This window comes from Salvia splendens, chromosome 4, assembly GCF_004379255.2.
Source record: "Salvia splendens isolate huo1 chromosome 4, SspV2, whole genome shotgun sequence".
Taxonomy (NCBI): Eukaryota; Viridiplantae; Streptophyta; class Magnoliopsida; order Lamiales; family Lamiaceae; genus Salvia; species Salvia splendens.
Genome location: NC_056035.1, coordinates 19,462,531 through 19,521,825, shown reverse-complemented (window position 1 = coordinate 19,521,825; position 59,295 = coordinate 19,462,531). Strand labels below are relative to the sequence as shown.

Sequence of the window (59,295 nt, the reverse complement as noted above, 5' to 3'; positions counted from 1 at the left end):
CGTCAAACCCTAATTGACCGAGAACCCTAGGCTGCTCGACGGGAGGATCCCGCGAACGAACCTAACCCTTCTCCGGCGACTTCGCGCTGCCGGAACCGATACGAGTACCCTCGTATCAAATCTGCTTCTAATTATAGTTATTTCAATACTACTATTAAAAATTGATAAAGAATCTATTTAAAGATAACAAGAAAAATGTGATTGTTTTACTTAAAAATCATGGCATACATATAATTGTGCAGGAAATCAATAGTAAAACTTAATTTATGCTGCTTGCAGAATATAATTAGAAGAGTTTTTTTATTATTGAGTAAATTCTGTTATTGCTCGTAAAATGGTTGGGAATTGGGATAGCAAATGTCTAAGATATATTGGGCCTAACTCTTGTAGAACTCCAATTTTGCTGGCTTTCAAGTTTGGATCGTGATTTGTAAAGCCCACTTATTTCTGCCTATTTCAGTTCGTTATGAATTAGTGATGAAATCTATAATCTCAAATGGATTTGAGGAATTTATGTAAACTCCGACATCCACGTCAGCATCAAATTTGGAGAAGTAAGGTTTCGCGGTAAAATCATGATAAATTGAAAGTGTATAGATGATTATTGACGCGAAAATGTTCGTCTATTCATAAGCTATTCAGTAGCGACAGTCGCGAGATGTTGGGTTTTTATGGTAATTTTTTTGTTTAATCAATCTTAAGCTATTAAAAGCCAAAAGGACATGTCTCATATTTAAGGCATCATGCCTCTTGGAGAGGAAATTAGTGAGAATATAAACATTTTTCACGGCAATAACAGGATTAATTGTAATTTGTACCCAAAAAGTTGTCCACTGATTGAAATAGATGCGAGGAAATTAATGAGAATATAAACAATTTTCACGGCAATAACAGGATTAATTGTAATTGTACCCAAAAGTTGTCCATTGAAATAGAAAAAAGTAAATGTAATTAGTAACTTTTAATTAGTTAGTCTAGCATTTTCCAGCCTATATATAAAAGGCATTTATTGTAAATTGCAGTCAACAATTTTCACAAGGTAGTCAATAAAGATTTTCTCCCTTTTACTCCCATCTTTCTCTTATGCGATGGTTTTCTCAATTTTCACATATCAATGGTAGTTTCTCTTTCTTCTTTCTCTTTCAATTCATCTTCTCCAATGGTTCTTCATCATTTGTTTCTCATTTTCAACATGGTATTAGAGCACAAATCCGTTGCGCGCCTCTAATTACCTCTATCTCTTCTATCCTGTTTTTTTGTTTTTTTTTTCATATAGCTAGGGTTTGTGATTTTGATTCGTGAGAATTTTCTGCCAAGTCTCTCACCGAATTCCGTCTTTCCACCGGTGCTCCAGGTTCTTCAATTCTCTCTCTTCGGCTTTGAAATTTCCGTCGATTTGAAATCTCAAATTTGTTCCTCAATCTCAATCTCATTCTCTGTTTTCTCTCTCATTTTTTAACTTTGCTCATTGGATTGTATAATCCAAATTTGTATCATTTTGTTTCTGGATTTGTATGATCCAAGTTGTATCCTGTTTTTGGATTTGTATAATCCAAGTTTGCATCCTTTGTTTATTGGATTTGTATGATCCAAGTTTTCTCTCGTTTTAGTCACCGATTAATCGCTTGAATGTTTCTGTTTGAGATATGTTCTCAAATTGTTGTTGATTTTCTGAATATGTTTCAAATCCATCGTTGTTTTCTGATTATATCGGATGAATTTTCTTTGGTTTTTGTTGTCCCCCTCGCTATATACAGCTCATCCAGGAGAGGTTTTAATTAGGCGCAACCAATTGAACTTTCGTAGGCGGCAATGTCATCATTTCACGGCGCCGTTGCCGCCTTGTGTATCGAGTCACTGTTTGCCTATGAGATTGAGATGTAGGGTTTATGTGCTTGTAAGGAGTGATACTCAAAGGCTCTGTTTGATGCCTCTCTATTGGTGTTTTGGAAGGATATTTGTTTGTGTTCAAGGTGAATTTTTCAAGAGTTAGCATTGGGAATTGGTTTTCTGTGTAGAGATTGATTTGGTCACTTGGAGAGAGTGATGAGCCTACTCAAGGATTGATATTGTGATGAACAATCTGCATTGGGAAGAAGTTGAACTCTCTCTGATTCCTTCTGCTAAGGGGAGTTGAGATCAATATTTGAAAGCTTGTAAGCAATTGTTGGCCTAAGAACATCAAACTAGCTTGAGATAAAGGTTGCATTTGTTGAGGGCAAAAACTCCAATTCCAGCAAGTGGATGATTTACAAGTGTTGAAGATGATATTCTAAGAGGAAGTTAGAATAAAACTTGATGTTTGATACGCTCGGATTTTGCACTGTTTTAAAGGCCATCTTTTGGTTCGTTTTCAATGTCAAAGTTGCATTACATGTCCATTATTTGCATATTTTATCTATTTTGGTATTTTGACATGTTTTGTGAGAAATGTGCATATTGGAGCCTAAAAAGGGAGTCAAAATGCGATGTTAGAAAATCTGGAGCTATTCTGCATGTCTAGCGATCCGTTGCAACACTGCCAGCGACCGCTAAGCAGTACCCGGCCCGCTCCGGGAAAGTTGTTCATGAAGGTCAAGACACGCCCAGCGACCACTGGAGGATGCGTGGCAACCACTACCTAGAGTCCAGAGAGTTACGAGATGATGGCTAGCGACCTCTGAAACAAGTGCAGCGGCCCGCCAGCCAAGAGATAGAAGCCTCAAACCAACCCACAGCGACCGCTGGGAAATAGCGGCGAGCAGAATTTGCCATACTTTCTCTCCAAGATTTACCATATTTAGCAACCCTTTTCCTTATTTGAGATGGGGCAATTTTCCCCTATAAATACCCCCAAAGCTTCATCAAAGATAGATCTTCTCTTTGTCAAATATTTCTAGAGCTTAAAAGTTAGAGTGCTTCATTGCGCAAGAGGTTGGAGAAGGATTCAAGATCATCAAGACTACAAGGATTCTACCTTTGGGTTTTATTTGCTTTAGTCTTATGTTTTCATTGTCTTCCCTTCAATCTATGTTTTTAGTTTATTCTATCATATGTAACTAAACTCATAGGACTCTAGGGATGTGTTAGTAACGACTTTGATTATACAATTCCTTTTTCTATTTAACATCCGTTTTGTTCATACTTTGTTTCTTCCTTAAGTTAATGGATAATGCTTCACGTTTGAGTGACACATTCAGTGATGAATTAATATAACTTGCTACACAATCGTGAGAGGAGGTTGGCGAGTTAGATCCACTTAATAGATACTATAATTAGCTTTCTTTAAAATGACACTGTTAATTGAGAGTGGAGACTTTTCAAGGATCTTATGAGCTTTTAGGAGTTACGTATTTAGGATTGACAACGCTAATGTTTGTAATCAAAGTTTGCATCGCATGAGCATAACCTAGGTGACTCGTTCTATCAAAGTAAGAACTGTGCTAGGGTGTTGTAGTTGGAATTTGTATAACCATAACTGTGAACGCACATCCCCGGAATTCTCTTATCTCTATACTTTTATCTCCGTATTTATTACAATTAGTTTGTTTCTTTGCTTTTAATTGTTCTTTGTTTTAAAAAAATCTCCAAAACTTTCGGTTCTTCCACATAGTAATTGAGTTTTTGTAGAAGATAGACAGTCTGTGTTTGTTTTCCCCGTGATCGATATCCGGTACTAACCTTTAGCTATACTATTCATACTCTGTATACTTGCAGGTATTTATAGTGTTAATAAAAAGTGCGTCAATGTTTGATGTTTTTGTCAAGATGGTTGCATTTGTTATGCTTCCATCTTAGGGAGGCTTTTAATTAATTAGTTTAGCATTTTTCCAGCTTATATATAAGGCATTTTATTGTAAATTACAGTCAACAATTTTCAAAATGTAGTCAATAAAGATTTTTCCCCTTTTACTTCTCCCATCTTTCTCTTATGCGACGGTTTTCTCAATTTTCACATATCAATGCTAGTTTCTTCTTTCTCTTTCAATTCATCTTCTCCAATGTTTCTTCTTAAATTTGTTTCTCCATTTTCAACATCCACAATAAGTGGAGTATTTTATTTTTAGGTTGTCATGTTAGACATGTTGGCTACTCCTAATTTGTAATAGTAGGTTTTACAAATACAACGTCTTAGAGCATCTCCAAGGGAGAGGTAAAGTCTTATAACTATCATATTTTCCTTCTTTTTATGAGGAGTGAATTACATAAATGGTACTTGATCTTTCACTTTCGCACATAAATAGTACTTGATCTTTATTTTATATCGTTTTTGGTACATCATGACAAAATAACCCTAGGTACCAAACATGTGATATTTTAGTTATGGAGGATATTTTTGGAAGTTTAATTAAATAGTACCAAAGATGTAATTTTTTTCTTCCTTTCTATTTCTTTTTTCTTCATTCTCTTCTTTTTTTTAGTATTTTATCTTCCTTCCTTCTTTCTTTTTCTCCTTAGTTTATTTTCCTCTTTTTTCTTTTCTCTTCTTTTTCTTCTTTCTTTTTAGTGTTTTATTCATATATCTAATTGCATTCATAATATAAATCAAGAACAAACACCTAATTAAAGCAATTATTTAAAGTAATTAAATCAATTGAATATTTTTATTAAATTATTTTATACTCATTTTAGGGTTGAAACATCTAACTAAAAATATTCAACTCTTAATATCATTATGAATACAATTCACAACTTTAAATTTTTATTAGGACTACATTGATTAGTTATTAATTTAATATAAAATAATTATAATAATAATAATAATAATAATATAATAATTAAGTATATTTAAATGATATTAAAAAATAAATTAATTACTAATTTATAAAATTAATATAATAATATTAATATTGATTAATAATAATAGTATAAAGAGTGAGGACAATGAGAGAAGATATTATAATATCACTTTTGGTACTATTTTTGTGTATGCCCAAATATCATCTATGACACAAATGGAACAATGTATTTGTTTAGAGGGCATTTTGGGGTGAAAATCACATCAGGTACCAAAATGTGATTTATAGGTACTAAAAATTATATAAAATAAAGATCAGGTACCATTTATGTGCGAAAGTGAAAGATAAAATACCATTTATGTTTTTACTCTTTTATGAGAAATCATTCTCCAAGAAGAAAGGTATTTGAGAATGTATTATACATTTTTATTAGAAATGAGTCAATCACCCTAAAATGTCTTGTAAAGGGGAGGGTTATCCATACTTATATAGATAGGTTAGGATCATCATCAAGTCGATGTGAGACAAGATTTAATAGTTTTAACACGCCCCCTCACGTGTGGGCCGGAATGGCACATCAGACTTCCATCACGTGGGTTGGCTAGAGAAGAAATCAAGAGATAAAATTCATCATCGACTTGGGCCTGCTCTGATACCATATTAGAAATGGGTCACTCACCCCTTAAAAGGCCTTATAGGAGGGTTATCCATACTTATATAGATAGGCTAGGATTATCATCAAGTCAATGTGGGACAAGATTTAATAGTTTTAACACGTTTTCCCATTTTGAAGAGGTATCTTTAACTCTTCAACAGTGAAGAAGTAAAATCTTATAACTACCATATTTACCTTCTTTTCATGAAAAATCATTCTCCAAATTGGAAGATATTTGAGAAAGTATTATACCTTTATGTTTGAAATTAATCTTGTACTATTTTTTTATAATAGAAAAATAATTTAAACCTTTCTCCATGTCCTTTTCCCTGGTGAAAGATACTAGACGATATACCTTTTCTATATACTCTTTCTATGCTTCTTTACTTATGAAATTCATGTTCGTTTCTAGGAATAAGAGATACTCCCTCCGTTCCGCGGTAGTTGAGTCATTTCATTTTCTTTCTGCACTCGTTTTTAAAAAATGATAATAAATAGTTAAAGTGGAGATAAAATAAGTAAGAGAGAGAATAATGTAGATAAGACTCTTATCTACATTTTTTGTCACCTGCTTTACTCTCTTTCCATTTTAACTATTTATTATCATTTTTCCAAAACGAGTGCATAAAATGAAATGACTCAACTACAGCGGACGGAGGGAGTATTAAATTACTTTGGTACAGTTTCTCTTTATATTTGCACATGACTCTGAAATTAAAGTGACAACCAGGAAACGTCTTAATATATGAAACAGAAATACAACTAATCATACACCAACAAGCATTAGAAAACGTCCAAAATCTAAGCAATGATGTTTACTAAGTTAAAAAAATACTTATTTAAAGAGAGATGAAATGAAAACTAAGAGAAAATAGAAAGAAGAAGAAAGGAGCATATACACGGCAGATATGTGATAGAGCTCAACCGTGGAGGGTATATACAGTATACACGAGGTCCACGTCGAGTAGCCACTCAAGCATGAGAAGAAGAATGAAGCGAGAGATTGGAAGAAGAAAGTCATGCATTTGTTGATCTAGTCATTCAGTTGTCGCATATCATAAATAATTCAGAGTCCAAATCACATTAGGGGTATGTTAATAGTTGTTATTTATTTCCTTAAGTTATTAGGATTCACTTCCTTAGTTTAGTAGTTTTCCTTTTCTGATAATTATCTCTTCTTTTACAAGTTGAAGTAGGAATCTCAAGTATATATACCCCTAGAAATTGAAGGGGAAATATAGCTTGAAGTCTAGCACTCCCTTCGTCCCACTATAAGCGACTTGTATTCCTTTTTGGAACGTCCCACCTAAAGCGAGTCATTTTCTTTTTTTGGCAAATATATCAATTGGTTCTTTTACTTTATTCTCTCTTCACTTATTCTCTCTCCACTTAATCTCTAAATATCATTTTCTTAAATCTCGTGCCAAAAAGAAACTCCTCATTTATGGCGGGATGGAGGGAGTATTTTGTTTGGCATAGGTCAAGGCCTCGCAAGAGGAAAACTATCATCCTTGATCAATATTGTTAAAAGAGCGCCTGAGGCGCGGGGTGCTCAGGGCGGCAGCTGAAAATATTTCAATCAAAAAACCCAAAAGACTTCATGAAATCTTATTTTCCTAAAATAACTCATCATAAATATTTCCTTTAATCCCTCCAAATCACCAAAAATATTGCAAAAAATAATACTACAATATTTTATAATCTCCAAAAAAAAAACAATTCAGCTCTTCTCCTCTTCTCAAGACATTAATATTCCTTATTATCCTCTTCTCATTAATTCTTCCTCTTCTACTCAAATTCTTTTTTTAGTATAGCAAGAAAAGAAATTTTCCAATCTATTAGAGCGTCCCACGCACTGCGCCCCGGATTTTTACAGAATTATCTCGTTGCGCCCCACACCCTTAACAACATTGTTCTTAATTCAAGTTAGTTCAAGTTAACTCCAATTTATTCAGTTAGTCAATCGTGCACTAGTTCTTTCAGTTTCATCTCAATATATAATTGTGTGTGTCTCTCTCTCGACAAAGCGCTCTACAATCAATATCTGTAGATAAGTGCACTCCAAATTAAACTTGCAAGCTTACTAATGTAGAGGAGGGACAGAACAAACCTCAATCCCTGAGTCAGCCTTTCGCTTTTTCCCTTTGTAGCTGCAAATTGATAGAGTAAAGGCGAGAGGATGGAAAACAATGGAATGGAAGAAATAAACAAGATAGAAATCCTCAACGGGGCCAACAGAATAATAGTTCACAAACTCAAATGCAATACATGCCATCTCAAACATTGAGGGACTATATACAAGGACTGCCTAGTGACTCCTACTAACAAACAGACTCGTAAAACAACTCTATCTCTAAAAGACTAGTAACACACGACTCCTCTAGCAAAACAACTTAGTAAAGGATATGCAGCTAAAGATAATTTTGCGCTACAGCTAATGGATAATCCGCAACCGCTTGATTCCCACGCTTGTAAACCACCACGAATAAGACTCAGTATCAAATACCATGACAAGTACTCCCTCCGTCCGCGAATAGGAGTCTCGTTTTTCCATTTTAGTCCGTCCGCAAATAGGAGTCCCGGTTCACTTTTACCATAAATGGTAATAGGGTCCCACCTTCCACTAACTCTTTTCACTCACATTTCATTTAAAACTAATATATACAAGTGGGACACCTATTCCACTAACTTTTTTCCACCTATTTTTCTTAGCATTTCTTAAAACCCCGTGCCGCCAAGAAATGGGACTCCTAATGGCGGACGGAGGGAGTAATAGGCAATTAAGTCCAGAATACACGGCTATTACTATATGGCTATATCCCAAAGTTTCTTCCTTCAATTCATTTCATCAAGAGGTTAACAACATCAAATATTGGCATAAAGGATTCATTTTCAACCTAGTTTAGCCTCCACTTGCTTACTAAACTATGGACCAGGATAAGGTACCAATTTTTGTTGAAGAAGATATGACGTGAGCAAGTGGGAAATTACACACAATGGAGAAACCTGATAACAGTACCTGTGGTCTTTGCCTCCCCTTTATCCACTTTAGCATCTACAAAATCCATGAGTAAAAGAGACCTTAATACCAAAAACAAACAGCTCACCAACCATAAACAGTTATCTGACGAAGAAATACCAGTATCAAGAACCCCTAAGAAATTAGCAGATCAAAGACTGACTGACACATACCAGTTGAACTTTTTGGTTTTGTTTGAGCAGAACGCCCTAATTTAGTATTCTTGTCAACTCCAGCTTTCTTATCAAGGGCCTGTTGCTTCATAATATTCTCTTCGGTATATTTCATCAGCCGATCCATGCCTACCCATTCATCCCAACTAATTGGAAGCATATTGAACGTTTAGTTAGTGATAACAATTACCAGTATAGGCCTAAAAAAGCAAAAAACTACTCATATATTTATAACATAGAACTGCAGGACTCTGATTAGCTACACATAGGGCTAAACAAATCTAACTTAACCCAGAGAATTTATTTATTTGTTTCTAAAATTCTGAACTACAAGGGAAGAAAATTTTGCCTCTATATAATTAGTAAAACTAAGCTATTAAAACAGCTATGTATATTCTGTATACAATTAACCTAACATTTAAAACAGCTGTGTATTATGTGTTCTACAAAAGTACAAAGAAACAGAGACTGAGATAGGACCTCCAAGTCAGATAAATAAAGAAGGAAATGAAGGGATGGGAACATGCTCACTTTTTATTCCAACCCTGTAAAAAATAACTACCAATTAGAGTAGATATAGTGGTATTCCATTTGACAAATAAGACCTGGGGGACATGTTATTGACAGGCTAACAAAATGGTGTAATAGGAAGAGCTTCATTAACAAAGTCACAAACATATTAGGTAACGCGCAACCAAAATCAACTGGGAATGGAAAGATAAGTAGGAAATTAAACTTACAAGGTAATGGAGAAAATATCTCCACTCATGCTTCTGGAACTCTGCTTTTTGAACCTTATACACACAAAAGAGCAACTAATGAAAATACTTTTATGAGTAAAGAAAACCATCATGTATTGACAAAAGATCAAATAGTATGTAGCAAAAATCTAGTTGTATAAAAAAAATGAAACTGATCCTGAATAGTATATCACCAACACATGATCTGAAATAAAAGAATGAACGAATATATAAATCATGTTTCTAATTCAAAGATGAGAGCAGGCATGATCCCCACAGCCCTAATATAAGAACCAGAAAGTAATTCCTGGAATTTTATTCACAGAGAAGTTTTTAGGGGGCTCTGACACAATCATTATTTCTGATGATTCAGTATATTAATACTAATGAGCCATGATACCCTGTAAAGAGGACTGCATAACTTAATTTGAAGCAGAAGAAAGGAACTGCGAATATTGCAAATAAGCAAGTTTCTCATTCGAACTTGCATGCCTGAATGATTTTCTTTGTTCCAATTCTCAAGCTTTAACACTGGTTATTAAACTTTACTATAAGCCCCATTAGCAGGACTCTACTTCATACCAAAAGAAGAAAACAAACAAAGGGAAAGGGTTAATATATTTGAACAATAAAACTGAAGAAAGGGTGGCAACTGAAGCATAATTGTTCAAAATTATTCCCCTTGAAAGTGAGGTAGGTATGCAATTAGGAAAAAAACAACATACTGACACACCATTAAAATCTAGTAATACTTGGCATTAAGATATCACAAATAACCACCTTAATGACAAAGTATTTCATTAGTGTATATCTGATGCGGGATCAAATATATACCAGGAGTAATGAGTACGCACAAGATACGAACATGTATGATAAACATAAAGAGACATAGATATCAAGATTGAGGATTATTACATTTACATCTACATTTAGAAAAACAAATGATATCCTCTACTTAAGTAGACAAGTCACATATTCTCTAGTAAATTTGAGTGATTCATAATCCTGGAATATTGATAGAAACCTGAAACAAAATCCTATGAGAAACCCACATATCTATGTTTGTAGCCGCTTATCAAACATGTGAATACCTATGCACTAAACAGTTCCACTATGATTTCCACATCACATTAGCCAGATATAAGAAAGGCAACGGAACTAAAATCAATCAAAGACACTCAAGAGAAAAATGTAATGAACCTACATAAACAACCTTATTCTTCAGGTCAATAATCCACTGCATTTTAGTATGCATCTAAGCCTGGCTAGTTCACTTTCACAAGCAATCAAATATAACAGCTATCCTCGCATGAAAAACACATCTAAAATTATATCCATATTTGAATTTTATTCAAGTACCAAATCATGGTACTAAAATTAGCATATAAATGAGCTCCAATTACTCAGTGTGCGAAGATAATCGTTAATTGAACAGAAGAAAAAACCCTAAGAAATAGATATAGGGAGTACTTTGGCTTCGTAGATGCGGGGACCGTGGTAGGCGAGAACCTTCTCGCCCTCGGAGAAGAGGCTCTTGGACTGGGATTCGAGCGCGTCGCTCGCCGACTCTCCGTTGGAGCTGCTCACCATTTTGATGGTAGTTGAGAAATGATTGGAAGAGAATCGAGAAACAGTGTGGTTGCAATGCCGATAAAAGTGATTTCCCACTTCTTGCCGGTTTCAAATCTGAAACGAGTGGATACCGTTTTATATAGCATTAGTTTGTGTCAATTAAGCTGCTCATTTAAGATTAATTAAGCTTAACGGCTAGTTTTTAATTTAAGATTAATTAAGCAACGATGAAAAGTGGTTCAGGTGAATATGCAATGAATTCCGTTTCATTTCCAATCACCTGAAAATCAAACAAAATTGACAAATAAAAAAAATTACATAATTGTACTTAATAACCTAAACTTTTAGTGGATTTTTCATTATGAAATGTTTAAAATTAATAAAAGTGATATTACAATAATGTCAAATTTGCAACCGACCTGTAGTTTTAGATCGTGACTCGTCCGATTTATTTTTAGGCTTTATTTGTCATGTCTGGATGAATGTATTGACATATTTTTTCCAATAATATTACTACTACCTCTCGTCCCCAAATATTGTCCCACTTTGACCCAGCACGGTTTTAAGAAATATATTAGAAAGTGAGTTGAAAAAGTTAGTGGATTGTGGGTCCTATTTTTATATATTAGTAATATAATAAAATGTGAGTAAGAATGAGTTAGTGGAATATGGGTCTACTACCAAAAATGATAAAAAGTGAAACGGGACAAACTTTGGGGGACGGACGAAAATGAAAAAATAAGACAAATTTTCAGGGACGGAGGCAGTAGTTGAGTAGCGAGGACAAATTTTGCTACAAAATAGTGGACAAAGACTTGTCGCAACTTCAACTAATTTAAATGAATTTTTCTTTGATATTTAAAATTTTCGTAAGAAATTTAGAATTTAAATATAATGATTAATAATCTCTGTTCTATATGATATTACAGATTAAACAAACTAAATTGATTTAGAATTAATAATAACTTAGTACCCAAATTTGAAGTCCTCAACTCTCATTTTTCATATATATAATATATATATATAGATGATCAAAATAAAATACATTTAAATCCAGAAATGCACCCCAAATCTTGACCCTAGGATTAGATGATCTAATGGTCAATAATCAACTAAAAACACGGAAGGTCATAATTAAGCAATTTTGGGTCATATTTAATATTTTGGTTTAATGTCATGCTAATCATTTTAGGTCTGTTAGCATGACCTAAAAATTAACTAACTATGACCTAAAAGTGCCATACGTATGATATTGTTTTACGTTTCTGTATTTAAATTTAGTTTTGCATATCAAAACCATATATATATATATATGACCATTACCCAACCTATTGTACTTACCGTTACTCAACGTAACTCACACAATAAAGTCCTAGGTATAATAAAATGGAATTTTCATTCTGTTTTTTAGCGATGATAAGAAATCCCAATGAATAGAATTGTATTCATTGGTTCATTTATTAATATGATTGGTAAGCTACAAATAATTAATTGAATAAAATGAAATATGAATAATTAAGTATGTTGATTATCAAGGAAATTATTCATTCAAAAATATTTGGGATCATATTATTATAATATACACGTAAGTGTATAATACGGGCAATTCAAATATATTATCCCTTATTTGAATGTGTGGATTTGTTCATTAGGTAGTTTTCAGTTTTTGCAATATTTGTGTTGGGTTTAGATTGAAACTTATTGGCCTAGTACTACACACTACACATACACATGCATATGTCAATTTGTCATTCTTCCTATAATTACTAGCTTTTTGGTTTTATACTAATTGTTTTTTCTGTCACGGTTGATTAGTTCTCTTTTGAAGTAAATTTTTAGTCTGTTCAACATTCTATGATAGTACTAGTACTATGTTAGAGTATCCACAATGGTGGCCCTCAAGAAGGGCCAGCAAATGTGGCTCTCCTGGGCTCTCCACAATGGTAAATAGCAAGAGCCACGAAATGTGGCCCGCTCCAAATAAAATTAATTTGTTTTTTTTTTTAATGATATTTTTAATTTAACACAATAAATTTATTAGACTATAATTTATGATATTTATACAACGAAATTTTTCTAGTTTAAAACAACAACCTGAAAACCCATATCACTATGCGGCGCTCCCTCTACGTTCCAGACCTCTTCAACCAAATCAGCTTGCAGTGTTGTATGCGATATTTGGCTCCGTATATCGGTGTACCGCTGGATCAAGTATTCATTACTACGTGGTACACCCATCTGCAGGGGCTCCATGGCAATACCCGAGCTCGAACTAGTACCATCTTCCGGTGTCCATCGCTCTGCAGCAAATCCTTCGTCAGCTATTATCATATTGTGCAATATGATACATGCAGTCATGATGTCTAAGACATCATTTTCGTGCCATTGTCGAACCGGGCACCGTATAATGGTCCATCGCGCTTGGAGGACACCAAAAGCTCGCTCTACATCCTTCCTAGCACCCTCTTATTTTTTCGCGAAGTAGGTTTGCTTCTGCCCAACGGGTTGTCAGATCGACTTCACAAACACGGGCCAGCGAGGGTATATCCCATCGGCCAAATAGTATCCCATGTTGTACTGCGTGCCGTTGGCCATGAATCTAACTTGCGGACCCTCACCCCGGCTCTCGTCATTGAACAGGTGGGATGATCGTAGAACGTTGATGTCGTTGTTCGACCCAGCGACCCCAAAATACACATGCCAGATTCGCAAGCGGTAGTCAGCAATGGCTTCCAGGATCATCGTGGGATGTCGGCCTTTGAAACCAGAAGTGAACTGCCCCTTCCAAGCCACCGAGCAGTTCCTCCACTCCCAGTGCATGCAATCGATGCTTCCCAACATCCCTGGAAAATGATGTACAGTCACGTGCATATCAATCAGACTCTGGCAATCATCGGCCGTTGGCTTCCGTAGATACTCCTTTGAAGATATCCTTAATGCCCCTACAAAACTGTCTCGACGTCTGTACGACAGTCGTTTCGCCCATCTGTAAGTATTCGTCAAACATGCCAGCGGGCCCGGCATAGGCAAGCTGCCTAATTGCCACCGTACACTTCTGATATGTCGACAAGCCGGGTCAGCATCATATCGCAAGTTGAAGCACTTGAACTGCTGCGCCAAACACGTCGCTATATGGACAAAGAGTTGTTGCGACATTCTGAAACGCCGACGGAAAATCTCTGGCGGATAACGGGCGTTCTCGCTAAAGTAGTCTTCCATCAACCGGCGGTCAGCCCCGGCATGGTCACGGTCGATATACCGCCGATGATAGAACGGCCGAGGGACTGCTACCGCCGCCACTGCCTCCGCCTCTTCAGCTTCCTGTTGCACCGCTGCAACCAAGTTTTGGAACTCCAGATCTACCGCTTCTTGGTACCGTTCATCGTCAGAATCCATATTTCAGAAGTTGAATTAAAATAGACTGGAAAGATTGGAGAGAGTGGTGTTTGAATTGGGGTAGAAAAATAGAGGAAAAATGTGGTGTATTTAATAAAAGAAAGAATAAAAAAAAATTAAAATTCGGTGGCTGAGCCACGAAACGCGGCCCGCTGCAGTGGTGGGCCGCGCACCCCACGGCTCAGCCCCTCTCGGCTCTCGGCCCTCAGCCACTGTTCTCGGCTCTCTGCAGTGGGGGCCGTGCACCCGAGCCACGGGCCGTGGCTCTCCCCACTGTGGACACTCTTAGTATTAGGCCGACATGGATACACCCAATGACTACGGCAGGCCCAATGCAAGGAAGAAATTGTCTGCTCTTTCTCCTTATGACCTTATTTATATTACTCCCGCTATTAATAGTAGATGCGTTTATTTTCAGTATGCGATTTAAGAAAAATTATGTAAGATGAGATAAATAAAAAAAGAATAGAGTAGAAAATGAAAAAGATAGAGAGATGAAGAGAGAATAAAATAGAGAGAGTAAAATAAGTGAAAAGAAATGTGTTATAGACTTTTACTAAAAGATAAATGACTTCACTATTATGGAACATATTAAAATGATAAAATGACTCAATTATTATGAAACGGAGGGAAGTAGCAACTAATAATACTAGTAGTAAATAGAAAATCATCCATTTAAAGTGCTTTTCTTGTACTAAGTCCTCTTCTTTTTATTTTTCATCTTTAAATGGAGAATAGAAAAAATGAAAAGATTCTGTTATTGATTGCATTTGCCAGTTTGCCACTTCCTTTGAGTAATCCAAATACCAAGATTCATTATGATGTGAATATATATGTATTGCATGTGGAGCATGTGAAATCAAACACTCATAATATAGTCATCAGATCTAAGCCAGACTTATATGATTCTAGTCCAGCTATCATCCGATCTGTCAAAAGTAACACACATAGGATACTAAAGCGAGAAACCCCTCTCACTGGTCAGCTTCTACATTGTAAAAAATAATTCAAACTTAGTACTATTTCATAAAATAAGTTGTTATTGATGCGACGTGCGACTTTAATTCCACCATTCCTATTTCATCACCAAATCATCGTCAAACTCTGAGATACCACACATCTCCAACTCCAAGAATCCCATGGTGTCCACAATTTTGAGCTTCAATCTCCATCTCCACCCCCACCACCAAAACCAAAACCCCAAGCCCAACTACCTCTTGAAGAAATCATCAATATTCCCAACCAACTTAACTAGAAAATCCTCCCCCCTCCCCACAAAATGCTACCCCAATCCCTCAATGACACCATCATCATCATCAAATCAATCTCAATTAATCTCCCAGTTTGGAGAAGCAGAGCCGGACCCCACCCTCATCAACGATGACCTAAAGCCGACGCCCCCTGCCCACCGGACTATGTCTGGAGTGGATATGGCCAGCCTGTGGGTAGGGATAGTGGTGGGGGTGCCATCATACTACCTAGCCGGCAGCCTAGTCGACCTGGGCATGGCCTGGTGGCAGCCAACGTAATCCTCCTATTCCCACACCTCCTAACCGGCCACCCGGGCACGAAATACGGAATCTCCTTCCCAGTCCCTAGCCAGATCCTCCTTCGGCATTCGCGGCGCCAATATACCCCACTCTCCTGAGGAGCCCTGGTTGGGTGCGGCTGGTACGGGATCGTAGTCATGGATCGGGGGTGAAGCAATCCTCCTCCTCCATCCAGAGAGCGTCTTCCTTGCAGAGTCAGCAAACTGGCTTGGCACTTCACCCCTGGCGTTCGCGTGCTTCATCGTGTTTCTGGCTGCTGCAGCGCTCGGAACATTCTGGAACGGGATCGAGGGAATCCAACAGATTGAGAAATACGCAGCTCCGGTCCTGAGCCTGCTCACGCTCTCCCTCCTCACGTGGTCGTATGTTAGAACTGGCGGCTTCGGCCACATGCCTCTCCCTCTCATCAAAGCTTTCGAATTCCGAATTCTGGGATCTGTTATTCCCTTCTCTGACAGCAAACACCAGTTTCTGGCTACGTAGCGCTAAACATCCCGGACTTCACTCAGCTACGCCAAGAGCCAGAGTGAATCAAAAAATAGGCCCAAGCCGGTCTTCCCCTTGTTTATGGGAGCATTCACATTTGTGGGGCTGGCAGTGACTTCATCCACCACAGTCATATTCGGGTGAAGTCATTTCCAGCCCAATCCACAGCTTCTGGGTAAAATAGGTGGGATTTGGACCAAGATCTTAGCCATACTAGGCATAAGCCATGGCCATCATCACAACCAACGTGGCAGCCAACGTGGGTCGCCCCCGAGCAAACGCGCTCGTCAACCTGAGCCCATCCGCCTTCACGTTCCGGAGGGGGGCCCTGCTGACGGCGCTGGTGGGGGATCGCGTTCCAGCCGTGGAGGCTGCTGCAGTCGCAGCGAGAGCTTCGTGTACACGTGGCTGGTGGGGTACTCGGCTTTTCTGGCGGGGGGTGATTCTGGTGGATTATTACTTGATCAAGGGTACGGAGCTGAGCGTGGGGGATCTGTACACGATGAGCCCGGAGGGGGCTTACTACCTATATAACAACGATACGGTCCACCCTGTTGCCGTATCACGTATCGGATACGTATCCGATACCGATACGCGACGGATACACCGTCGATACGTATCCTGGGCGTATCCGCGAGCTGGGCCGTATTGGGCCGGGAAACCCTCAGATTCGATACGTAGTCCTTCGGCGTATCCGCGAGCTGGGCCGTATTGGGCCTTCAGCCTCCTCTATCTGCAAAGATCTGAGGTTCTCCTCTTCGAAATCAAAACGGTCCATCTCTGTCGAAGAACTTCGCAACTTTCAATTTACGAACTCAATCCGATTTGGGAACAAAATTGACAGTTAATCGGATATGAAGAAGAAGAAGAAGAAGAAGAAGAAGAAGAAGAAAGGGGAAGGCGCCGCAATTGCCTGCAACTAGGGATTTGAAGAAAATTGGAAATGGGAGAATGAATTGGGCAAGAAGTAGTCACGATGGAAAAGGAGTATATTTGGGGCTCATTTTTTGGGCCAATTTATTACTCCATTAACTTTGTCTAATTTTGTAACTATAAAATAAATATTTTGATCAATATTATTGGTAATATGGATAAGTATAACCAAAAAATCGATGTGGTGTAATCGACCACAAAAGAAATTGACTTAGCTTTTAATATTTTGTAATTTATTATTTTTATTTGTATAATAACATTAGAATATCTATTTGTAATTTATTATGCACTATTATTATTTATTAAAAAAATAGTTAAAACGTATCCGCAGTATCGGGTTGTTTGGGGAAAGAGCCGTATCCGCGTATCCGTATCCTTTCGGATACTGATACGCGTATCCGTATCCGTGCCGCATAAGCTTACTACTACTCTGGTGGGTTCAATGTGGCGGCAATTGGGGCGCTGGTGGTTGGGGTTTTGCCTGTGGTTCCTGGTTTCTTGAATAAGCTTGGAATGGTGAGATCGGTTCCTCAAGCCTTTGCGCTTGATTACAACAATGCTTGGTTCATTAGCTTCTTCTTAGCTGCCTTTGTGTACTGGCTGATGATCAGACTCACAGCTGCCTGATTCTCATACATTTCTGTTTATAATTGTCACACAAATTCAAACCTATGTGGAGTGGAGTGGAGTGGAGTATCATTTTTCTACGAATCTTGTTGAGTTAGTTAATTAAGTATAGATTTGCATATCTTTTGCATATCTTTTGTCTGCTCATTAAGTTAGTATCCACTATTATAAATAGTGGACATTGTTCTTTAGTTCAATCATTCAAGAAATATCAATTCAGTTTATCCTTTATCGTTACTTATCTTTTATTGTACTTTATTTTCCGCAAGTTCATCTCGTCAAACCCTAATTGACCGAGAACCCTAGGCTGCTCGACGGGAGGATCCCGCGAACGAACCTAACCCTTCTCCGGCGACTTCGCGCTGCCCGGAACCGATACGAGTACCCTCGTATCAAATCTGCTTCTAATTATAGTTATTTCAATACTACTATTAAAAAATTGATAAAGAATCTATTTAAAGATAACAAGAAAAATGTGATTGTTTTACTTAAAAATCATGGCATACATATAATTGTGCAGGAAAATCAATAGTAAAACTTAATTTATGCTGCTTGCAGAATATAATTAGAAGAGTTTTTTTATTATTGAGTAAATTCTGTTATTGCTCGTAAAATGGTTGGGAATTGGGATAGCAAATGTCTAAGATATATTGGGCCTAACTCTTGTAGAACTCCAATTAAGCCGGCTTTCAAGTTTGGATCGTGATTTGTAAAGCCCACTTATTCTGCCTATTTCAGTTCGTTATGAATTAGTGATGAAATCTATAATCTCAAATGGATTTGAGGAATTTATGTAAACTCCGACATCCACGTCAGCATCAAATTTGGAGAAGTAAGGTTTCGCGGTAAAATCATGAGAAATTGAAAGTGTATAGATGATTATTGACGCGAAAATGTTCGTCTATTCATAAGCTATTCAGTAGCGACAGTCGCGAGATGTTGGGTTTTTATGGTAATTTTTTTGTTTAATCAATCTTAAGCTATTAAAAGCCAAAGGACATGTCTCATATTTAAGGCATCATGCCTCTTGGAGAGGAAATTAGTGAGAATATAAACATTTTTCACGGCAATAACAGGATTAATTGTAATTTGTACCCAAAAAGTTGTCCACTGATTGAAATAGATGCGAGGAAATTAATGAGAATATAAACAATTTTCACGGCAATAACAGGATTAATTGTAATTGTACCCAAAAAGTTGTCCATTGAAATAGAAAAAAGTAAAATGTAATTAGTAACTTTTAATTAGTTAGTCTAGCATTTTTCCAGCCTATATATAAAAGGCATTTTATTGTAAATTGCAGTCAACAATTTTCACAAGGTAGTCAATAAAGATTTTCTCCCTTTTACTCCCATCTTTCTCTTATGCGATGGTTTTCTCAATTTTCACATATCAATGGTAGTTTCTCTTTCTTCTTTCTCTTTCAATTCATCTTCTCCAATGGTTCTTCATCAATTTGTTTCTCCATTTTCAACATGGTATTAGAGCACAAATCCGTTGCGCGCCTCTAATTACCTCTATCTCTTCTATCCTTGTTTTTTTGTTTTTTTTTCATATAGCTAGGGTTTGTGATTTTGATTCGTGAGAATTTTCTGCCAAGTCTCTCACCGAATTCCGTCTTTTCCACCGGTGCTCCAGGTTCTTCAATTCTCTCTCTTCGGCTTTGAAATTTCCGTCGATTTGAAATCTCAAATTTGTTCCTCAATCTCAATCTCATTCTCTGTTTTCTCTCTCATTTTTTTAACTTTGCTCATTGGATTGTATAATCCAAATTTGTATCATTTGTTTCTGGATTTGTATGATCCAAGTTTGTATCCTGTTTTTGGATTTGTATAATCCAAGTTTGCATCCTTGTTATTGGATTTGTATGATCCAAGTTTCTCTCGTTTTAGTCACCGATTAATCGCTTGAATGTTTCTGTTTGAGATATGTTTCTCAAATTTGTTGTTGATTTTCTGAATATGTTTTCAAATCCATCGTTGTTTTCTGATTATATCGGATGAATTTTCTTTGGTTTTGTTTGTCCCCCCTCGCTATATACAGCTCATCCCAGGAGAGGTTTTAATTAGGCGCAACCAATTGAACTTTCGTAGGCGGCAATGTCATCATTTTCACGGCGCCGTTGCCGCCTTGTGTATCGAGTCACTGTTTGCCTATGAGATTGAGATGTAGGGTTTATGTGCTTGTAAGGAGTGATACTCAAAGGCTCTGTTTGATGCCTCTCTATTGGGTGTTTTGGAAGGATATTTGTTTGTGTTTCAAGGTGAATTTTTCAAGAGTTAGCATTGGGAATTGGTTTTCTGTGTAGAGATTGATTTGGTCACTTGGAGAGAGTGATGAGCCTACTCAAGGATTGATATTGTGATGAACAATCTGCATTGGGAAGAAGTTGAACTCTCTCTGATTCCTTCTGCTAAGGGGAGTTGTGAGATCAATATTTGAAAGCTTGTAAGCAATTGTTGGCCTAAGAACATCAAACTAGCTTGAGATAAAGGTTGCATTTGTTGAGGGCAAAAACTCCAATTCCAGCAAGTGGATGATTTACAAGTGTTGAAGATGATATTCTAAGAGGAAGTTAGAATAAAACTTGATGTTTGATACGCTCGGATTTTGCACTGTTTTAAGGCCATCTTTTGGTTCGTTTTCAATGTCAAAGTTGCATTACATGTCCATTATTTGCATATTTTATCTATTTTGGTATTTGACATGTTTTGTGAGAAATGTGCATATTTGAGCCTAAAAAGGGAGTCAAAATGCGATGTTAGAAATCTGGAGCTATTCTGCATGTCTAGCGATCCGTTGGCAAACACTGCCAGCGACCGCTAAGCAGTACCGGCCCGCTCCGGGAAAGTTGTTCATGAAGGTCAAGACACGCCCAGCGACCACTGGAGGATGCGTGGCAACCACTACCTAGAGTCCAGAGAGTTACGAGATGATGGCTAGCGACCTCTGAAACAAGTGCAGCGGCCCGCCAGCCAAGAGATAGAAGCCTCAAACCAACCCACAGCGACCGCTGGGAAATAGCGGCGAGCAGAATTTGCCATACTTTCTCTCCAAGATTTACCATATTTAGCAACCCTTTTCCTTATTTGAGATGGGGCAATTTTCCCCTATAAATACCCCCCAAAGCTTCATCAAAGATAGATCTTCTCTTTGTCAAATATTTCTAGAGCTTAAAAGTTAGAGTGCTTCATTGCGCAAGAGGTTGGAGAAGGATTCAAGATCATCAAGACTACAAGGATTCTACCTTTGGGTTTTATTTGCTTTAGTCTTATGTTTTCATTGTCTTCCCTTCAATCTATGTTTTAGTTTATTCTATCATATGTAACTAAACTCATAGGACTCTAGGGATGTGTTAGTAACGACTTTGATTATACAATTCCTTTTCTATTTAACATCCGTTTTGTTCATACTTTGTTTCTTCCTTAAGTTAATGGATAATGCTTCACGTTTGAGTGACACATCAGTGATGAATTAATATAACTTGCTACACAATCGTGAGAGGAGGTTGGCGAGTTAGATCCACTTAATAGATACTATAATTAGCTTTCTTTAAAATGACACTGTTAATTGAGAGTGGAGACTTTTCAAGGATCTTATGAGCTTTTAGGAGTTACGTATTTAGGATTAAATGTTTGTAATCAAAGTTTGCATCGCATGAGCATAACCTAGGTGACTCGTTCTAATCAAAGTAAGAACTGTGCTAGGGTGTTGTAGTTGGAATTTGTATAACCATAACTGTGAACGCACATCCCCGGAATTCTCTTATCTCTATACTTTTATCTCCGTATTTATTTACAATTAGTGTTTCTTTGCTTTTAATTGTTCTTTGTTTTAAAAAAATCTCCAAAACTTTCGGTTCTTCCACATAGTAATTGAGTTTTAGTACAAGATAGACAGTCTGTGTTTGTTTTTCCCTGTGATCGATATCCGGTACTAACCTTTAGCTATACTATTCATACTCTGTATACTTGCAGGTATTTATAGTGTTAATAAAAAGTGCGTCAATGTTTGATGTTTTGTCAAGATGGTTGCATTTGTTATGCTTCCATCTTAGGGAGGCTTTTAATTAATTAGTTTAGCATTTTTCCAGCTTATATATAAGGCATTTTATTGTAAATTACAGTCAACAATTTTCAAAAATGTAGTCAATAAAGATTTTTCCCCTTTTACTCCCATCTTTCTCTTATGCGACGGTTTTCTCAATTTTCACATATCAATGCTAGTTTCTTCTTTCTCTTTCAATTCATCTTCTCCAATGTTTCTTCTTAATTTGTTTCTCCATTTTCAACATCCACAATAAGTGGAGTATTTTATTTTTAGGTTGTCATGTTAGACATGTTGGCTACTCCTAATTTGTAATAGTAGGTTTTACAAATACAACGTCTTAGAGCATCTCCAAGGGAGAGGTAAAGTCTTATAACTATCATATTTTCCTTCTTTTTATGAGGAGTGAATTACATAAATGGTACTTGATCTTTCACTTTCGCACATAAATAGTACTTGATCTTTATTTTATATCGTTTTTGGTACATCATGACAAAAATAACCCTAGGTACCAAACATGTGATATTTTAGTTATGGAGGATATTTTTGGAAGTTTAATTAAATAGTACCAAAGATGTAATTTTTTTCTTCCTTTCTATTTCTTTTTTCTTCATTCTCTTCTTTTTTTTAGTATTTTATCTTCCTTCCTTCTTTCTTTTTCTCCTTAGTTTATGTTTCCTCTTTTTTTCTTTTCTCTTCTTTTTCTTCTTTCTTTTTAGTGTTTTATTCATATATCTAATTGCATTCATAATATAAATCAAGAACAAAACACCTAATTAAAGCAATTATTTAAAGTAATTAAATCAATTGAATATTTTTTATTAAATTATTTTATACTCATTTTAGGGTTGAAACATCTAACTAAAAATATTCAACTCTTAATATCATTATGAATACAATTCACAACTTTAAATTTTTATTAGGACTACATTGATTAGTTATTAATTTAATATAAAATAATTATAATAATAATAATAATAATAATAATAATTAAGTATATTTAAATGATATTAAAAAATAAATTAATTACTAATTTATAAAATTAATATAATAATATTAATATTGATTAATAATAATAGTATAAAGAGTGAGGACAATGAGAGAAGATATTATAATATCACTTTTGGTACTATTTTTGTGTATGCCCAATATATCATCTATGACACAAATGGAACAATGTATTTGTTTAGAGGGCATTTTGGGGTGAAAATCACATCAGGTACCAAAAATGTGATTTATAGGTACTAAAAATTATATAAAATAAAGATCAGGTACCATTTATGTGCGAAAGTGAAAGATAAAATACCATTTATGTAGTTTACTCTTTTATGAGAAATCATTCTCCAAGAAGAAAGGTATTTGAGAATGTATTATACATTTTTATTAGAAATGAGTCAATCACCCTTAAAATGTCTTGTAAAGGGGAGGGTTATCCATACTTATATAGATAGGTTAGGATCATCATCAAGTCGATGTGAGACAAGATTTAATAGTTTTAACACGCCCCCTCACGTGTGGGCCGGAATGGCACATCAGACTTCCATCACGTGGGTTGGCTAGAGAAGAAATCAAGAGATAAAATTCATCATCGACTTGGGCCTGCTCTGATACCATATTAGAAATGGGTCACTCACCCCTTAAAAGGCCTTATAGGAGGGTTATCCATACTTATATAGATAGGCTAGGATTATCATCAAGTCAATGTGGGACAAGATTTAATAGTTTTAACACGTTTTCCCATTTTGAAGAGGTATCTTTAACTCTTCAACAGTGAAGAAGTAAAATCTTATAACTACCATATTTACCTTCTTTTCATGAAAAATCATTCTCCAAATTGGAAGATATTTGAGAAAGTATTATACCTTTATGTTTGAAATTAATCTTGTACTATTTTTTTATAATAGAAAAATAATTTACCTTTCTCCATGTCTTTTCCCTTGTTGAAAAGATAAATAGACGATATACCTTTTCTATATACTTTTCTATGCTCTTTACGGTTAATGAAATTCATGTTCGTTTTATGCAAATTAATTCCATTCTATATTGTTCGATTATATGTAAAATTTGAATACTTTTAAATTATTATTATTATTATAATTATAATTATTATTTCAAATTTTAGTATTATTACTATTATTATTATTATTTAAAATTTTCAACTGCATCTTATTTGGTCCGTGCTTGGCTGCTTGCAGTCCGACCCCTTTTCATGGTCCTCATTGAGTGCTCTAAGTTCTAACAGTATATGGAAAATGAATCTGATCAATTCTATATCTTGATAGCCTGGAAATATCCTTGGAAACAAAATAGGTGGTTACCTAAGGCTAAAAATTGAATATTAGGAAAAAGAGGTAGGCAGTAAAGATGCAATGTATTGAGAAGAACAAACAAAATAATGCATCAGCAAACACCTATTCTACCCCATCAACACATGCTACACATCACTCTCATAAATTTCTTTAAATTTATTGGCTTTCATTCATATAATTAATTTAGGTATCTGTGCTCTACGAGTTTTAGATTTGACTTAGCTGCGTGCTTACGAACTCATGTGTGTGAATATGGAATAAATAGATATAGTAATAGTAATAGTTCAAAGAGAGGTTTCCCTCACTTTCTTTAATAATGGGAATAGTGATCTAAGACACTTCAAAAAGACCACTGATTAATTAATTAGGGCTATTTTTGGTTGGCATGATAGATATCTTGTTAATTAGGGTTATTTATGGTTGACATGTGAGATAACTTTGTAATATTACCTTGACAAATATACTACTTCATCCGTTTCATTTAAGATATCCACATTTTTTAGTGGCACGAGATTTAAGGAAGAGTTGTTAGGTGGAATAAGTAGAGAATAAAAAATAGTTGATTATTTAATGATAATAGAGGAAAGATGGATTTATATCCAAATATAAAAAGTGAAAATCTTGAGTGAGACAAGCTAAAAAGAAAATGTAGACATCTTAAGTGAGTATTACTATATAGGTAGAGCATCAATAATTTATACCCCTCCATCTACGAATAAGAGTCACATTTGAGATCGATGCGGATTTTAATAAATATAAAGAAAAACAAGGATAAAAAGATAGTACAATATGTGTATCACTTTTATACATTAATTTTATAATTAAATGTAAATAGAAAAAATTAATGGAACCTACTTAATATTTATAGTAAAATTAAATTGAGACTCTTATTTACAAACAAATCAAAATAGAAAAATAAGACTAGTACAAAATCACATACAAAGGAAATACTATTTTATACTACTATCAATTAATAAATTATCTAGTTTTCATAGTTCTCAATTTAATCACTATGGGGCGATATCTCCATTACTCTCTTATTAATTGGTTGACTTTGAGCTTTTCTTTTCAAATAAAATAATTGAATGTGGCGGTATCTAATTTGTTTCTCGTGCCTCTTATAAACGATTTTTTATTTTCAGTTCATGGAATGTAACCATTTTCTTGCAACATTACAAAGACAGTTATTTAAATAAACGATATATTGGATATCAATCAATACTCGGATATTAGTTGGGAATCACTTGTTAGGTTTATAGTACTTAGCTTATTAATTTAGTTGAGCTAGATCAGTATTAAACCACCAAAATTAAATTGGTCTAGGTTGACTTTTTTTTTTTTCAGGGTATCATATATATACATGGATATTATCATGCCCTGAACTATATATATACTTTAAAATTATATGTCATCATTGTGTATTATATATACGTAACTCATAACTGTATGTCGTTCCAGTTGATCACATGAAATATAATGAGGTTTCAACTTTCAAGTGATTTTGTGGAACTGATCAATTTTATTATTGTTTTCAAGTTAAAAGCATGTTAAATTCTCTAAATTCTGTCCCACATCGACTTAGTGAAGATCCCTTCTAATCTATATAAGTGTGGATAACCCTCCCCCTTATGAGGCTTTTTAAGGGGTGAGTGACCCATTTCTAATATGGTATCAGAGTCGGGCCAAGTCGATGATGGTTTTCTCTTTATCTCTTATCTACCTCACGAGTGAAAGACCGATGTCATTTCCGGCCCACATCGATGATGGTTTCTCTTGCATTGCCTACCCACGTGATGGAAGACCGATGTCCTTTCCGGCCCACATGTGAGGGGGCGTGTTAAATTCTCTAAATTATGTCCCACATCGACTTGGTGAAGATCCCTTCTAATCTATATAAGTGTGGATAACCCTCCCCATCTATATAAGTGTGGATAACCCTCCCCCTTATAAGGCCTTTTAAGAGGTGAGTGACTCATTTCTAAAAGATGAATTTATTTTCATTTTGTTTGCATTTAACCATTTTCAAGAAGATGGCCATACCCAATGGCTCGCCCAGCTATCCAAATTTCAACAAATTTTGAAATTATGCACTTTAGCCATATCAAATTTGCCCTTTTAAAGTTAATATTCTATGGAGTGATTAATAAATAATTTGAAACATCTTCTTAATATCGCGTAGATATTACTTCCTCCGTCCACCAAATAGTGTCCACTTTTGTAATTTCGGTTCGTCAAGAAAATATTCTCCACTTTGCCTTTTTTTTTTTTCCTTTTTTTGGTTAGTGGGCTTCACTTTTCATAAACTTATTATACTCATAGTCATAAAATTAATATATAAAAGTTGGATCTGTGCTGAGTCAAAAGTGGACAAACATTTAGTGGACGGAAGGAAGTAAAGTTTTGGCCAAAAGATAAAATTTAAAATATTAAAATTATTTTCTTATTTAAAATATTAAAATTATTTTCTTATTGATCCACTAGGATAGTTGCAGCGAACAAGAGAAGGCATATAATATTTTTATGCAATTTGCAGATATGGATCTTCTATTTATTCATATTATCCGAAACCGTTGACATTGTTAATTAACTCATTCCGTTCAGGTCATTTCTGCTCTAATTGAATTTGTTTAGTTTCACGACTTTGCTATAATTTCCATGCTAAAAATGTTTGGCTAACCATATATACTTAATATATTTTCATCATTAGTAATTTTGTTTTTATAGGTCACCACTCACCAGACTCCTCTCACATGTTAAAAGAAATTAAATTGTTTATCACTTTTGCGGCCACAATAATATACTCTACTATATTAGAATACGGTATTACGCGGGAATCAATATATGATTATGTTTTTAGTTAGTGTTGACTTACACTAGTGATTACTTTTACTTCTAGTTAATATTTTAGTTCATGATTATGTCAAATCGATTCTATTACTGGTTGAATCGGATTAATTATGAGTCGATTAGTTTAATAACTAATTATCCAATAGTTTCATTCTAAAAATAGAAAATTTATCTCTCATATTTTACTCACTTTTTTTATCCTTCTTTCTAGCTTTATCAGTTTCTCACTAAAATCCGTGTCGTCCATTTTAGAGCCTATTTTTTTGGACGTAGGGAGTATGATTTGTTTTATGTCCCCACGAAATTAATGGGTTTGAGTCAACGCTAATTAGGTTCATGTCCTTATCGGGTTGACCTGTTAAGAATCCGATAATTTTGGGTTAGGTTCGGATTAGATGCGGATTGGATACAGATAACCCATTAAAAAAAATTATTATTATTATATTTATATTTTTTTTAAAAGTTATGCTTACTTTAATTTCTTTTATTTCTTTTAGATAAATCGTGTAAACTAGTAAATCAGGTTTAATCGTGTAATATCAGGTTCATGTTATTATCGTGTTGTATCAACCCATATTATTGTTGGGGTTTGCACATTGGAAATAGTAAATTAAATAAATACACAAAATGGCTCACTACGTCTCTACGTGTAGAGTCTTGATTCTAGACCACAGATGTTTTAATCTATGTCTCAACTCTAATCTAACTTCTTACTGAGAGGGACTTGTCAGAAATTGTAGAAATCTTGAAGAAGAAATAAAAAAGGACCAATTGCACAAAGGTGTAGTTTTCGATCACCTCTATTAAAGAAGGCCAAAAATTTACTGTATGATGGCTAGGATAGACTTTTATCAAGTGTATTTTGTCCACTCCTTCATCTTCTATTTATAGAGTTTTTGATGTGCTAGGTTAGAAATCTATGGAGCTTGGATTGGGCTTCCTTTATTAGACATTCTTTATTAATTAAATTATAAATAATAATTTAATACAAGGCCAAAGGAATATTTCTTGGATCCCTATAGAAGAAATATTGATCGCTCGTCCAATCCTTGGTTACAAGCATTCTGTGTTACCTCTTTAATAAATTATTTTCCATGTCTAAGACAACTATATCCATTAATTGATTTATAGTCTTTTATGAATTTTTAAATTAATTAATATCTTTGTTTTTATTGTCAAGAGTTTTTTCTAGTTTGAGATGTATATTTAAACTATAGGTTTTCCTATTATTCTTGGAATAAATCCAAACCGGGTTTTGAATAATAAACTTTTCTCAAATATCTTTTGGAGATGTAGTCAAACCATGCAGGTAACGATTCGACACAATAACAAAACTGGCATCAGTATATGTATATATTGATTGATTTCACTACAAAAAAAGTGCTGGATAGTAAAGGAAATTAGTGACGACGGCTGCTAGCTCAACAATTAGTGACGGAAAATGACTGAAAAGTGTCAGTCGCTAAATAGTGACAGAATATTTTGTCACTAAAGCGAAGCAGTCGTCTATATTTTCGGTTATTTGGTGGGATTAATAGATATAGTGACGGACAAATCCATCACTAATATTTTTTATTGACAAGATTTTTAATGACGGATCCGCCAAACTTACTATGTCACTAAAAAATTTGTCAATAAAAAATATTAGTGAAGCTATCAATCACACCAAATGACGGAAAATATAGATGGCTGCTTCGCTTTAGTGACGGAATAATCTGTCACTATTTCGTGATTGACGCTTTTTCCGTCACTAGTTGTTGAGCTAGCCGCCGCCATCACTACTTTCCGTCACTATCTAGCGGTTTTTTTGTAGTGTTTTATGATGCTTTGTAGTTTGTACGTATATTTTGGAAAAAAACATGCAAGGTTGTTTTTCCATTTCATATTAATTGATATCTAATTTGGAAATTTGGTGTAGGTCGAAAGCCGGACTAAGTAATTCCCAAAACAAACACATAATGAAACGAAATTTATGAAATTTATGGCAGCGTGTACACATTCATAAATCCAAGCACGCAAAGAAAATTTAGCATCGCAAGTTTCATTTTCAATTTTAGCAAACAAAAAAGAACAAAACATGGGGTGGGGATGACTATGACATAGAGAAAAAACAAACTAATGAAAATGTATACGTTTGTTTGCCCAAAACTCAGATTCATTTTTTTAATCAAAAAACACTAGTGTGGGCGGGGTTTAGAGTAGACCCCCAACCCGTGTATAGAATCAAAATATATCGGTCCAAAACATGATCCAAGTCCAAAAGTTACTAGGATCCAACTCAAGAACAAGAACTAAAACAAAAACAAATAAATTAGAGATCACAAGTCACGGAACTTCATGCTCTCAAAACTAAACTAGAACTATAATTACAATGGACAAGAGGAAAAAATAAAAGTGAAATAACAAAAACTCCTATAATAACATAATTAGTCCACATCTTTGCGTCGGAAGCGGAAGTTAGGATATCCCAACTGGTCCATCCTAACAAGCGCCTTCAGATACCGAGACGCAACTCACGATTCAATGTTTTTAATGTAAAAAACACACAATACTAGTGTATGTCTGATTTTAATTTGTTGAAATCGATTTCTTATACTTAATTCTTAATTGGGACTGCCTCTAGCTAGTCTCTCATCAACAATCTAATTAAGAGTCATTACATTTGAATATATTCTTGACATTTTCTCATTCTTTTTTTAACATTAATCTAGGAATGGACTTTCATATATTTTAGTAGTAGTATATTAATGTAGAAATGAGTGATCTGATTGGTTGATAGAATTGTCACGCCATTATTGACTTTCAATAAAATAATGGGTTTACATTGTATTGTGTAAAGAGACGACTGCGTCAAATTGAAATGGACCTTCCTACGAAATAACGGAATACCAAACCTGCCCAGACCGCTGCATGCGATCGATGATTAATTCTCCCAAATATTTTCTTAAGTCTTCTTCTTCATATTTTACATTAGCACAAATATTTACATTATTAGTTTAATACTACTAAGATAATAAAAAGCACTCTCTCCGCTCCCAAAATTAGTTCTTTTTGTCATTTTAAGCTATCCAACAAAAAATATTCTACTTCTATTTTTGGAGAGTTTTTATTACAAACATTATAATTATAATTATGTGAGTTTTACTGTCTACTATTTTTATCTCTTTCTTTCTGTTATGTTATATCATTTTTTCTATTGACTCTCTCTTCTTCAAAGTCTTTGTTTTTACGTGACAAAGAATAAAATAATACTCAATAAAATAAGATCCTAATTTTCAATGCAATAAAAAAAATCATTACGGACATTTTTTAATGTAGTTAAGGATGCTTAACTGTGTTTCTAAATATACCACGATATATGCATGTAATATATATATTGGTAACGTGAGATATAATATGAGGTTTGATTAATTAAGATGTATCATGTACCGCTCGTGAGATAAATCATGATAAGTTTGATTAATTAAGATGTATTTTATCATACAAAAATATTGCTAAGATTGATTCTAATATTCTATATAAAATATCAAGTTCTAAAACATTTTTTATAATTGCAAAATTTAATTGATGTGCTTAGGGCTAATTTAATCTAATAAAAACTCTAAGGTTACGAGTATATGTATTACGTGACAAAATCATTCGAATCTATATAGTGCTAATACATATCGAGGTTTTAGTAATTTTTAAAAACCCTGTATTTCGAAGCAAAAATTAACAACTAATAAATTCAATAACAAATACAAAATGAAACATATTAAATAGTAGATTAGAAGGTCTCATGTTGTGTATCAATTCTAGCCTCTCATCAAACAATATACTACTCCATCTATTTATATATTTATATATACACATACGCAAACTCTCCCACAAGCCACAATTAAGAAAAGAAGCGCATTATCTTAAACATGCAAATTTAAAATCTTAAAGTTATGCACATTCACTAAATATTATTAGTGGATAATGAGTATCATCTCATTAACGAAAGAAAATAATCAAAAATAAAAAAGAACTAGTTTAATGGAACGAACTAAAAAAGAAAAGGTGTCTATTTTTATTGGACGAGGGGAGTATACATTTTTATACCTTTGATCATATTGGCAGTCACTTTAATTAGAATATACAAATCTCACAATTAAAATTTAGAATAAGTATCATTTAAATCATTATTTTTGTTGATTTCTTATCAATATAAAAATTTTTAAAAGCAAAATATAAAATTATAACCTTTTAATTATTCTCAATTACCATACAAATGCCAAACTGAAACAACTATAAAAAAAATAAAAATATGATATAAAAATAAAATAATGTTCGTTTTTGACAAATCGATATCATTATATTTTGAGGGTTGTGATATATCGAAACCGCATATATTTTCATACTACAGCATTAGTTTTGATTTTGACAAACATAGTATAATTGCAAAAAAAAAATTAAAGATTAAAAGACTGACAAAAAACCAAGGAAAAATTACGATTGAAATGGAAATTATCCTTTAAAATTTACCTAAAATTGGAACAAATAATATAAAATTGAGTTGAATTGGCTAGAAATAGAGTGGAAGCAAATGGGGCCGATGATGTATATATTTATATGAACAAGTAGGTCATACAATAATTGTCAACTGTTTTGATAATTGCATTTGCATGGAAACCAGTAGCTCCCAAAACTAGCTACCGTTTCAGCTTATTATTTTATCTTATTTTTGCACTGGTGTGATATAAAAACCCTTCCCCCTTCTCCATGATTTCCGCCATTACAACTCTCCCTTTTCATATCCTTCACGTGAGACTTTTTTATTCAGGTGAGAATATACATATATATTCATCTCCACTCCATCACTCTCCAAATCTTCTCATTAACACTTTTAATTAATGTGTTGGTTGACAAGCAGAAAAATCAGTAAATTAATGTCTCCAGCAATTGAAATATCGACGGGGAACGACGACTCATCGGAAAATTTGTATCAGAAAGGAGTCAAAACCATGTACGAGAACGGGATCGAGCATGTTCCTAGCAAGTACGTGCTTCCACCTTCCGAGCGTCCGAATGTATCAAGCCCTGAGGCTGAGCTTCCCGATCTTCACCTTCCCGTTATCGATTTTGCTCACTTGCAAGGCCCCAACCGCCGCCAGGCCCTTCACTCCCTCGCCCACGCCTGCGAGCACTTTGGCTTTTTTCAGGTTCCTTGTTAAATTCTCCCTCTTTCTCTATGTGTGTGTTCCTTTATTTTAAATAATGGAAATTGAGAAAACTTCAGCCTATACTGTTTCCCGCTAGCCAAACACGCTAAGCTATGTAATTATTTTATTGGGCCTATTTATATATAAGTAGGGCACATAACTCACTAATCAGAAAACACAATCTAAAGCCAACACAACACGTAAATCTATGTCTCTTTAAAGTTCTGTTTGTTTCGATCACACGATTACGCTATTATGTCATAACATATATATCTATATCAGCTTGTGAATCATGGAATTGCGGAGGAGGTGACGGAAAAGATGGTGAATGTCGGCAAGAGATTCTTCGAGATGCCGTTGTCGGAGAGGGAGAAGTACATGACGGCAGATATGAACGCGCCGGTGCGTTACGGCACCAGCTTCAATCAGAATCGCGACGGCGTGTTTTGCTGGAGGGACTTTCTGAAGCTAATTTGCCACCCGCTGCCCCAACTCCTCCCTCATTGGCCATCTTCCCCAATCGACTTGAGGTACATCTAAATTCTAATTGAATGTCATTAGTTATTTGTTTTGTGTAATTGATTCGAATGTTACCCCCTTCCCATAATAAGAGTCACATTTTGTCATTTCTGTCGTCTCACAATAAGAGTCACATTTCACGTTTTACCATAAATGATAAATAGGTATCACGCATTCTACTAACTTACTTCACTCACATTCTATTATAAAAATAATATAAAAAGTGGACCCCATATTCTACTAATTCGGGTATCTATGATGTAAACAGGGAGTCAGCAGCGAATTATGCGGAAGAAACAAGAGCATTGTATATGGTGATCGTGGAGGCGATTGTGGAAAGCCTAGGTCTGAACAAGAGAGAGGAGACAATTATGAAAGAGATGGAAGATGGAAGCCAACTGATGGTGGTGAACTGCTACCCGCCTTGCCCGCAACCCGATTTGACAGTCGGAATGCCACCTCACTCGGACTACGGGTTCCTCACCCTCCTACTCCAGGATGACGTGGAGGGCTTGCAGATTCTACACAAGCATCGTTGGCTCACCGTTCGTCCCATCCCCGGATCCTTCGTTGTCAACGTCGGCGACCACCTCGAGGTATGTTAATGTATATATGGTGCTTAATTGTACATGTGTAATAAATTGCTAACTATTTGTTAATTGCTAACTGCTGACTACTGTTGACATAGTTAGCCAATTTAAGATGGTTAGCAACTTAACAGGACCCCATTGAATCCACGTACAATCATTTAGAAATTTGTTGGATATGATATATGCAGATATTTAGCAACGGGCGGTACAAGAGCGTGTTGCATAGAGTGTTGGTGAATTCGACAAACTGCAGGATTTCAGTGGCTTCATTGCTGAGTTTCCCCTTCACCTCCACGGTGAGGCCGGCCGTGGCCCTCATTACTCCGACCAATCCTAGGCGCTATAAAGACACCGATTTTGCTACTTTCCTAGACTATATCAAATCTTCTGACTCCAAAAATAAGAATTTCCTTCACACCAGGAGCATTGTTTTAAGCTAGGATATGCACCTTCTTTGCCTTTTCACTTTTGTAGCATCATTTATATAATTATATCTAAAAATTATTGTTTCTTATGCGCGCTATTGTTGACGCGATTCAAATATTATTACTACAAGGCTTGACTACGTATCCCATGTATTTATTCTGTAATTATGAGATACAAAATGTGTTCATCACATATTAGTCTATTTTATGCTATGTGTACTTCTATATGCGTTTGTGTCTTCTAGTTAGTATATTAAAGTGGATTCAAGGAGCTTCACGCACTAAATCCTTTAGGCATAATATTTTACTCCTCATTTCAAAGACATGTCATAGTAAACTACCAACATGATACGACAAAAGCACAATGCATAGTTAATCGACAATGTTGAAAAAAGTATAAACATAAAAAAACAATTTGGAATTATTTGATTTGGTAAAATACGGTATCTTTTACAGTAAAAAATGTGACGTCATATTTAGACGTTGTTTTAGTTAATGTCCAACATGCCATGTAAGTAAGTTATTGAACTATATATATCTGTGCTGAAATCTTGAACGATTGTAAAATCAAAGTAAATCAATTGTTTAATTGCAAAGTCAGAACAAATTAATAATTCAATAATTTATAGGATGATTTAATAGTTGTTATACAAAATTAGTAAGGCAAAAAAATATAATTTTATTGAAAAATTAAAAGAAAATATAAAAGTGTTTGTAAACAGTAAACACGTTGACAAAAAAATGCAGGGGCACGCATTTTGTGTAATTATTTAGTACACGTTGGTGAATGGACAAGTTAATTAAAGTAGCTAATAACAAATTTACTAATTTCAAGTCTGGACAGCAAATCAACGTTGAAGGCGCCGGAATTTATGGCCAAAGTTGAGTATAACAGACGACGGCTGAGTCAAGACTTGTAACTCCGTCAATCTAGTGGTTTAGTATACAACTTATTGACTCTTGACTTGGAAAGTCAGAATAGTATATTAGTCTTGATGATGTGGAGCCATGGTGTTTTCAACTACTCTTTCCATCCCATGAAAATATATGTATATCTTTATGTAAAATTATTTCAATATATTACTCATATCCTTTTCCCTAAAAAATATAAACATTTGGTTTGACACAATTTGATTGGTAAACAAAGAGAGATAGAGATAAATGGTAGTGTAAATACTGTTAGTGGAGAGTGAGCTCCACATCATTAGTGTGTAGTGTAATGGTATACGTTGTAAATAAAATGATGTATATGTTAATGTGTTGTTTAACTATTCAAAAATTGGAAAGTTCATTTTTTTCAGGGATAGACTAATAATGAAATAGTTCATATTTTTCAGTGACGGAGGTAATATTAGTTTTATAATAAATATGAGAAGAACGAGTTAGTGAAATGTTGGGTCCATTACTCAAATGTTAAAATGTAAGTGTAATAAGTATTGGTGGATAGATAAAAAATTGAAACTAGTGATATGTAACGGCAGGTGGAGGGAGTATATGATTTCAAAATTATTCGCCCCTATATGATAGAAATCCAAATGTAGATCAATTGTACTAGGTCATTGGTCGACAAATCAATGTAAATAGACAATAATCACTAATTTTGATTTTGGTTTTTTTAAAGGGCTTGTTCGATTTGTAAAATTATAAGTATCTTATGAGTAAATATATACTCATCTGCATTTGAAAAGTATGAAAATTTGGTTTGACACGAGTTTTAATGCATAATTGGTAAAGTAAAAGAGAAAGTGACAAATGACAGTGTAAATAGTGTTGGTGGAGAGTGAGCTCTAGTGCAGGGTATTCGGTCGGTTCGGTTCTAACCGAACCGAATACCCGGTTAACCGAAATAAAAAAGAACCGAAATTGAAGCACCGGAACCGAAACCGAATTGGCCTCGGTTCGGTTCGGTTCCTAACCGAATAGGGTCGGTTTCGTTCCGGTTAACCGAACCGGAACCGAATAAATTTTTTTTTGTAGTTCACAGGTATTGATCCTTGGATGTTGCACATGAGAAATTCCCACCTTGGCAACCACTTGCACTGCATTGCAGTTTTAGTGTTTAAATTTGTAGAAAATATTATGTAGGTACTTTTGTATTAGAAATTACAAAAATAAAAACAACCTATTTATAAATGCTTAATCCAATGAAACGACATGCTCCTATACTGTATAGGAAAACAAGAAGGGATCTCACTAATGAAATAGTCATGACATAATCCTATGTAAAATGGATACTGTATTTATTATTGATTAGAAAACTACATGCTTGGAACAATATATAGATAGTAGTATTACCCAAAGACATTTAGTACTAAAAGGTCAATCCATCAATGTTTAGCACCTATTCAATTCAACAACTATTCAAAGTTCAAATATTAAAAAAAACCTCCCAATTCAAAGTTCAAAGTTCAAATTCCAAACCAAATGCACGATAAATTTAACTTTCATCATGATCACTTGAATGAGTTCTTTCCAATTCTCCCAATTCTGCACCGTCCAATGGCCACGTCACTTTGCCATCCTTATGGAGTGCCTCCACCGCTATAAAAAATAATGAATTAAAGAAAATGAGTTCAAAATGAAGAATAAATAAATATATTAGTAAATAGCAATGAATTACTCACTTTCATAGTATTGCTTTTTCAAAAATGGTATTGGTTCTCCTTCTTCTTCCATGAGATCGGCAGAACTAGAACTAGACCTCAACCATTCCTCGGAGCATATCAAAGCTTCTACCATTTCCGATGCCAAAGAGTTTCTAAATATCGACAGCACACGCCCCCCATGCTGAATGCCGACTCAGAAGCAATGCTTGATATAGGAATAGCAAGGATATCTTTAGCCATCTCTGATAGAATAGGATAGGAAATACCATATGTCTTCCACCACATAAGAATGTCAAAATCATCTTCATTGGCCTTGTATTGCCTCTCTGCGAAGTAACAAGTGAGCTCTAAGCTTCCATCTTCATCATCATCATCCTCACTAGCAACACAGAGAATGTTACAAGAACTTCTACCAAGCAATTGCAGATTAGTCGATCTATTCGACATTTGGCTAGCTGAAGCTGTTTGTGGTTGTGTTTTGGCAGCCACTGGAGTGAATTCTCTCTTGTACAACTCAAATAAGTCAAAGACTGACTTTCTCAACTCCTCTGCCAACTCATTTGCCCGTGCGTCACCATACAACGTCTTCAAACAATGCTGCACATGCTTCATCTTTTGTCAAGGATCTAGCATTGCAGCAATGTACAAAATTTTGTTCATGTTTGGATTAAGCTCATCTCCCTCTAACTAATACTTACCAAGCTTTTCCATCATCTTCTTGGCCATGTATCTAATCTCAGCATCTTCATCATCCTCCAACCTTTTTATGATAAGGAATATGTCACACATCTCCATTAAAAATGAATATGATGTGGCATACGTGGTGCCAGAGACGAGACGAGTCATAGCATAAAACGATTGGAGAAAACTACACATCTTCCTCACTTCAATCCAATCTTCTTCTCCAGGTACGCCAACTGTGAGGTCGTTGTGTTTCAGGTTTCTCAAATCCCTACCAAACTGGGGAGTGACGTCGCTGAACAGCTTCATAACCAGCTCATATGGCATTGCCGCCTCGAGCATTAAGTAAGTCGAGTTCCATCTAGTAGGTACATCTTGACACAAGAATTTTTTGGTATCAACCTTACATACCTTGGCAATATCCTTGAAGGCCTTAGACCTTGTTGATGAACCCTTTATCCATTTCACGGCTTCTCTAACTCGTACAACAGTCATGCCTATTTGTTTCATGCCGTCTTCGACAACCAAGTTAAGTATGTGTGCAACACACCTCTGATGAAAATATTGCCCATTGGCAACAAGCATGCCTCTCGCATTGAAGGTGAATTCATTTCATTGATTGCTACACCATTGTTTTTAGCATTGTCCATGGTGCAACAAAAAAGCCTCTAAATGCCCCAGTTCGTAAGAGCCTTTATCAACACCTTAGCAATATCATCCCCCTTATGACTGGTCATGTCAAAGAAGCTGATTATCTTCTTATGCAGCCTCCATTCCTTGTCGATGAAATGTGATGTAACACAAATAAAGCTTGTGTTTTTGACTCCAGTCCAACAGTCAATGATAATGATACTCTACTCGTGCTTGGTCTGGAGAAAACCACTTTCAATAGTTCTCTCTCCTCTAGAAACATCTTCACACAATCCGATCTTACCGTGTATCTGCTCGGGATATTAAAGCTTGGTAACATATCACGGCAGAATAAACGAAATCCCTCTCGTTCCACCAATCTGAATGGTTGTTCATCAAGAACAATCATCCTGCATAATGCGTATCTGCCCCTTTCTTGAATGTCTTGCCGCAATTCATCTTGGCTGAGTGGTGTTTTATTCTTTTCTGCTTCATTTTTCTTCAACCATGAAGCATGATGCTTCCACATAGCGGATGTGCCATTGTTCTTCGGATCAGCACATATCGTATTTCCACACAGTTTGCATTTCCCTTTTTGAATTGAATCTTCAACCACTTTATCAAACTTTTTCCATATATCCGACCTCACTACGTGTTTACGCTTTTTTTTATGCCGGCGACGCCATTCCCTCTCCCTCTTCATCTCCCTCGAGCTCTAGTTCTTCAACTTCAATATCTTCAAGCATATTTTCATGGATTGGCTGATTGCTCCCTATGTCTTGGGTAGAAGACTCTGAAATTGACATCTTCAACTACAACTCTACAAGTCTGCACAAAAATAAATAGATAACTGTTACAAATCTGGACTACTATGATATTAATAAAAAATAGAATAATTCAAAATAGTTACACTGATCCTTGCAAAATATGTTTGTGACAGATGTAAACAAAATGCACCTTAAAATTGCTTTTCAAAATCATGAAAGCATACATCTTTAACTTTTGAGTTTTACTATTTTAAATTGTCAAGCATAGAATGTATATATTAGAAGCTTGAATCCTGCTTTTACATGAAACTAATTACTAATCTATGTAATAGAGACCCCTACTAACAGCTAATATAGCAAAAGAACATTAGAATTGATCTAAAATTCATATGAATATGTGATTTTTCCCAACTAGTACTAATCTCTGCTTCCTGTACTGAGCTGTCTATACTTGAGACTACCTACAATCAAGATGGCAACCATTATACAATCAACAAATAATTTCTTCATGGAAAACATGATTGGACATGGAGGTTTTGGTCCTGTTTATAAGGTATTGTATCAAATTAGAGTGCTCAAGTTGAAGAAAAAAACAATAGTTTGACAGACATGTTTATTTGTATGGTCACACATGCATAAAACAGAGCTGTTCTAACAAAAAAAAAAACAACTTCTTTAACCACCAGAAGATTCCAAACTCAGCCCTTTGTGACACCGAAACCTTTATGTTAAACCCCATTTAAGAGAATCTAGAAAGGGATAGAGAAACCGTTTCAAATGATAAAAATAAACAGAAAGATATCCGAGCTCTACATTACACCAAAAAAATTGAGCTATGAACCCCAAATTTAAGTCAAATAACGAACCTCAAGCAGGGTGAGGGGCGGCGGCTGATGGGATGAGGCAGAGACCGGAGGTGGTGGTGGGTATTGGAGGAGGCGCGACAGCGCGATTGCAGCGGAAGAATGAAGGGGGAAGAAGGAGAGTGAACAAATTAGGGCTTCCGTTTCTTTCTCAGTTTCTGGTTTGAAAAAAAATCGAAGTTATGATATTTTTTAATAATAAAATAAAAGAATAATCATAATTAATATATTTAATCGGTTCTTTAATTTAATAATCGGTTAAACCGATCAGTTCTCGGTTAGACTGAGAACCGATCAAGACATGCAAAACCGAGAACCGATATAACCGAAAACTGAATTGGAAGGTTCTCGGTTAACCGAGAACCGAGAAGATCGGTTCGGTCATCGGTTAACCGACTAACCGATGACCGAATTATCAGCCCTAGTGAGCTCCCCATCATTAATAGTGTAATACAATAGTGTAAGTTGTAAATAAAATGATGGGTAAATGTAATATATTATTTAAATTAAAAAGTTTATACTTTTCAGGGACAAAGGAAGAATTATGTTTAATTCATAAGATTGAATCTAATAATATAATCCTAAATAGATAATAATGTACTTCCTCTATTCCTCTATCCCACCAAAGATGTAACATCCCAACTTTTTGCTAGCTTTTCGTTGGTCTTGAAAGGACATCAAAAAGTTTGAAGGAAATTTTATTTTCCTTTGTTCTTTTCGTGAGTGAATGGAGTTATTAATCAAGATCTGAAATTACTTTTTTTCATTTAAATATTCGACTATGCGGCCAATGTGAGAGATACGAAACGAAGAATAACATGAGTATTGGATGTTTAGGCCATCTGCATCGCGTCTTGATGCGCTCTCGTCCCTTGTCCCATCCCGGAGGGAGAGCTGGCGCGCCAGCTCGCCAAGCGCTAGCGCACGAGCGCTGGCGCTAGGCGTGACGCCCATTCGCCGGCCAGCGAGTGGGCGTCTTCATGCTGACGCAATAAATAATTTTTTTAAATAAATTCGATTTTCAAAAAAAAAATTTTAAAAAATGGTAATGTTATCGTTGAACGATAATTTTTTTTTCTTTTATTCTATAAATACTCCAGTGGAGCCGACATTCTGAGAGGGGGTTTGGGAGTCCAGTCCAGCACGGGCTCGAGCTCGAAACGCACGAAGCACACGAGGAGTGGCAAATACTCGTCTAGTGAGGGTGGGTCAGGAAACGCCTCACAAGAGGTTGAGGGCACGACCACCGATGCAAGGGACCAAGGCGGCGAAGGTGGCTAGAGGAAGGAGGGGCCGAGGCGAATCAAGCCAGGCGGGCTCGGGCTCGAACACCCTAATGTCCATGTACTTGGTCGCCACGATGGCTGACACTTCCCTGGCGGGCTGCGAAAATGCAGTGTTTCTTTTTTTTTTATTCAAGTTATATGGAAGAGATAACTGAAACGGATGGATTAGTTAGCAAATGTCGTTGCCACTTGATCAAGTTGATCTCGCTTTCGCACGCCACCAATGTAATTTATAAACTCTCAATTTTGCACTACTTTAACAGTAAAGCGGCAAGTTCGGGGTCGATCCCACAGAGAAGCTAGTGTATCAAGTATGTGAGTATTGAACTGGGGGTTGGCTGCTGCCACGCTTTACTTTTGGGAGTTTTTAACTACTGATTTTAACTTAGACAGAAAAGTAACTAACTATTTGCTCAAGGGAACTTTAACTACTGGGTCAAGTAAATCTCAGACTGGAATGAAAATTAACTACCCAGAACAGTAAACACGATGATGAAATCGAAAGAATTTTTTATTAAAACTAAAACTCGGAACAGTACAACGTGAAATTTAAACTAAGCTAACACTTCGGAACTACGAAAGCAAGTAAACCGAGGAGATCCTCGGCCGGAAACTTAAGAATACCCCGACAGATATCAAGTATTCAGCAGCGCTCCTTCAATCGCCTTTTCTAACTAAGCATTACTTTATCTAAGATATCTAGGGAACTGAACTAGAGAACTAAACTAAACTAAACTAAAGACGAAAAGTAAAGGATCCCCCCCTTTTTAATGTGGTGGCACATCCTCTATTTATAGGCTCGACACGACCTCCAGCTGGATATCGATCTTGGCAGAGAATATTCGCTCATGCTGAGAGTGAGCGACTCATTGATTGCTACGTGCTCTCCTTCTAGAATGACGACGCTTTTCAGTAACAGATTCGTGACTCAGCTCCGTCCTTGCGTCTCATATATCAGCACGTGTCCCCTTCTAGAACGTTGTTCTTGATAACAGAATGATGCGCACCACCAGCTCATAGCCTCATGTGTCCTTCTTCTGGAAACCAGTGGTCCCCTCCTTGACTGCTGGATTACTCCCCTTAATCAACTCCCCCGATATTTGGCCTTTTCGCCTATTGTACTCACTTGATCAGTTTGGCCTTATTGCCTTGGTCAAGCGGCATTCCTGCATATTTAACACTTGCTTTGCGCGATAAACTGATCAAGTAGCGTACATTTTACCCCTAAACCGATGCATGAAATGAGCCTTATCAAACTGCTCACACTTAAAACATACTTGTCCCCAAGTATAAAGAAAAAGAAAAGAAAAAGATAAGGCAAATTTCATACATGGTTTACTCATTTCAAGAAAATAAAAGAAGATGAAAAAGAAAACAAGACTCGAAATAAAAACACATATTCACATAGATGCATTAGATCGAATAAATTTCCAACAATCATACCCGAGGTTGAGGTCAATCCATTTGTCAGCAGCTTATGTTTCTTTCTTTTCGCTTTTACTTGATCAAGGTGTCAGTTCGTCAAGATTGCTCAATTTAAAAACCTCTGTTGGATTAACTGAGTCACTCATTTCTCACCAGAGATGTTAGGACTGTTCACTCGGTATTGCCACAAATTTAATATCTCGAATCGGATTGCACAAGATAGTTCCTTCAGGTCTTTATTTCTGGTGTAACGGGACTTAAGGGTAGTAGTGTATTAGGGTAGGGTCCTAGGGGTTCTAAGTTAAAAATATAAACTGTAAACAAAGAAAAACACAAGAGTCAAGACACCAAAGATTTGAACTATTTATTTCGCCACTAAATATCTTACTTGGTCAAGTGGCGACTTCTAGCCTTGAATTTTTGGCTCTATTCTCTACCTTTCGACTTGCTGGGTCAGGTTATAATTTTTTTCCTACCCTCTTTTTCTCAAACTTTTCTCGGTAACAACATTTTTTATTTTTTTGACTTGATTTTTGACTTGATCAACCTGATTGACTAAATCGCTCAACCCGGCTACCCTTTTATTTTTACTTTCTATCGTACTACCCCTTACTTTGAAATGACTCATCTCTTGACCTCTTTTCCTCACGTGTTTATAAAAGAAAAGGTGTATGGATATGGGTTTTGGTTTCAAAAGAACGGGTCAAAGTGTATGGGCTCAACTTGGTTAACTAGGGGGTGCCTTGCTTGACGAGGCGGGTTCGTGGAGCGAAAGAAGAAAAGGCTCAAATTGGTTAAGTCCTAATGCCTTTAGTCCTTACTACTTGTGCAAGTTTTATCTAAATATCAAAGATTCAGCCTCTCGAAAAAAATTTTTGATGAAAATAGTAGAAAGTGTTCTACTTTGGCTTATAACTCACATATGAAGAGGCTTCACAATAAGTTTTAAAAATTGAGCATTTCTATCATACTTGCATCGTTCAAGCTGATCAAGTTTTTGCAATCAAGTTTCTACATGTAAACATACTGATTCCTTTCTCTAACTCTTCCCAAAGTAATCAAGTCTTCTACTTATCCAATTTCATGCATACTGTCCTATTTATTACTAATTGAAATTTTGAATTTTTTTAAATTTTTTGACATGAATGATCTTTATTTTCTGGAACTAACCCTCCCCCCTCCCACTGCATATGAACTCGTCCTCGAGGGACTGGATGCAGTGGAAAAGGGTTAGGTACAGGCAACGGCACAAAAGAAAAAGGAAAACTTCTCACACTTAGACCAGATGCTGGGCTAAGTGTGAGACAGTGCCAACAATCAAACATGCCAATAAACACAGAAAAACAACAACTAAAACACAAGGGCAGATGTAAACCAACAAAAACATGCATAACTTCTCACACTTAGACCCAACACAGGTCTAAGTGTGAGGTGGAGCAGGATTTCAGTTATACAAATAAAAAACAAATAAAAAGTAAGATTGTTTAAACTTGAAATAACTTAGATTGTGGGGGTATACTCAATGCCTTCTGGGAGGTTGACCGAGGGATGCTGAGGGTGGCTTGTGTTTGGGAGACAGATGGAGGGGGTCGGGTAGGATTTTGGGATGCGGAAGTTGTGGCTCGGTCCTTTGACAGGGATATTCCAAGGCGGGCTTTCACGGTGGCGTAAACCGTTGCGATATCCATCTCGGAGGGCATACTCCGGAGGATTCTGGTCAGGCGCCGTTGGGCCTGTTCATCCACTTCGGGAGATGGAGTGGCGGTGCTGGTTTGCGGTGGTGGTTGAGAAGATGGGCTAGGGCTTTCTACTTGGGCTTTGGGCGAGGTTCTCCGGTCCTCACTGTCGGCATCGGAACTGGATAAGGAGGATGAAGTTGGGAATTGTTCAAGCAACATTATTTATGGTAATGGTGGTAGGTTTTGGTGAAGAAGATGATGATTTGGGGCAAGGGTTTGAATCTTGAGCGGTATGGGAGAGCAAAGAGAATGTACTGTAGGCGATTTGGTTAAAAGTGATATCCGGATCTGAAAACTGCGTTTTATACCGATATTGCGGCTGTTAGGATCCTCTACGTTTGAGATCCATGTGGCTGTTCAGATCCTTGCGACTTTTCACGTACAGGCGCATCCTTTCAGAGCGCCAGCTGGCTTAGCTTCTCCGATACGCTTCCTCCTTCTCTCGAGGACGTCCTTTCATTGCGACAGTTGGCGCTGCCTGACACCTCTCCAGTGACTACGCACGTCCTTTCATCACCTGTCCTGATCAACGAAAGTACTGTACCATCAATTAAATTTAAATTGCACTGATCAAGTGGACAATTAATTCCAGATGAAAACTCAAATAGTTCCACTTGATCAGTTTCCTTCCTTTTTTTCGACTTTTAATTACCTAAGAATAATAACTTAACACAAGAAAGACTATTTACACTAACTACAAAGGACTTGATCGAGTTCCCATAGGACGTCACTTGATCAGTTTTAATAGATTAAGATTTTGTTGCTTGATCAAGCAGACTACCCATGAGTACCCGATCACTCCTTTTACCTGCTCACTGTCGAGAGTTAGGCATGAGTAGTGGAATGTCGTCCACCACAAATGCCTCCATTCCTTCTCTGTACGGTTTCACCCTGTGACCATTCACTATGAAAGAAGACGAATCTCGATTGGTCCCCTGGAGTTCGATTGCTCCATTCGTTCGGATGGCGATAATGGTATAATGGCCTATCCATCTTGACCTAAGCTTCCCTGGCATCAATTTCAGTCTGGACTGGAACAACAGTACCCTCTGGCCCACCTTGAGTTCCTTCTTGCAAAGGTTCTTATCGTGCCACATCTTAGTCTTTTCCTTGTACCACATGGCAGAGTCGTAGGCATCCAGACAGAGCTCTTCAAGCTCTTGTAGCTGCATTCTTCTCTCTGCAGCTCCAGCCTCGGTATTCATATTCATTTCCTTAACTGCCCAGTAAGCTTGATGCTCCACTTCCACTGGCAGATGGCACATCTTCCCAAATACCAGCCGGTATGGGAACATTCCGATAGGCGTTTTGAATGCTTTCCTGTAGGCCCAGAGTGCGTCCTCCAGACGACGGCTCCAGTCTTTCCTCATGGGATTGACCGTCTTCTCTAAAATAGCCTTGATTTCTCTTTTTGATACTTCGGCTTGGCCATTGGACTGCGGTGGTAGGGTGTGGAGAGGCGGTGGTGGACTCCATATTTTCTCATCAAGGCTTCGATGGTTCTGTTGACAAAGTGAGTTCCCTGGTCCGAGATAATAGCCCGTGGTATCCCATAGTCGGTAAAGATGCTCGATTTTAAGAACTTCGCCACTTCTTTGGACTCACATGTCCTTGTTGCCTTTGCCTCGATCCACTTGGACACATAGTCCACCGCCACTAAGATATAGAGATTGCCTTCAGAAGATGGGAAAGGTCCCATGAAATCCATTCCCCATACATCAAATATTTCACAGACAATAATGGGGACCTAAGGCATCTCATCTCTTGTAGATATCCCTCTAGTAAGCTGGCATCGAGGGCACCTCTTGCAGAACTCATAAGCATATCTATGGATGGAAGGCCAGTAGAATCCGATGTATAGTACTTTCCTTGCTGTTTTCTTTGGTCCGAAGTGACCACCACAAGCCAATGTGTGGCAGTGGACCAGCACGTCTTCTTGCTCCCAGTCGGTATACAGCGTCGGATCACTTGATCTGCCCCCATTTTCCATAGGTAAGGATCATCCCAATAGAAGTATCGGGGAGTCAGTTTTAAGCTTTAGCTTTTGTACCCTTGTAGCTTCATCACTTCCAGGAAGCTCACCTGTCACCAAGTAGTTGGCCATGTCTGCAAACCATAGCTCTTTCCGCGTGTGTTGTCCCTTGCTTCCTTGTTCGGCTTGATCAACCTCTTCCACTTGGTTGACCCAGGGTCGGTCAGATGTTGACTTGATCATGTAGAGGTGCTCCTCAGGGAATGCATCTGGAATAGCTTCATCGTTATCTTCTTGTAAAATTCGGCTTAAGTGATCTGCCACTCTGTTCTCGCATCCCTTCTTGTCGACTGCCTCCCAGTCGGATTCTTGTAAGAGGAGGACCCATCTGATCAGTCTTGGCTTTGATTCTTTCTTAGCCAACAGGTACTTGATCGTAGCATGGTCAGTATAGACTATCACCTTGGACACCAGCAAGTACGACCTGAATTTCTCAAATGCGAAAACCACCGATAGCATATCCTTTTTGGTCACGTCATAGTTCTTCTGTGCCTGATTCAACGTTTTTGACGCGTAGAAGATGACGTAACTCTTTCCTTCGATTTTCTGACCTAATACTGCCCCCACAGCATAGTCGCTAGCATCGCACATCACCTCAAAGGGGTGATTCCAGTCGGGGGTGCGTATTATCGGAGAACTTATCAATATGTCCTTAAGAAATTGGAACGTAGCCTTGCAGGCATCAGAGAATTCAAACTCCACATCGTTCTGGAGAAGCTTCGTCAGAGGCTGGGCTATCTTTGCGAAATCCTTGATAAACCTTCTATAAAACCCAGCGTGGCCTAAAAAGGCTCTGATCTCCTTCTGATTGGTAGGATACGACAGCTTTGCAATGACTGCTACTTTTGCTGGGTCGACCTCTATTCCCCTGCTCGACACTACATGGCCTAGGACTATTCTTTCAGTAACCATAAAATGACATTTCTCGAAATTCAGCACCAAGTCCTTCTGGCGGCATCTTTCCAATACCATGTTCAGGTTATGCAGCCCTTGATCAAAGTAATCCCCATAGACAGTAAAGTCGTCCATGAAGATCTCAATGCAGTCTTCCAACAGGTCAGAGAAAATACTCATCGTGCATCTTTGAAAAGTGCCCGGGGCATTACAGAGGCAAAACGACATCCTCCTGTAAGCGTAAGTGCCAAAGGGGCAGGTAAACGTCGTCTTCTCTTGGTCGTCTGGATTTACCGCGATCTGGAAGTAGCCATTATAACCATCCAAAAAGCTGAAGTACTGCTTCCCTGCCAATTTCTCCAACATTTGATCAATGAATGGCAGAGGGAAATGATCCTTCTTTGTTGCTTGGTTCAGCTTCCTGTAATCTATACACATCCTCCACCACGTGACCGGCCTAGTCGGAATCAACTCATTTCTTTCATTATTCACGACTTGGATTCCTCCTTTCTTGGGCACCATGTGTACTGGGCTGACCCAGTTACTATCTGGGATGGAGTATATAATTTCGATTGATACCAACTTGACAATTTCCTTGAGCACTTCTTCCCTCATGTTGGGGTTGAGTTTCCATTGTTGGTCGCGGTGTGGCTTGGCTCATTCTTCCAGTCGGATGTGGTGCATACACAAGTCTGGGCTGATGCCCACCAAATCTGTCAGCTTCCAGCCGATGGCCTTCTGATTCTTTCTCAACACTTCCAGCAATCTGTCTTCCTGCCCCTGGGTCAACTGACTGTTGATGATGACGGGCATTGTTTCTTCCTCCCCCAGGTAGGCGTACTTAAGATGTGTTGGAAGGGGTTTCAACTCCTTCGCGGGCTTTGGCTATTCAGTAGGCAGAGGATTTTCTGCCGCTTCTTTTTCCAGTGGCTTGCCTTGATCAAGCCGCTTCGCTAGGCTAGATACTTGACCTGTCCCACTTGACCCAGCTGGCTTCGGGCGCTCACAGAATTCCGTTATTGCTTTCGCAATGGCCTGGTCGTCCATCTCTCCGACCTTCATGGCATCATACCACTCTTCTACTTCTTTGTCGACCTCCTCGTCTACAGCGGAGTCAGTGAACTGCCTCTTTAGGAATTCTTCCTCCAAAAATTCATGTACTAAGGGTTCCGTCACATCTACTGAGTATATGTTCTAGTTGTCGGCTGGCCTCTTCATGGCTTCATCGATATTGAACGTGAACTATTCTCCATTGAAGTCCAAGCTTATCGTTCCATTACGGACGTCTATAATGGTGCTGGCCGTAGACAGGAACGACCGTCCCAGTAGGACTCCACTCGACTCCCTTGCTGCTGGCTCCGTCATCTTGATTACGAAAAAATCGGCTGGGTACAGAAAGTTATTCACCTTCACAATAACGTCTTCCAGAATTCCTTCAGGGTGAATACACGATCTGTCGGCCAACTGGATCATTATGTTAGTGTCAACGAGCTTGGCCGCTCCCAGCTTCTCATAGATAGTATATGGCAGCACATTGATGGATGCCCCGAGATCGCACATCGCGTGCTCTACTTGAATATCTCCGATTGAAATCGGGAGAGTGAACATCCCTGGGTTGTTCTTCTTTGAAGGAAGATCACTCCGCTGGATCACGGTAGAGATATTCTCATCTGCAATCATTCTACCCTCCTCATTAACCTTCCCTGCCAGGTAGTCTTTAATAAATTTGCTAATCGGGGGCATCTTTAACGCCGTGAAGAGCGGCACCTTCATCTCCACGTCCTTGAACATACTTGCCACATCGATTGTGGCATCCCTCTTTCTTGTCACCATTCCACGGTACGGATATGGCTTAACTTTCTCAGCTTCCTCTCTCTGACTTTCCTCTGAGGATTCACCTCCCACTTTTGCCTTGCTCTTTTCACTTCCTTTTGCTTGCTCTGCTCCACTGGATTCTCCTTCTTCTTCATGGCTCGGTCCAGACGTAGATGCTGGAGATTCCACAGGTGGAGTATGGCCCTGGTAGGCTTTTCCTGATCTCATGGTTACTTCGCTAATGTTTTCACGACCAGGTGGTAGCACAGTGGTTGGAATCCTTCCTTCATTTCCCCTCAGCTCGGCCAGTGACATCGCAACTTGAGAAAGTTGCTTTGTCAGCATCTCCAATGCCGCCCGCTGCTTCTTCTGAGCCTCTTGGATTTCCCGCATCGCATTGTTAGGATGTTGCGGTACTATCATATCTCCTTGGCCATCGTTGGGGTGTAGATTGTATCTTTGATTCGGCGGTCCCCCAGTGTAGTTGGGCTGCAGGTAGTCATATTGCCCATAATGCTCTTGCTGATATTGCAGCTGATTGTGTTGTTGATTTCCAGGGTGCAGATTTCCCCGTTGGTGTGGTGGAACGTAGCTGACCATCTGGTTGTTTGGCTGTCTTCCCTGGTTGCTTGACTGTGGGGCCTGAAGTCTGTATCCCCAGTTTCCCCCCGATTGTCTGCTTGACCAGTTGCCTTGTGGTACACCTTGTATTTTGTTCCCTCCAGTGTTTGGTCTATCCTGGATCTGAGCAGGCCAGTTGGGCTGCCCTTCAGAGGGTTGCATCTGCTGTGCTGAGGGTTGAGGTAGCTGGCTTTGACTCTGATAAGTCCACCTTAAATTGGGGTGGTCTATCCATGGAGCGTCTCTCTATTTCCCCCTGGATCCAATTGCCATTCGCATTCCAATGGCCCACGGCATTCACTTGAGGTTGCGGCTCTTCCTCAGGAGGAAACTCGCAATAGTAATAGTGATGCTCTTCTGGAGGGGCGGTGGCGGACATACTGCGTCTCTTTCGGTGCAGGTGGAGGAGGCAGTCTGGCTTTCTCCACTGTCTCAATCAGCTTCTTCTCCATCTGCTCAAATCGAGCCTCCAGCTTTTCATCATTGCGCGCATCTGCTGCGTGTACTGTACCTCTTCGGTACTGGCCACGGGACGTCTCGTACGAGCGTTTGGCTTCAATGAGTGTCTCCAGGATGTTCTTGGCTTGGCTGAATGGGGTCTTTGAGAAGTCCCCCTGAGCTGCGAGGTTGAGATCATTCTTGCTATCGACTGTCAGTCCACCGTAGAAGATCGAGTAAATCTCCCGCTCCCCCAGCTTGTGGTTAGGGCATGCTTGAAGCAGCCCTTGGAATCTATCCCAGTACTGGCCGAGGGGCTCGTCGTACTCCTGCCTGGCTTCTGTAATCTCCCGCTTGAGGGCACTCGTTTTTTACGCTGGAAAGAAGCGATCGAGGAATATCATTCGGAACTTGGCCCATGTTTTGATGGACCCTTCTAGCAGTCTCGATAGCCATACTCTAGCTTCACCCTTCAAAACGAAAGGGATCACTTTCAGCCTATAATCTTCATACATAGATCCAGTCGGTACGGGTTGGATATCACAGTATCGGCAAAATTCCTCAAGGAAGGCGTACGGGCATTCTTTTGAAAGGCCGTAAAAATGGGACAAAACAGCCAGTATTCCTGACTTGATCGCGATGGTCCGCATCCCAGGAGTAACGACAATGGCATGTGTGAGCTCCTTCTTGTCATGTGTGAGCTCCTTCTCCTTCTTGTCGACGAGGGCCATCTCTTCTTTTGCTTGTTCAAGTGGTGGTGGTCTAGGTTGCGCGTTCTGCTCTCTTTCTTCTTCGCTGGTCAGTTGATCAGCGGCTACTGCTGCTGCTAGTGCGGCTCTGTAACGAGTGGTAACTACGCCGGTTTCCTGGACTCTCCAATGAGCGTTAGTGCCTCTGTATATAAGATGATGATTCCAGTGGTTGCCGCGGTGGTACCTTCTCATCAACAGAAGAAAAAAAACAAATGAGAAAAGAAAGAAACAAAATTATATACACATATGCGCTACACACAAACATAAAATAACAACATGCTTCCCCGGCAACGGCGCTATTTTGGCGGGCTGCGAAAATGTGGTTTTTTCTTTTTTTATTCAAATTATATGGAAGAGATAACTGAACCTGATAGATCAGTTAGCAAATGTCGTTGCTACTTGATCAAGTTGATCTCGCTTTCGCACGCCACCAATGTAATTTATAAACTTCCAATTTTGCACTACTTTAACAGTAAAGCGGCAAGTTCGGGGTCGATCCCACAGAGAAGCTAGTGTATCAAATGTGTGAGTAGTGAACAGGGGGTTGGCTGCTGCCACGCTTTACTTTTGGGAGTTTTTAACTACTGATTTTAACTTAGGCAGAAAAGTAACTAACTACTTGCTAAAGGGAACTTTAACTACTGGGTCAAGTAAATCTCAGACTGGAATGAAAATTAACTACTCAGAATATTAAACACGATGATGAAAACGAAAGCAACTTTGATTAAAACTAAAACTCAGAACAGTACAGCGAGAAATTTAAACTAAGCTAACACTTCGGAACTACGAAAGAAAGTAAACCCAGGAGATCCTCGGCGGGAAACTTAAGAATACGCCGACAGATATCAAGTATTCAGTAGCGCTCCTTCAATTGCCCTTTCTAACTAAGCATAACTTTATCTAAGCTATCTAGGGAACTGAACTAGAGAGCTAAACTAAACTAAACTAAACTAAAGACGGAAAGTAAAGGATCCCCCCCTTTTTAATGTGGTGGCACATCCTCTATTTATAGGCTCGGCACGACCTCCAGCTGGATAACGATCTTGGCAGAGAATATTCGCTCATGCTGAGAGTGAGCGACTCATTGATTGCTGCGTGCTCTCCTTCTAAAATGACGATACTTTTCAGTAACAGATTTGTGACTCAGCTCCGTCCTTGCGTCTCATATATCAACACGTGTCCCCTTCTAGAACGTTGTCCTTGATAACAGAATGATGCGCACCACCAGCTCATAGCCTCATGTGTCCTACTTCTGGAAACCAGTGGTCCCCTCCTTGACTGCTTGATTACTTCCCTTGATCAACTCCCCCGATATTTGTCCTTTTTCGCCTATTGTACTCGCTTGATCAGTTTGGCCTTGTTGCCTTGGTCAAGCGGCATTCCTGCATATTTAACACTTGCTTTGCGCGATAAACTGATCAAGTAGCGTACATTTTACCCCTAAACCGATGCATGAAATGAGTCTTATCATTCTCGCATGACGCCTCCCCAATATCAAGCCTATCTTGCCGGAATTGAGTATATGGCAAGACAAATTGGTATTCCGCCTCCAAGTAGCTTGAGTGCACCGCCACCGCCTTCGGGGGATGATTCGCCGGCGGAGTAGTTTTTATAAATTATATAAAATTGTATTTATATTATGTATTTTAATTTTTTTAGGATTTTAATTATGTGTTTTTTTTATTTTTTTAGGATTTTAAATTGTAATTTTATTTTATTTAATGAAGTGTGTTTTTATTAATTGAATTTGTTGGAAATAAAAATAAAAAATGAAATTGAATGAATAGTTAAGGGATGAGATGGTTAAGAGATGGATGGATGCATGTGCTGTCTCTTAGTTAAGAGATGGGATGAAAAGTACAGTGGGACCCATGAATAGTGAAGAGATGAGACGGTTAAGAGACGTATAAGATACAGGGATGCGGATGGCCTTATGGTCGAGCAATAGAATTTTTTTTATATTTGGACTTGTCTATTAAAAATGGGGAATGTTATATTGCTAACTCATTACTTAATTTCAACTTTAATTAAATAATAGCCCTTAGTAATTCAAATCAAGAGCCTAGATCATTAGCCGTGAAATATCAATACGATCAACCAGGGGCAGACGCAAAAAAATTGTTTAGTAGGGGCTATATTGTAAACGATAATTGCTTTGTCTCTCATGGTCTTGAGGGTATTTTTGTCCCAAAAAAATTGAAATAGTGAAAAAGTAGCTTAAATGATATTAAGTCAAAGTTGACAGACCTCAAAATATATTTTCAAAGTGTACGAATCAAAAATGATAGTTTGACAAAGTTTGCGGACTAAAAAAATATTTCCTTTATTGAATTAACAACTAAACACTCCGAATTTGTTAAGTATCAATTACCTGAAAAACTTTCAATCTAAACAACTCAAACTCAAATCAAATCCAATCCAAGCCCCCTTGCTCAAGTGGTTGAGAAGGGTGGCAAGGATATGGCACCATCCTGGAGGTCTTGAGTTCGACTCCTGGATGGCGCGACTTTGGGATTAATTTCCTTGTGGGCCTGTTCAAGGTTGTTTCCTTGGGGCTTGGCAAGCTTTCGAGCCTAGACGCGTCTGAGGGTGGCTGGTAGTCTACCGGGGCTGAACTCGTCGGAGGGAGTGCACTCTACCAGCCAACATTGGCTAGTTCACGCCCGAACCCGTCGGAGGGAAGCTAAAGTATTCGAGCCACGAGGGGCTGTGGCGGGCTAGTTCGCTTGCCGAATGTATCTCGAACTCCTATGTATGAAAAAAAACACAAATCAAATCCAAGCCCCCTAGCTCAAGTGGTTGAGGAGGGTGGCAAGGATACCCCACCATCCAGGAGGTCTTGAGTTCGAATCCTGGATGGCGCAACTTGGGATTAATTTTCCCTGTGGGCCTTTACAAGGCTGGTTGCCTTGGGGCTTGGCAAGTTGATGGGCCTGGAACCCGTCTCGGGTGGCGGCTGTTCACGGGCGTAGACCTGTCTCGGGTGGCGCCGTCTCAGATGGTGGCCGTTCACGGGCGTAGACCCGCCGGAGGTGCCCGGCTGGTTGGCGGCCTGTCTATGAACCACGAGGGGCTGGGGAAGGGCTGGTTAGCTTGCCGAATGTATCTCGAACTCCTAAATATGTATGTCCGGAGGAAAAAAAACTCAAATCAATAATTTTCAATAAATAAAAAAATCTTATAAATTAAACTTTCTTATTATTAATTTCACCTGATAAGTATATATATAATAATTTTAGAAATACAAATTTTTTACAATTAAATTTTAAAAATTAGACAAGAAAAACTAAAATTTCCAAGCAAAGTCAACCACTGTAAGCCGAATAACTGAATAACTACTTCTGAAATATTTGCTTAGTTCTAGTCCAGGAAATTTCTAAATTAAAGAAGAATTCATAGTTTTACGTAAATCAGTTTTATACTTACTATAACTAATTCTCCTAAATCTATGCAATATCTATTTTAAGGCACAATAAAAGAGGCCTAATCAAGTCCGTATCTTTTATATCATTATTATATTATTAATATTTATTGATGTTCTTCTTCTTCGTCAAACCATTACCACCATTGTTGTTTTTCTTCAACTAGAGTATTTCAGAATTTCAAATTCAGCCCCGTTCATCTGTTAGAAAATGAGATACAACCTTGCTGGTGAAAAATTACACGGAAAATAAAGGAAAATTACACGGAAAATAACTGAACAAATTACACAGAAAACTTGTGGAAAGTGGTAAGCCGAGTCGAGTAGTCCTCTTTCCGCAAGACGAGATACGCCCCGGTAGTGCTCTCGGTTTGGCGTGTCGTCCCTAAAGATAAAACGGCTTCGTCTCTGAAGAGCTTCGACGGGAAGATTATGCAGAGAAGGAAAGAGCGTGTATGCAAGAATGCTTGTGTATGTTCTGTCTAGAATGCAATGGATGCATGCCAATTTATAGGCCAAGTCCACCCGCAGGGGCATTGATGGAGTCAACAGTCATTATGTGTGTCATGATGGCTTAACTGTAACCGTCGGGGGTTATTGACTGGTGCACTAGCCATTGGGAGCTGAAGAGACACGACGCACCTGGACATGCTACACGACGGGATACACCATGGACCGTCGGGGTCCATCGGGGACCTTTTGTCTCCCGTTATGCGTCGGGGTCCAGCGGGAACCTTTTGTCTCCCGTTATGCGTCGGGGTCCAGCGGGAACCTTTTGTCTCCCGTTATGCGTCGGGGTCCAGCGGGGACCTTTTGTCTCCCGTTATGCGTCGGGGTCCAGCGGGAACATGACGTGGACCAGCCCCGTCGGGGATAGCGTTGAGTTTGGGGTGGTCTAAAAAGAACAAGCGGTGCTTGAACCACGCTCAACGACCAGCTCCAAAGAACAGCCCAAAGACCAATTGCCAAGATTCAAGGCACACGGCACCCGACACACAGGTCACGTGTGGGCTCTGTCACCCGTCTTCTTCCACGATAATTATTACACATAATAATTCATCTTATTAAATACTTCATCAAAGAGTTTTATCATCTCTGATGTTGGATAATTAACACTTAGTTAATTAATCCATTAGTTTTTTCCCATAGCTCATTTTTAGCTTTATTGTGACCAATTTTAATATATTATTTCTCACTCACCGGGAATCGGATTTGAGAAAATGAATATACTACGGTCATCTACTCGGAACGTAGATCGTCGCTATTGCATTTAATTTCACAAAATTAAATATCTTGTAACATTTATTATTAGTCAAAGTCGTTTGACCAAGCACGATTCCAACATCATCAATCAATTTCCAATGATTTAGTCTTCAGATGTATTGGTTTTGTAAGGGCCAAGTAGATAGTTTTCAAAATTTTCAAAAAATTTAATAAAAAAATTATTGGGTAAGGGCTTAAGCCCCACCCTCTTCTCACGTGTGTCCACCCCTGCGATCAATAAAAAAACATCAATCAATAAGAGTATTAAGGTCAATTTACAACAAATTAGTTATAACTAACTTTTAAAAAATATCACATAACTTTAAAACGCATATAACTTTCTCGATTTAAATTATTTATTCGCACCACATATATCAAATTAAAGATAATTTCATAAGGATTCTAACGAGATCTCACGTGCATATATTCCGATGTCAAAATTTGAAAAAAAAATTGAAAATTTTTAATTTTTTTCGTACAACAACAAATGTCAATATAATATATAAAATATGTAAATATAATACATGTAGAATGTCAATCTTAAAGCAATGTGTTGACATAAGCAATATGTTGACATTCTCAAAATATTGTGTTGATATTTTCAAAACACTATATTGACATTTTTATCTAAAATCCTAATTTGGTAGTTTTTTTTATCTTTTTCAATTTAATTAATAAAAAAAAATTACACGTGGCAAATTTTAGACCACTAGATTTCTAAAATCCTATGATCTTAAATTAGTTGTAGTTAGCAATTAGAGGGTGAGTTAGCAATTGATCACTCCCCATTAAAATGATAGTATCCAAATCAAATAACAATCGTTTAAGCCTAACAATCATTTTATTTTATTTCTCTAGCCCCATTCTTTTATTAAGGAAGTCATTTATTTGAGGCGCCCAGTTGAATTAAAGCAATTTATATTCTATGTGAGCCTTGGAAAAAATTGTAGAGCCCATTTTTCTTCTTTCAGAGCTCAACTCCAATTTCCCATCAGGACCGATTCTTCTGCTCACTCTCTCCCACCGTTACGTTTGCAAGCACCCTTTCACAATCTGCAACTTTATTCCCACTTTCAAACGGAAGGAGATATCAGAGGAGAAGTTTGGGATTCTCTACGATGTGGGGAAGTGTCATGTTTTGGGATTGCACGATGGAGATGAGAGTTAGGAGAGTGGGTTGTTTTTCCAAACTTTGGGCCACTCTTTTTATATTTTGTTTGGGCTTTTTAATCAAATAAATGGGGATTGTAGTTTGGGCTGGATTAATTTAATACTCCTTCCGTATTTTAAAAATAACAACTCATTCCATTTTAGTTTGTTCCTTAAAAATAGCAACTTTCAAACTTTCTATTTTAGGAAATTTTTATACTCATATACATCAATTTATTTACCACTTATGCCAATAATAAAGTGGACCCCATAATCCACTAACATTAATTTTCCTCTCCCTCTCTCTTATTTTACCACTTTTTTTTCTCTCTCTTACTTTACCAATTTTTCTCTCCATTTCTCTTACTTTACCAAATTGTGCATTAAAACTCGTGTCGTTTCAAATGTTTCTATTTTAAAAAAACGGAGGGAGTATTGGATGATTTAGACATGAGTTCAAGAATAGTTGGCTAGGATGATTGAAGTGTTGAAGGTGTCAAGTGCTCAACGGAGGGTATGAATGGGCCGGTCAGCATGGCCAACGACATCTCGGGAGGCCCCAAAAATAAATAAAAGAAAAGGGAAGCATGACTCAAGAAGGGATTTCTCTGCGAACAATATTGAAGTCGAAGTAAGGAATTCAAATTAAGAAAATTAAACAAACGATGTGGGCTTTTCAAACTAAAGTAATTTCTTGAGCTTTCGAATTAATATATTGGTTTGAGCTTCCTTTTAGTGATGAAATGTCTTTTAAGTATAATTCAATTATTTAATTTCCAAGAATGATGTAACGAATGTGTTGAAAGTGAAAGTGATGTTATGTGATACGATGTGTTGCTTTATTGAGTGTTGTTGAACTGTTCAGCCTTGCCTATATTATGTTTTACGATGCTTGACCTTGTTTATACGATGTGATATGATGCTCGACCTTGACAGAAGAATGTTTATTGTTTCAAATATGTTTATGAGAAATTGAGGTTGCAAAGGTTATGTCATGTCATATTTTGTTTTGAGAAATGCATATATGTTGGTTATTAAGGGGAACATCCCTACTAGACCTAATGCAAGCGAATTCGGCTCTGACTAGGGAATGAGTCTCTACTTAGGCTATTGTACACTGATGGGGATCGTGCGTCATCTTTCAAGTTGGTTGGTCCAGTGACTTGGAGTGTGGCCACATTCCTAGTTCACATAAGACAGAGATTGGCTAGGAATGGGAACGACCCTCCTATGCCAGATAATAGTAATCAAATTCGGGTCTTAGCAAGAGTGTGTCCCTACTCAAACTAGTGTACATGAGGTGGACCGTGAGTCATCAAACGAGTTGGCCTGTTCTTGTGTTCATGGAAGGTGGCCACCTTTCACGGCACTAGAAAGAGCGGATATGGTAGTTTCTAAGAGAAGTAAAGATCAACCATGTTTTTATGATGAAATATTTTTAGTGTTTCTTAGCATTTTAAAGTAAAAACCGAGTTCACTCAAAGATGGCATGAGTTTACTAAGTGCATCAAGTACTCGTGTGTTTTCCCTATGTGCAAATTGAGCCGTGGCGAGGGCAGTAGGATGTTGAGCATGGCGATGAAGAAGATATTAAATAAATGTTTTGAATAAATTTTATCGTCATAGAAAATATTATTCTTCTCTCGAATGCTTCCATTGAACGTTGTTTCGTTTATCTTTCAATGTTGTTAAACATCGTTTCCTTCAGTTGTTGAACTACTATGACTTGATACTTTGATTTGATTAGTTTAAGTTTCACTTTTGATTCATGATTCGAACCCGTTAATCATTTTTCCTTCTTCCCCGCTTCTTTAATCACCCACTAGTCGCGATCAACCGATTTTTCTAACCTAAGAAACTATGGTCGTGAAAGAAAATGACCCACTTTCCTTTTTGGTTTGTCCCAACCAAGATGACCCATTACTAAAAATGGAATCACTTTTATCTTTGTATTATTCCCCCTCACTTACTTTTTTCTCTACACTTAACACACAAATCAAAGTTGCATAAAATCCAATGTCGCCCAAGAAATGAGTCATCTTCATTGGGACGGAAGGAGTAATAATTAGTCATAGTCACCCCCTCCAACCAAAATAATCTCACAATTAAATCCTAAATAGATTATTACATACTCCATCCATCTGACAAGAGTATAGACTCTTGGTTCGGCATGCGTTTTGATGCACACTCTTAGTAGGGATTACATAACTGAGGATTAACCGACCCTAAAAATTGGTCCAAAAACTATTGAAACTGACCCTATCTCTAGTTCAGTTACTTAACTAACCGACTCGGTTAGAATCAGTCGGTTATCTGTTAGAAACTGAAACAACCGAATTGCTCAAAACAATACACTAAATTTAATAGATTAATACCAAATTAATATACCATGTTTTCACGTACTAATTGGGTGCCCATTTTCAGTTTTGCACCCACTAAAAAGTTACAAAATCCTATAATAGGTCTCCATAATTCATCTAACAATAACAATAGTTACAAAAAAAATATAATCTATGTGTTTGATTTTACCAGACAAAAGGTAATTTTCAAATACAAAAAAGGTCAGGCCATCTAAGATTTTAAGAGACGGACATTCAACTGTGAGCACTATATGTTGCTGCCATACTTGTTCCCCCTGCCAATGATGCTATTTGACCATCTTTTCGTAGCTCTACTATTGTGAAAGAAAACCGAATAAATATAAGTAAAATATGTAAATAAATTGATAAATAAGAGTAAATATATAATGAATTACTCACCATCTTCATATTTTTTTCCCAAGACAGTTTCAGGTTCGTCTTCTTCATCTTTCCAAAGTATGTTAGTTGAGCTCGAGCTAAACCAATTTTCGGCGCATATCAAGCTCCTACCATATTTGGAGTGAAGGCTTCTGAATTGGGATAGAACACGCCCCCCTGTGCTAAAAGCAGTTTCAAAAGCAACACTAGACATGGGGATGGCCATGATATCCTTTGCCATTTCGGATAAAATGGGATAGCGTCCAGCGTGTTTCTTCCACCAAGCTTGAATGTCAAAATGTACATGCTCAGCAACAGTCATCTTGTATTGTTTCTCTGAGAGACAGAGTTTGAGCTCTGAATATACAATGGAACCACCATCATCA

At 37.5% G+C, this 59,295-nt stretch overlaps 4 protein-coding genes, 1 long non-coding RNA gene and 1 pseudogene across 6 annotated transcripts; 2 read left to right on the top strand and 4 right to left on the bottom strand.

Annotated features, from left to right (window-relative positions):
* Positions 1 to 8,044: 8,044 nt before the first annotated feature.
* On the bottom strand, positions 8,045 to 10,970 carry LOC121799843 (protein MRG1-like). Its single transcript, XM_042199346.1, has 5 exons — positions 10,776 to 10,970; positions 9,306 to 9,359; positions 9,097 to 9,110; positions 8,566 to 8,711; positions 8,045 to 8,428 (listed from the first exon to the last, which is right to left on the bottom strand). Exons 1-5 carry the CDS (start codon positions 10,893 to 10,895, stop codon positions 8,361 to 8,363), a joined length of 402 nt encoding a protein of 133 aa, XP_042055280.1. The 5' UTR covers positions 10,896 to 10,970; the 3' UTR covers positions 8,045 to 8,360.
* Positions 10,971 to 11,094: 124 nt separating this feature from the next.
* Positions 11,095 to 14,273, bottom strand: LOC121800795. Its single transcript, XM_042200297.1, has 2 exons — positions 13,737 to 14,273; positions 11,095 to 11,157 (listed from the first exon to the last, which is right to left on the bottom strand). Exons 1-2 carry the CDS (start codon positions 14,271 to 14,273, stop codon positions 11,095 to 11,097), a joined length of 600 nt encoding a protein of 199 aa, XP_042056231.1.
* A 1,121-nt stretch (positions 14,274 to 15,394) lies between these two features.
* LOC121800307 lies at positions 15,395 to 17,886 on the top strand (annotated as a pseudogene).
* Positions 17,887 to 31,697: 13,811 nt separating this feature from the next.
* LOC121799319 (probable 2-oxoglutarate-dependent dioxygenase SLC1) lies at positions 31,698 to 33,980 on the top strand. 2 transcript variants are annotated; one of them, XM_042198646.1, is made up of 5 exons: positions 31,698 to 31,876; positions 31,967 to 32,255; positions 32,538 to 32,785; positions 33,043 to 33,370; positions 33,553 to 33,980. In XM_042198646.1, exons 2-5 carry the CDS (start codon positions 31,983 to 31,985, stop codon positions 33,802 to 33,804), a joined length of 1,101 nt encoding a protein of 366 aa, XP_042054580.1. In that variant the 5' UTR covers positions 31,698 to 31,876; positions 31,967 to 31,982; the 3' UTR covers positions 33,805 to 33,980. The 2 variants fall into 2 exon arrangements, with proteins under 2 accessions (XP_042054580.1, XP_042054578.1); XM_042198644.1 differs by lacking the exon at positions 31,698 to 31,876 and having other exon boundaries at positions 31,897 to 32,255.
* Positions 33,981 to 36,055: 2,075 nt separating this feature from the next.
* On the bottom strand, positions 36,056 to 39,490 carry LOC121801192. The gene is made up of 3 exons (XR_006050552.1): positions 39,340 to 39,490; positions 36,414 to 38,534; positions 36,056 to 36,330 (listed from the first exon to the last, which is right to left on the bottom strand). It is a non-coding gene; the product is annotated as an uncharacterized LOC121801192 (long non-coding RNA).
* An 8,107-nt stretch (positions 39,491 to 47,597) lies between these two features.
* On the bottom strand, positions 47,598 to 49,127 carry LOC121800794. The gene is made up of 2 exons (XM_042200295.1): positions 47,993 to 49,127; positions 47,598 to 47,872 (listed from the first exon to the last, which is right to left on the bottom strand). Exons 1-2 carry the CDS (start codon positions 49,125 to 49,127, stop codon positions 47,598 to 47,600), a joined length of 1,410 nt encoding a protein of 469 aa, XP_042056229.1.
* Positions 49,128 to 59,295: the final 10,168 nt, after the last annotated feature.

Coding starts and splice junctions, on each gene's coding strand:
- LOC121799319 (XM_042198644.1), top strand. CDS start 31,947: ATGTGTTGGTTGACAAGCAGAAAAATCAGTAAATTAATGTCTCCAGCA. Junction 32,256..32,537: donor AGCACTTTGGCTTTTTTCAG/GTTCCTTGTTAA, acceptor TATCTATATCAG/CTTGTGAATCATGGAATTGC. Junction 32,786..33,042: donor TCTTCCCCAATCGACTTGAG/GTACATCTAAAT, acceptor TGATGTAAACAG/GGAGTCAGCAGCGAATTATG.
- LOC121800795 (XM_042200297.1), bottom strand. CDS start 14,273: ATGGATTCTGACGATGAACGGTACCAAGAAGCGGTAGATCTGGAGTTC. Junction 11,158..13,736: donor TGATTGATATGCACGTGACT/GTACATCATTTT, acceptor TTTGATTTTCAG/GTGATTGGAAATGAAACGGA.
- LOC121800794 (XM_042200295.1), bottom strand. CDS start 49,127: ATGGTCAGCTACGTTCCACCACACCAACGGGGAAATCTGCACCCTGGA. Junction 47,873..47,992: donor CAGCACCATTATAGACGTCC/GTAATGGAACGA, acceptor CGGAACCCTTAG/TACATGAATTTTTGGAGGAA.
- LOC121799843 (XM_042199346.1), bottom strand. CDS start 10,895: ATGGTGAGCAGCTCCAACGGAGAGTCGGCGAGCGACGCGCTCGAATCC. Junction 9,360..10,775: donor CCCGCATCTACGAAGCCAAA/GTACTCCCTATA, acceptor TGTGTGTATAAG/GTTCAAAAAGCAGAGTTCCA. Junction 8,429..8,565: donor AAAACCAAAAAGTTCAACTG/GTATGTGTCAGT, acceptor TGGATTTTGTAG/ATGCTAAAGTGGATAAAGGG.